At 53.7% G+C, this 60,948-nt stretch overlaps 1 long non-coding RNA gene across 2 annotated transcripts; it reads right to left on the bottom strand.

The window, feature by feature from the left end:
- Window positions 1–27,145: 27,145 nt before the first annotated feature.
- LOC106730542 lies at window positions 27,146–46,728 on the bottom strand. Of its 2 annotated transcripts, XR_004326096.1 has the most exons (5): window positions 46,587–46,720; window positions 44,339–44,419; window positions 36,159–36,873; window positions 35,465–35,511; window positions 27,146–32,372 (listed from the first exon to the last, which is right to left on the bottom strand). It is a non-coding gene; the product is annotated as an uncharacterized LOC106730542 (long non-coding RNA). The 2 variants fall into 2 exon arrangements; XR_001367005.2 differs by lacking the exon at window positions 44,339–44,419 and having other exon boundaries at window positions 27,147–32,372; window positions 46,587–46,728.
- Between the last annotated feature and the right edge of the window lie 14,220 nt (window positions 46,729–60,948).

The raw sequence follows: 60,948 nt of genomic DNA on the forward strand, positions 1-60,948 counted from the left end.
CTTGTAGACAGAAATTAGCAAGTGAGAATATATTTCCTCTCCAGAGATGTATTACCTAGTGGACAAAGTCTAATCAATACTTTGATCTGTGAAGGTCAGAAACTGAAGCACGTGCTTTTTCCTTAAAGAGATGCACTTTGAGAGAGAAGTCCAAAGAGCTGCAGTTCGCATTTGTCATTATCTCACTTTTTCCTTCTGAAAGCATCACCAGCATTCACCTTATGAATAACGGTGACTAATAGCTACTGATATCATGTTGTACCACCTGAGTGGTGAGCTCATTTAATCCTCACACCCCTGCGATGTGAGTAATACTTGGAAACCCACTTCACAGGGGAGACAGCTGAGACGCAGACAAGTCAAGCAGCCCACCCAGATTCAAATATTTGGTCACTTGCCCGAACCAGGCCCTACCTAACTCCAAACCCTGTGGGCTTAGCCCTCTGTGCACCACGCATCTGCAGCCCCAAGACGAAAAGTCACTGAATTCATATCCTCTCGTAGGTGCTCCGCATGCCACGTCTAGAACCCGGCAATCTCAGCCGACAGCCCCCACCCCTTTCAAGTGAGGAAACCAAAGCCCAGGAGGGAAGCCCAGATCCAGGCCCATTTCCAGTGGCCTCCCTCTCTGGCTGCAAAGAAAAACTGCCTGGGGGGCTATTTAAAGGCTGATGCCTGGGGACCCTGATTCCATGGGTCCTGGGCAGCTCAGGGCTCCTGCGTTACTTTTTAAAACTCTGCAGAGGATTCGAATAGTCCACCAGGCAGAGGACTGATCACCACGGCATGTTTCTTTCCTTCATTACAAGTCTGCACTGAGCGGTCACTGGCTGGCACCGCTCAGCTCACCCCACAGCCTGCCCTCCAGGGCCGCCGGGCAACGGGGGCTGAGCCATGAGCTGAAAACCTGAGGCGCTCCCCCCGCGGGGGCATCAGGGTGCCAGGGAGGTGGCAGGGGGCAGCCCACGGGAATGGTCAGGAGAGGATACGCAGAGGAGGGGACTTTAAGCTGAGTAAGAGTCAGCTGAGGCCAGAGCGGAGGAGAAAAGCCATCTGCCCTCTGTGGTGTCTCCACTTCTCTTTCCTGCTAAGGGGGCAGTGAAAGCACAGCGCACCAGAGACCCGGTGCCTCCCGCCTGCCCCCTCGGCCCCGCGGCCGTGGGAGGAGGGGACGTGGGCCCATCGGCCCAGAGCAGCTGCAGCCGCCAACCCGAATGCCTCGGCGACGAACTCAGTCAGGCAAGACGCAGGGGTCAGTTTTCACTTCAGCTCTAAAACAGCCAAATGAGGATCTGGGTGGAAACAGGACTGTGAGAGATTTTGCATTCTAATTGGGAAGCTCAGCCAGAGAGGCTACGAGCGCCCAGACGATCAGTCTCCTGCACTGTGTGTCGGGGCGGCCTTCCCAGCTCATTCCGCCCGGCGAGAGCAGACCTTTCGGGGGGCCCAGGAGGGGGCACAGGAAGCCCCCTTTGCACAGACTGGTTCCCACTGTCAGAAAGAACAGAATGACATCCCATCAGCTCCTCCAGATCCACATCAACCTCTGACACCTCAATTCCCTTTTCTCATCAAATACCAGCCGTGAAATGGCCCGAACTCATCAGAATTCTGAAGCGAGGGAGGCTGAGACTACAAGAATTGAGAAATAGGTCACCCCGTGGGGTGGGAAGGTGGCTGTGTGGTTTCATCTAACTAGGTTGCTGGAAAGCCCCCATGCCCACAATTATCCCCTGAGTCACCAGATCTCTGTGAAGCAGTAGATTTTCAGTATCCGAAATTCTTTCTAGTGGATAAAGGGCACCGGCTGGGGAAGGAACACAGAATCTGTTGTTGAGACCAGATCCATTCATTTAGTAAAGATTTCCTGGGGGCCGACGTGACCCTCAGCCCCTGCCCTGGAGAAACTCGCTTTCCAGTGGCTCTGACTGAAAAGCCCCAGTCCCTGCCGGGTACAGAAGCCAGGTGGCCCCGAGCCACGGGAGGCTGGTGTGGAGGAGAGGGGGCGTGCAGGCAGGGAGCGACTCGGGCCGCGATGCCGGAGCCCAGCTGAGGCTGACGGAGGAGGAATGGTTTCTCGGGATGAAAGATTTGACCTCGCTGGTATCCCACACCCCCATTTGGTTAAAAAAAAAAAAAAAACCTGAGACTCCAGAAGTGTACAGTCCAACCCCAGGGTCACAGGGCGTTGGACTCTATCTGGAGCCTGTGTGCTTAGCGCCACACCCCAGACCACATCGGGGCAGAGGGATAACATAGGCCAAAGGTATAGGTGAAGTTATGAGGGTGCATGAGGTCACCCAGAAAGACTGAAGAATGAAAAGAAAAGGTGCTCAGGCTGGAGTCCTGGTGTCCCACCACTACCTGGGGGAGACGCAGAAGAGACGAGCTCTCTAAGAGAGCTCGGAAGAAATAAATAGAAGGAAAATCATCCACTCATTCATTTTTAGCAAACGGAAGAGAAATAGCCTGGTCCCCCAAGAGTTTGCTTTCCCAAAGGGCTGCAGAAGTGAAAACCACTGCCTGGGACAGAGGCTGAAATAGGACTAGAGCAGGGGCAGAAAGCGAGATGGCCTCTACCAGATCTGATCTGGGAAGGCTTCCTGGAGGAGGAGCACAGTACTTCTTAGAAGCTAACGTCCATACCTAGGAGAACTCATGGAGCAGAGTGGGATGGTTCCCTTGACATAGCATTAAGTGGATTCCAAACGTGGCAAAAATCAATGTACATGTCAGCTTTGGGAGGTAACGTCAGGAAGTGTGAATGCCTCACAGAGAAATGATGCAGATAAGTGCCCTTAAGTGGTTTTTCATGAGGTCAGTATTTGTACTGAATCCTGAAATACTGAGCACTTGTTTCTATTTTAAAAAAGAAAATCCAGGAGATGACACAGAAACACGTCAAGGGAAGTTTGTTTGTTAGTTCCATTAAAACGTTACCTGCCAAGAAGGCGAAGTAGGTGCTGTGATTATCATCTGTGCTCAGTGCATACCAAGTATCATCTACACGTGGCCAGTGCTTTATTTTCTCTTCAACTTCTTTGCTGCTATTTTAACCATTTCAGAGAAATAAGCTTTAGCAAGTCAAATTAGAGTTTAAAGAAATGAGACTTGGGCTCAGAGATAAATAGGATCATTGCCACCAATTTCATTGTTTCAAACACCAAATTTTATTTTGAGAAGAAAGTTTAATTAACCAGAGGTGGAGCACTCAAATCTTTGACTTCAAAAAATCCTACTTTCTGCAAGATTTCACCTGTGAAATTCACAGCCTTTAATTACTGCCTCCCGTCTTAAAAGGGAGAACCTTTCCTCTGAATGGCTAATAACGTTATTATGGGAGGTAATTACAGATCAGGGGTCTGTGGTCAGTAACACTGTCATTCATGGACCACGTCATTCAGATTTTTGAACTTTGAAAGTAAGTTGTTAGGGAAACACTTTCACCCCCAAAACAGTGTTGATATTTTGGATCCGTTGTTTATTTTTGTTCTTTTTTTCTTTTTTTTTTTTTTTAAAAAAAAGGCGGCGGGGGGAGGCAGGGGGAGAAACATGTAGAAATCGGTCCTTTACTGGATGAATTTCTTCACTTCCCAGAAAGCAAGAAAACAATTGTTTCCTGTAATTGGACAGTTTGATTGGAGGCAGGTGGTGCTGAGCTGAGGAAACGGGAGCCACAAAGCCAATTTTGGCTTCGAGCACATTTCCTTTAGTTTTCAGCTCCGGCAGTACAACATGTAAATTGGCTCCACAAAACCGACTATAAATTTAGTTCCCATTTCTCTAACAAGCACCTTATCAGCCATGAAGAGTGTTAGCCATCAGGGACGGTCTGCAGATCTGCCACGATTAGAAAGCTGCCCTGAGATGCCCCGGCCTTCATCCCTCAAGTACGTTCTTGCTGCCACAAAACGGGAATTTATGAGCGGTTCTGGAAGCATCCATGTGCCATTGTTTTAAAATACAGTGATATTTTCTTTCTCCAGGCTAGTGGGCCTCAGTGTTGCTCGAATTGCATTATTTTGAGTTAATATTTGCTTTTGGTTTTTTTGAGTAACAGGCCAAATCCACATGGTGCCACGGATGACAAACATCGGTCCGGAGAAGGGGCCAACATCAGAAGCGTGGGGACTAAGCGAGGATTGTTTGTGACTCCCCTGTGGCTTTCCATCCAAATGTCTCCAAGTCCTTTTATTTCTCTTACCCCTGTATGGCAGCTGGCAAGCCACAGTCCTCTTCCACAGACAGAGCTGCTGAGGCCCACAGAGGTTCATTGCTTTGGCCAAGGTCACACAGTAAGTCAGGAGCAGAGAAGCAATAGGCTTAGACTCCAACTTCCTGGCCCACTGCTTCGGCTACGTATTTCTCTATTCACTTCCTCCTTGCTGTAAATCCAGAATTCAAAATAGTCATTTTTAAGCAACTTGGGGGCAGGGCGGGGTGGCAGTGGCAGCAAGGGAAGACAGAAGGAAAGGTATCTGATAAAGCTATCAAATCACTGTCCTCCGTATACTCTGCATATTAAATCAGTTACTTCCAAGATGCAGCCTATTTTATTAATCATTTCTGGCCGTGCTTAAATTTTTTTAAATGTTAATCTAAGGTTTACATAAATTTGGCACTCATTTATTTTTAGAACTTGAAAATAATCTTTGCTAATCCCAAGTAAATGAATGGCCTAAATAACCTCGTCCCTGGTTAAATTTCACCTGTCAGTGTACATAGCTGTATAGAATTATTTTACCAAAAAAAACCAGATTGCAGGGTTTGCTTAGAACCTCAGAATCGCAACATTGGTTTCCCAAGTGATCACATCAAAGGAAATGCCATTAGGTTTTCCGGCCCGAGCCAGTGGATACCCGGGGTTCAAAATCTTGACTTCATTCATGAGAGTCACAGAATGTAAACATCAAAGGTTCAAGTGTAAACAGTGGGTCTCCTCCAGTGACTGAAACACTTTTCCTTTTAATCCTTGGTTAGCGATATTCTCTCAAGACACTCCAGTATGAAACAGAGGTGTCACCTCCCAGGCTGTCGGAGAATTCCCCTCCCTTTCTTGTGTCATAACTACCCACCTCTGCCCCAGGACTGTGGTCCCTACCCCGGGGGCTGCGGGTGGCCGGCGGGGCACAGAGGAGACGTGCCCACAGCACTGTGACCATTTTCTACGAGGGATCACACACTGACTGAACCTGTCAGAAGGCAGACTGGGTTTGCACAAGGAGTTCTGGTTGACGGCTAACTCAGACATCTTGGCATTACTACAGAACCAATATTTTCAGAGGTGCACCGTCTTGAACAATGTCCTCAGTGTGCAGGACACAGACAGCCCTTCGATCAGAATTCAGCAAGGGCAACTTTTTCCCCCACCTTTTCTGGGGAAACAGGCTGACGAAGGATCTGAAAAGAAGGGACTGGGAGTGAGAAGTGGGGCCAGGATATGGTGGGGGATGGGAAAGCCATTTCAACACTTTCAATAGATGCAGCTACGACCTCATCTCACACAAAGTTGGCCAAGCCGGGTCATGACAGGTTGCAGTGATCAGCTGAAACCTGCCCCGCAGCTGTCTGCTCTCCCTGACACGTGTAGAAACAGCTAGACGGACCTCAGTTTAACCACGTAAAGCCGAAAGCACATGGCGTTTCCCCTCGACCGGATACAGAGAGGCAGAATCATCCTCAGTGCCCCCACCTTGGGCGGACCTCCTTCCCCTCCTCTCTGGCCTTGGTCCCACTGGGAGGGACCCCCACGCGTTCCCCTACTGGGATTTTAACACTGTGTACCTAAAAAATATCTTCTGCTGGGTATAATATTGTTTCTTCCCAAAGTCTGTATCTTTTCCCAGAAAACAACACCAGCAAAAAAAACCCCAAGATTTTGACAAGCCAACCCCCCATGCTATCGGAACAGGATGGCCCAGCTCGGGTAAGGAGGACGTGGTCTGCTGCCCCATCAGAGCAACCTCGGAGGTGGGCAGTGAGCAGCAAAGTGCCCGATACCAACCCTGCAGGGCCCTGGGCCAAGGCACAAGCCCGGGAACGGGCCTTAGCAGCACCAGTGGACACCACTGCTGTCGTTTGCTGGGGGTTCTGCACAGAGCACCACCAGCTGGATGGCTTAAAACCACGCAGATTGATTCACTCACAGTTCTGGAGGCCAGACGTCCAAAATGAAGGCGTCAGCAGGGCCACGCCCCCCCGAAACCTGCGCTAGAGCATCCTTCCTGGCCTCTTCCAGCTGCTGGTGGTTCCCAGAAATTCTTAGTATTGTGGACTGAATGTTTGTGTCCCCTCAAAATGCAGATGTTGAAACCCTAATCCCCAGGTGACGTATTTGGAGGTGGGGACTTTGAGGGGTAATAAGGTCATGAGGGTGGAGCCCCACGAGTGGGGTTAGTGCCCTTACAAGAGCGGGCCTGACAGCTAGCGAGGTCTCTCTCCACCCTGTGAGGGTCTACGAGGCACACGGCCGTCTGCCACCTGGAAGAGGGCTCTCAGCAGAACCGGACCACGGTGGCACCCTTATCTCACACGTCCAGCCTCCAGAACTGTGACAAACACGACTCTGCTGGTGGTGACCCACCCGGTCTGCAGTACACTGTTGGAGCAGCCAAGCTGAGCCCCCCGGCCCTTCTGGGCTAGAAGCTGCAGCCCTTCACTCTCTGCCCCATCACCATGTGGTCCCCCCAACCCCCGTGTCCCTGTGTCTGTCTCCTCTTCTAGGGACACTAGTCACACAGGATTGAGGGCCCACCCCACTCCACTATGACCTCAGCTTAACTACATCTACCAAGACCCTATTTCCAAGTCAGCTCACACTCTGAAGTACTAAGGCTGAGGATTTCAAAATACCTTCTGCGGGGGGCACAATGCCACACGTAACAGCCACCAGAACCTTTCAGTGGCTCCTCCTTGTTCAGAGAATGAAGTGCACGTCCCCCTGTCTTGCTTCCAGACCTTCCAGGAGTCAGCACCTTTCCGGATTCACCTGCTGACACAGTTCTCATGCACCTTAAGGGTCCCCCTCCCTCCCTCACAAGTCCGCCTCTGCGCACTGCTTATGCTGTTCCTGCCTCCAGGAAAGCCCTTCCCCATGGTCACAGCACTTTCAAAACCCGCCCACTCATAGTGTCCAGCTTAAATGCCTTCTAGAGTTTCCTCATCCGGCATCAACTACAAAGAAACCAAAGTCCATGCCTCTTACCTTTACTCCTCTTCAGGGCTCACTCAGCCTGGCACACATGCTGACGTTAATGTTTCCCGTCCCTCGGATGGAAGGAGAATGGTCTAGAGTGAGGAGAAGCAGGAGGCCAAGAGGACCTGAAGAATCTGGGACAGTCTTATCTTGTTTACTATTTGGGAACTTTGGCTAAAATGACCAGGGATGCTAAACGTAGGAGACCCGTCGTAACTGAGGCTAGGAAGACAACCCTGAACTCATGTGACCAGCAGCCGCCCCGCGAATCCTCCTCTTCTGATGCCTGGAGGATTTCTGCAGGGGGCCGTCGCTCAGCATCCACCTCCACCCTTCACAAGGCCCCCCCTGGGCACTGAGAGCTACCTGCACCTCCTCCCCAGGGACCAGCTTCTGGCCGGAGTCCCCTGCCAGCGGGAGGGGTGGAGCCACAGAGGGAATGGCTCTCACTCCACCTGGAGATTGCTCTCCAGACCTGCCATGCATCAACTGGGGACGGGCTGGGGAACAGGATGGCTCGGGTGCTGTCCCCGAACTCCTCGCTGACCCCCAACCGTCCACGTTCTCGCTCCATCAGTTTCCTCAGGGTGGGGGGTCCTGACCTGCCTCCCTGTGTGCTGGTTTAAGCACAGATCGTGTGCACAAAGCCCTGCACACTGCTTGCTTCATGGCTGGCACCCAGCAAACAGTCACTGTGAGGACTGTCTCGTGGCTTCCAATGGTCGCCGTCTGTTCAAAGTTGTCTATTCCCAGCCAGCCCAGTGTGCCCCCAGGGGCTCCTGAGTGTCAGCAGAAGCAGGGAATACACACCGTCTGTGTCGGCAGACCCCTCCCTATGATCATCAGCCTCTCTCCAGGAACCCACCACCCCCAGCCTGAAGAGAGTCAGCCTCGTCTTGGACTCCCTCCTTCCTGTCTTCACAGGCAAGCATCCTCCTCCGCCGTGTCCTCTATCCTTCCATCCCTCCCTTCCAAAGCCCAGACCCTTCCTCGCCTTTCATGCCTCCTCCAGCACGCTGGAGAATTCAAGCTGCAACTTGTACTGAGCCCCGCCTTGTCCAGACGCCACGGGAAGTAGAGGAGGAAGAGCCGGCAGCCCCACCGTCGAGAAATCACTGTCCAGGGACAAGGGCTGGGCAGGGAAGGCCTCACGACGTGGACCGGACGTCTGTCTCCTGCCTCTTCTCAAACCGACTCCTCGCTGCAGCGAAGAGCCACTGGAGTCCCCGTCAACCCATCGGGCTCCCTGCCTGGATTTCTGGCCCCCATTTCTAGGTGCCTAGGGCCGTCCAACAACCCTAGTGCAAGGTCATTCCACTTCAATCTTCTTAATGCAGCTCAGTCACTTGAAAAGTCAATTGACCTTTCCACGTACATAGGTCTTCCTCTCCGACCAGGATGCCGGGGTGCTGGTGTCAGAGTGGGACCTGGCTCTCGGGGTTTGGCGTCAGCTGTGATGGAAGGTCATGGCCAGGGTTCCTCAGGGCCTGTCTCCTCCCCCAGCAGGATCCTAACCAAGGACCATCCTCCACAGGAAATGGCCCTGCTCCGACCGCTGTGCCCACACGCCCTCAGTTTAACTTGGATGGATTTCTAGCTGAGTCCTCAACACGGTGAGGATGCAGATGGGCGAGGGGGCTGCTGCTCCTCCGTGTGGAAATCTTCCCGCTTGCTGGGAAAGGCCTGGCCCATCCGCCGGACTCCAGGCACCATCAGATTTGGAAATTCCCCACGTGCCAGTCTTCCCTCTCCACTCTCCCAACGAGGGGCCATCTAACTTCTCCTTCAACTTCTTCAGTGATGCCGCGTTCCACCCCGGGAGGCAGGCCACTCCGTTCTTAGGCACTTCCCATCGCTGGGGAGGAAATACTATGTACTGAGCTCCTAGTACACGCCAGCGAGTCTATGTGCCTCAGAGTGTATGTTCTCTTCAATCCTTACGACCGCCTCTTGAATTATATATACGTCATGGTAACGTCCCCATTAAGGTAATGTCAGTGAAGACAAAGAAGTTGTGGTATATTTATACAACGGAACACTACTCGTCCATAAAAAAGAATAAAATAATGCCATTTGCAGCAACATGGATGGACCCAGAGATTGTCATTCTAAGTGAAGTAAGTCAGAAAGAGAAAGAAAAATACCATATGATATCACTCATATGTGGAGTCTAAAAAAGAAGAAGAAGAAAAAGGACGTTAATGAACTCATCTACACACAGAAACAGACTCGCAGACATAGCCAACAATCTTACGGGTACTGGGGGAAAGGAGGTGGGAAGGGATAAATTTGGGCATTTGAGATTTGCAAATGTTAGCCACTATATGTAAAAATAGATTTTAAAAAAAGTTCCTTCTGTGTAGCACAGGGAGCTATATTCAATATCTTGTAATAACCTCTAATGAAAAAGAATATGAAAATGAGTGTATGTATGTGTACGCATGACTGGGACACTGTGCTGTACACCAGAGACTGACACATTGTAACTGACTGTACTTCAGTTAAAAAACATAGAAAGATAAGATCAGTGAGGCTCAGAAGAACGAAGGCGTCCCACGTCTCAAGCTAACATGTGACAGAGTCAGGACTGGAACTGGCCCAAGCATCACTCTTTTCTTTACTCCACATTTATTAGTGATCTGATTGTAAATAAGACCTCTCACTTTTATTGTGCTAAATTTCACCATGGTGAACCTTCCACCCTCTGACCTCTGCTCAACTTCTTAGCCCATCAGTAACTATTTTAATCTCTCTTGATTTGATCTTCCTTCAGACATTTAAAAGTAGTCAGCCTGTCCCTCTGACCCAAGTCTGTTTCCAGAGCCCGGCCTGGACTAAGTAAATCATGACCTCCGGGAATGTTGATGGATGACTTGGCCCCAAAACCCCAGCTCCTCAAAGCGGAGCTTCCTGCAAGCGGCACAGCCCTGTACGTACATCAGCGCCTTCTCGGCAACGAGTGGACGTTGGATAAACGAGCAAAAGAACGAAAGGAGGGGGGATAAGGAGGGAAGGAAGCGGGGTGAAATGAAACAGGTTCCCAGAAGAAGTGTATTCCCTCCTTCCCTTGACCCTCTGCTGGCTGCACCCCCTACAGTCAAAGTCCTCCCCAGCCGGCTAACACAGCTCTTCCTGTGCCTCTGCCACCTTGGGAATTGATTTGTTAGGGTAGTTTTGACCTTAGTATATCTCACCAGAAAAAGAAATTACACAGCTCATTTCCAAGTGCTTCTTTACGTGAGCCTTTAGCAAACAGCGCATTGGAAGTCACGGGTAAACTCGGTGTTCAGGAGGGTGAGCGAACTGAGACGGAGCCACGAGCACTGCCGCAGCTCAGATTTCAGCCAGGCTGAGGAGGTGGGCAGGGACACACAATACGGCGGTCTTGGGACTGATCTCCTGAGCCCCAGGTACTGCACCCCTGAGCCCCAGAGTGCTGTGTTCTGAGTCCTAGGGTGCTGTGCTCTGAGTCCCGGGGTGGTGTGTCCCTAAGCTCTGGGAATCTGTTACCCTCTGTCCCAGGATGCTGCAGGCTTGATGCCCACCTGACAGCAAGTCCCTTTACCAGAGAACTCACATGCGTCCTACAGGCTGCAATGCACTTCCACAAACTTTTCTCACTTTTCTAACTTACAGTTCTGGAGCTCAGAAGTCCCACATAGGTCTCCCAGGGCTAAAATCAAGGTATCTCCAGGGCCCCATTTCTTTCTGGAGACTGAAGGGGAAATTAAATTCCTTGAATCTTCCGGCTTTTAGAGGACACTCCATTCCTGGCCTCTCGGATCCCTTTCCCATCTTCTAAGTCAGCAACGTTGCGTCTTTCTGATCATCCTTCTGTGGTCACGAGGCCCTCTGACCTGCAGACTCTTCTCATTTGATCCTCACCCATCACCACCACCTCCACTTTACAATCGAGGAAAGTCAGGTCACCCGCAAGTAGGTGACAACACCAGGACTCCAGCCCCCATGGTTGGATCCCAGGTCTCATGTTCTGTCTGCCAAAGCCACTCGTCCTGCTGGTGGGAGAATCCAGTGGCACAAAGCTGTGAAAAGTGTTGGTAGCCATCTGTACCCAAAGGGTTTGAAATAAATATGTTCATATGCTTTGACATGTTAAGCCCCTTCTGGGACTCCATCTAAGTGAACTATGGGGAAAAAACTTTTATGTACAAAGATGTTCATTGCTTTATTATTTAAGGATAAACTGTATTCTGGAAAACTGGAAAACTGGAAAACACCTAAGTGCCCAGCAGTAGGGAAGTGGTGAAGTACGTTCAGCTACGGTTTATATGCATTTATTAAAAGATGCTAGTTAGAAAAAGACAGTAAAAATGTGGGAAAAACACATTACAATTTTACATGAGGAGACTACAAAACTGAATATGTATTATTATTCTACAAGTTTATTTAAAACCATATATTGAACACCAACTGCATGGCTGTGAAGGTATAAAACACACTTAGATCCTGTCTGCTGAGGCCTTGGACCAAGGGATAATCACAACCAGGTAAGAAAGAAAATTATTGTGTAGGAAAAAAACAGATGAAAACAAAATACACCAAAGAGTGACAGCAGTGAACTTCTTCTTTTTTAATTTTTTGGGTGGGGAGGTAATTAGGTTTATTTACTTTTATTTATTTAATTTGGTTTGTTTATTTTTATTTTGTATGTTTTAGCAGAGGTACTGAGGATGGAAGCCAGGACCGCGTGCGTGCTAAGCACGTGCCCTACCACTGAGCTCTACCCTCCCCCAGCGGTGAACTTCTGATTGTGAAAATACAGTTTCTTTTTCTTCTCTTCGTTTTACTCTTTTTGCATTTTTAAATTTGGAGCAATGAGTAAGCATTGCTTTCTTTAGACGTACACTTTATTGTTTGAAAGATGTGTGTACCTGATGTTACCTCCCACCAGCCCCACACCCCTGGCTCTCGGGAGAGACTCCTGGTACGGGGCTGTGAGTGGCCCCGGATCTGGGGTCAGATCGGCTTCCTCTCCAAGTCCCAGTGACGTAGTGCCTACAGGTCACAGGCACCAGGAAACACCCACAGAGGGGGCAAGGTGGTCAAATGAAGAGGGCTTAGCCTGGCCACAGGGCAGGTCTGAGTGTGAATCCCAGCTCAGCCCATCCCCCAGCTGGATGACCCCGGGCTTGTGGGTCCCCAGCCCCTCTGTCCCTCCATCTCCTCTCCCATGAGGTGAGCAGCCCTGCAGACCCACAGCTGTAACCCGCACAGTGGGCTCCCAATCAGCAAGGTGGTGACTGGTTGAACTTAGTTGCATCTCGGCAGCCGCCCTCCTCCAATCTCTCAGTTTTTGCTTCCATCTGACAAGGGTCACCACTCCCATTTATCAGACAATCTCTTAAGGGTAAGTCCAGGGTGTTTGAGGGGTGATGCGGGTCTGTTAAGTGCCATACACTTGGCCTGTGAGCAGCTGTATTTCCCTCCAAACCACAGAATAAGCCCCTTGCTGACGTCCCCTTCACAGACAGGACTGCAGGAGCAAAGGCCCAGGCTGAGGGCCCCTGGTCGAGGAGGGGCTCAGCAAAACCAGAGGGTTCCAGCACCTTCCATGGCAGGCAGTGGTGCACATCCATCCCTGCTCCCCCCACCACCTTGATGCACCTGAAGAAAGTACCCGTGTGATTGGAGCCTCGGCTCCCAGAGAATATAAACAATGTTGGTAGTGAAGAGAATTTCAGATGAGTCAAGATAAGCATGTTGAGTTCTTTTTCTTTTTTTTTTTTTTTCCTGACCTTCATGGTTATCCTCACACAACGGATGATAACATTTAACCATTTCTAATAACTTCTACATGCAGTGCAGAATGAACTTAAACAGACAAGCTATTTCGTTTGGAGATTTTTTGGGTTTAAATGTCTTGTTTTCTCTGCATTAGGCATTTCTGAATCTGAAGAGAATCTCTTTTTCTCCTTTCCTTTTCTCCAGATGAGTACCATCGAGTGAAAGCCTCACGAGTGATGCTCAGGAGGTGGGTGGTCTTGAGTCAGCCCTGTCCCGGGTAAGTCGCTTTCCCTCTGGGGATGCAATTTCCACCTGGGAAATGCAGCCTGGACCAGATGACACCTCGCGTTCCTTCCCGCCCCACTGACAGGAATCAGGGAGCAGCCTCATTGCACCCCCGTCACCGAAGTGAGACCCTCTCCAACATTCCTCGTTGTTCTTTCAACACCACTTAAGCAGTCGCAGTGCTTCTGCTTCTGTCGCGTTGCCCCGTTCATTGGACAAAACCTGCTGGGAACATGGATGCCCAGGGCAGAGAAAGCCACCCGCGCAAGCTCCTCCCCAGGGGCAGCCTGGAGGCCGTGGGGCCCTTGAACCAGTAAGTGCCAATTCCCAGACCTCATGCTCCAGACACCTCTCAAGACCCAACTTCATTGGCTCAAATCCAAGCCAACCTAACCCCTGGACAGTTCAAGAGTTCAGCAGCAGCAAGAAGTGACGTTTCTCTGCACCGGTGTTTTCCGTCTGGTTGGCGTCTCAGGCTCGCCACGACAAAGCACCACAGGCAGGGGGCTTAAATAGCAGAGATTTACCTCCTCACCGTCTGGAAGCTGGAAGTCTGAGATCACAGTGTCAGTAGGGCTGGTTTCTCCTGAGAGCTCTCTTCTTGGCTCGTAGGAGGCCGCCTTCCCCCGTGTCCTCGCGTGGTCACCCCTCTGTGTGTGTCCGTGTTCTAATCTCCTCTTGTAAGGGCACCGGTCAGATTGGATTAGGCCCACTGACCTCATTCTAGCTCAGTCAGTTCTTCAAAAATTCTTCCTCCAAATACAGCCACATCCTGAGGTCCTGGGGGTTAGGACTTCAACCTGTGAATTTGGGAGACACAGTGCAGACAGCAATATCCTCCATAGCATCACTTTCCAGATGAGAAAGCTGAGGCTTTTCCTCACCCTCAGAGCAAATTCGTGTCAGAGGCCCAAGCGGAGTGCTTATCCTCTGGGCCCGCAGCCTCTGCCCTGCCCACCATCCGGCAGACCGAGCTCCCCACCACCCCGAAACCACAGTCCATCCCGGATAAAGCCCCACTTGCTCGTTTATGGAAGAGCCTTGGATTGGAAGACAGAAGTCTTGTGGATCAGTTGCAGTTATCAGCTCTGGCCTCTGGCAAGTCACTGAATACTCACCAGGCCCGAATACCCTCGTCTGTAAAATGGGGAAGTGAATACTCAGTCCCGAAGGCGTGGCGTCTGCCTTGGTATGCCCGTTGGGGCCACAAGGAGGGCTGCTGGGCCTGGTCACAGGAAGGTTTCAAGAGGGTTCCCGGCCAACAGGGAAGCCACCTGAGGACACACTTTGTATGTGCTTTGGAGGCTTCATTTTGGGTCAATAACGTAAATTAAATCTCAGGTTACTCTGAGACACTGAAGTAAGCCCTCCGTCTAAGGCCACCTCCAGACCAAACGCAATTGGCTTCTCTCTGTTTCTGAGTTTGTGAAAGAGAACAGGCAGTTCTTCCAGAGCACTGGAGGCTGCAGAAGCACCGCGGCTGCAGATGGACCGCCGCTCAGAGACATCCAGCTGACTCCCTCTGTCCTCGGTCCAGAAGCAAGGGACAGGGACAAGGGCACATGAGGCACCCAGTGTTCTAGAAGAAGGAAAAGCCCCGAAGTTCTAGATCCTGGGGCCATGGTGGTTCACGATGCGGAAACCCCACCTCTAGGCTCCGGGTTGTTCATGGATTAAATCAGAGAAGAGAAGACAAACATGTGCAGCTCTCCGGTGCCGCGGGTGAGGGAGAAGGGTCGTGGCCTTGCAGACGGGCCCCTCTCTCTTGAGCCCTTCTGCATCTCAACAAGGGACTGGGGCCAGGTGCCATAGCTTCTCCCAGCGCTAGTTTCTCCGCTTGACAAAGGACACTCCCCATGTCCTTGTGTGTGACAGCGAGATTGTTTATAGCAAGCCCTTATGCAAATGAGTGTGATGTAGGGCTGGTGCGAGGTTCCACTGGGGTCTGGCACAGGGTAAGCAGTAAACACACAGATATGTTTAAATCTATATGTATTAGTTTCCTCCATATGTCCTGACAAGCAGGCTGCATGAGCAAGGCCTTCTCCCTTCAGCCTTGGAAGATACTCTAATCCCGTCTTAAACATGCAAAGCACTTTGCCATTTAGAAGGTGCCTCCCAGTGCCGTCACTTAATAGGTGATCAACACACGGCCTTAGAGGGTACACTATCTCCGCTAATACCCAGGCCCGGGAGAGCAAGTGAGCGGCCTCAGCTACCCTTCACCTGGCTCTGCCGACTCCAGAGCCGGGATGCTTTCCCTGGCAAACAGATAAACCGTCTCTTCCTCCCTGGCAGGAAGTCCAGCGACCTGTGCTGCAGGACAGCTGTGCCGAAATGTGCTGGCCAGGGCGTCGAACTCTGCAGGTCACAGTTGCTTTCAGACTACCTGGCTAACTAGCCCTTCCAAAACTGTCTTTAAAGTCTGTTTTACCTGATACCTAGCACTCTCCCAGCTTGGTTCCCATTTCCTTTTAGGATAAGTGCTTCCAACCATTAAAATTAACAGAAGAAAGGAAGGAAGGAGAGAAGAAGGAAGGAAGGGAGGAAGGGAGGGAGGAAGGAAGAAGGAAGGGTTGTTATATTTTTTAAATCCTCCATTTTCACTTTGATGTTCTGTTTTCCTATTTCTTTAATGAGATGTGAGGATAAACTGAGTTTCCCCCTGCAGCCAGTCGAAGAGCTCCACCCGCCCCCAGGTTCCCACTCGCCTTGTAAGTACCAGGAGGCAGCGCAGGCGGGCCTGCCCCACAGAGAGGCCCAGGCGCTGCCTGCCACCCTTCCCGGTCTGCATTCCACCTCGTGAGTCAGGCCGAGCCTGCCTTGCAGCTCCACTGTGGCCGGAATGTGCAGGCTGTGCAGTGTTTATAGCTCCTTTTCCTCCTCTCAGTGAGGCGCCTGATAAGGCGATGCCACCTCTGGCAGGTGCGACCGTCCATGCCGGCTCACTGACGGCTGCGGGCGTCGGGCCCCAGGACCTTGCACGGTCCCCGCCCCCGCTGCCCCTCCCCGGCTGCAAGGACAGCCACGTCCAGCTCCTCCGGGCCAGGAACTCAGCAACTGGGCACTGCTGGCGTTTGCTCCAAGGTTCAGTATTTGAGACTCAGGGCTAAATTCAGTAATAACACCACAACTTCACCAAAAAGCATTATAGTGATTACTGAGTTATATTAGCAGCTTATTTAAGATAACAGCTTATTTGCACAATGTGGTTCAAATAGATGGTTAGTGGAGTCAGTGCAGTTGTTAAACCTCTTACGTACATTAGCATAATCACTCTGGAAGTGTGCGCCACTTCTAAACGTATGAACAGCTAAAACCGAAAGCATAAATATATGTCTTTTAAGGTGGTGGCACAGTTAGAAGAAGAGGGTTTAGGTTTATATGTAAACAGGAATTTAGTTGTCTCTTTGGCACAGTACAGTAGATTGTAAAAATCTCTCCAAGGCAGCTCTCTTAAAGAAGCCAAGGCTCTTTTCCCAAACTGTTATGTTTCATTAATAGTATTTTCTGTTTTTCAAATCCCTCTTGTGTGCCAGGCACTTTAGTTTACCCTTCCCTGCTCTCATGATAAATATGATTGTCCCCGTTGGATAGAAGGTAACATTGAGGCTCTAAGAGGTGCAATGACTTGTCTGGGGCCACAGAGCTAGAAGGAGAAGGCAGATCTAACGCCAGCCTCTGGGCACTCCCCATGTTTCCCTGCTCCTCTGTTACCCAGCACCAAATGTGGAGTGTCCAGCAGGGTTCCAGACATCCCCTGAAACCTCAGGACGAGCCTCAGGGTCTCTGTCAGTCCCCCAGGGTGCCTGAGTGATCCAGGGTTCCAGAACCCTCACTCAGCTACAGAGCGTGGAAGGAAACGAAAGCCAGCACCTGAACCCAGAGGGGAAGCCTTTGGCCCCAACCCTCTGCCTCCTCTCCTGAGACCAAGGCTGCCGGGGTGGTCCTCTGATGACGCAAAGTCAGCAGGCCTCAGGCACGTCGGTACTTCCACAAAGTCTGCACATCCCTCACCTGGCTCCCACCTGCGACTGTCTTGCTCTGACCTGTGCACAGTGGCTCTCACCTGGCTGAGACCATGACTGCTCCGTGTCCCTCTTCAGCATCCTAGCAGATGGCTGCATTTTTTTTTTTTTCCTTAACAGGGAAACATGACTTTCCTTACTTCCCACATGGGACACCCGCCGAGCTACACTGAGACACGCAGGTCAGCGCTCTGGGCCCTTCTCACCAGCCCACCAGCCTCCCAGCCTGAGATGCCTTCAGACTTTTGCATCTGGACTTGCCAAGTCATTCAAAAATACAGCCATTCTCTCGTGTCCTCGGGGGAGGGTTCCAAAATTCTCCGGTGCTCAAGTCCCTGAGATAAAACGGTACAGTACTTGCACGCGACCTATGCACATCCTCCTGTCTCCTTCCAATCATCTCTAGATTGCTTATCACCCTAACACGATGCGAAGGCTGTGTCAGTGGTTGCCGGCATAGCAAATTCAAGTTTTGCTGGTTGAAACTTTCTGGAATTTGTTTCTTCGAATATTCTCCATCCGAGATTGATTGAACCCACTGATCCAGAACCCAAGAACACGGAGGCTGGCTGTAGTCCCAGTGCTAAAAGTTGCTGTCAGCGCGCACCTATGATTCTTTCCAACAGTAGCCTCCACGTGCCTCCACCCCAGCCTTATGAGAAACGCTAACCCGTAGCTCCACTGACTCATTTGAGTTCAACTCTGAACCTCTGATAAGAAAGCTGTAAGGCTGGAAATTAACCAAGACATCAATTGTACAATATTTAATGTAGCTAATTGTGTATCTCACACATAATATAAATTCATGCAATGTGACACGTTGAGTTATAATGGAGAGGGCAATAAATATGCTAAAGGTTCTTCAAAGTGTTTTCTCTAAGCACACAGAACATTCCAGGGCAACATACCCCCACCCCCAGCCGAACACGCTGCCCAGGCAGGCCTTCAGTTGGCTGTTGGAGTTCTCCGCCCCTCACACCGAGGGTGGTGCATCTCCCGGCCTTGGCCTGGGTGCCCGTGACTCCGAGGGGGACAGGGGACCTCGTGGACTCTGAGGCCTCCGCACCAGAAGCAGCCGCTGTAGAACCAGCAGGCCCTGCCATCTTGCCCCAGCACTTGGAGATGTCGGAGGCAGACAGCAAAGCAGATGGGAGAGCTCTGTCCCCCGGGGGTCCCGGGAGAATCCCACCCAGGAGACACTACGGTCAGCATGTGGGCAACGTTCTCGGGGTGAGAAGCGACCACAGCAAAATCACATCTCTCCAGGGCCGCAGATCAGGAAGGATTCAAGCGGGGGTGGACCTTGGTAACTCAAAGGGACATGTCACTGAGATCTCTGTTCAAATCCCAGCTCCACTCTCGGCTGTAAGAACTAGGACAACAAGGGTCTGGCCCCACCTGTAAGCTGGAGAAGGTGACAGCAGAGACCTCACAGAGCTATTGGGAAAAGGGCCAAGCAAAGCCCAGAGCGGAGTGCCCAGCACTCAAGGAACAGGAAATTGAGAGGAGCTTGTGTTTACATTAGACACGTAGAAGGGTTTCTCTTGGGATGTAATGCGTCCCACACTGCTTGCTCTGAGTGGCTGCTTCTGCGTGGAGCACACCTATAAACACTCCCCGATCCGCGGTCCAGCCCCGCATCCTGCGTATCCTCAGACAGCAGTGAGACAATGACGTCTGCACAGAAGCCTCCTCACACCCCGGGCTGAGTTAGGTGCCCCCTGGTCATCATCTGTGTCCATCTCCACCCCTGGACAAGGTCCTGGCCACCTTCTCGCTCTCTCTCCAGATGCCCTCCTGGGGCACAGTGGAGCCTGGCAAATGTTTGTTTATTGGACGGAAGTTGACAAGTTTCCCCTGGCCGATGAGTTTCAGTTCGGTTCCCCCGATAGCTGACCCAAGGTGTATTTTAAATTGGTAGACACACCTGTGTTTAGCACATGGGTGAATTCACCCAGTCCCCACGCTGGTCTTGGAACCGTCTGTCTTATAAAAATAACAAGAGGAACTTTGAGCACATTAAATGCCCGTGGGCACCGCACCCTGGGGGCCAGGGGCGGGGAGAAAATACACAGGGTCTTTTGGTCTGTCCTTCCCCCCCCCCCCCGAGGTAGGGAGTGGTAGCCCCACTTCACAGATGAGTAAACTGACGCTCTCAGCAAGTCTCATTTGCCAAAAGTCATGCAGCTGTTCAGTGTTTATCTGCACTTGAGAAGAGAAAGCCACTGGTGTCTGTTCCAGGAATTAGGAACACTGATGCTGAGAACACTTAAAAATAGCCCCATGCACTTTCCCATTCTTGAAACAGGTTTGCTAATTAGGGACACGGCTCAAAAAATCCAGAAAAGTGACTCAGTTCCTAACAAAATGTCATTTCTCCCCATCACTTTGGGACAACCCCAGCAAAGCCTGCTGGGAGGGAGAGACAGAGAAAGACAGAGAGAGGAGGGAGAGGACGCGTCAGCAGGAGACCAGAGCCATGTCCTCTCCCATCGCCTTGGGTTGGGAGGGCTCACAAGGCAAAAAAGCATGCCTGCTGCGAAGTCAAGGGCAGGCTGGAGGGCTCATTTCCTGTCTTCTAAATATATTCTTGTTCTGATGGTATCTTGCCCCCTGCGTCATGGAAGATGGCCACCCTTTACATTGCAAATGCCTCAAGAACTCTTCAGCCTGGAGGAAGCCACACTTACTAAACACCTTCAAGAACAGTGTGCTCAGGCCCTGCTCAGGCACTGGGCAGTGCCCAGGCCTGCCTTTTCCACTCCTTCTCATTCCTGCCCCTCCTTCTCTCCACATTCCACCTCCCACCTCCTCCTCTTCATCCTCCCTCCTCCTCCTCCTCCCCATCCTCCAGCTCCTCCCCCTCTTTCTCCCCATCCTCCCCCTCCCCCATCCTCTTCCTCCCCATCTGGGCACTTCCGACCTCGGGGTGGGCTGGGACGTCCAGCGGCGCTGCTCCCTGTGAATGTTATCAGAGGAAACACTTGAGAACCAAGAAGCAAACAGAAACCATTCCACACCTGCTGTCACTCTGCCACCTCCGGATGCCCCAACCTCCATCCAGGTGTCCTTGGGGAAGAAAGGGCCCATTCAGGACTGTGGTTGGTGGTTCTTGGGCCGAGTTCCTCAGATTTGGCAGAAAGAAAGAAAGACACAATGGGAGGCAACAGAGCCTCCTCATAGCCGCAGCGCTCAGAGCCCAGCCCAGCCGACACCCACTCAGCTGTGGCCTGGCGCTGCGGCCCTCAGGCAGGTGGCCAGGCCCTCAGCCTCAGTCAGGTCATCTGTACCCTGGGTGCTGCAACCCGTGACTCCTTGTCGGGTGTCATGAGACTGAGGTCACATAATGCCCCAAACCACGTCACACAGCGCTCGGCACTAGGATGTGAGAGGCTGTGTTTCCACTCCGGGCCTGGTACGTTTCCATGATGTCATTTAATATTTACAAATGTGCCTCCTTCCTTCTCACAACTGACATCAACATCAGTGACTACAGTTTATTTCATTGCTACAGACAGGAAGCCAAGGCTCAGAGAGGTGCGGCAACCTGCCTGATGTCACAGAGCTTGGAAGCGGCAGATCTGGAATCCCAAATGCAGTGGAACTGAGGCCCAGCTGGGTTCTTCAGCTTCTCAGCACCTTCCCTTAAATAGTCGATGCGCCCAAGTGACAGTCTTAGAGGCCACACTCCCAGGGGCGCCGTGGTGCAAGACGCTTAGCAATTGCGGCCAGGTTGCTGAGGGTCAAAGGACACGCTAGACTGCATTAAGCGTGGATTTCCGTGCCTCGTTGCCTGCACAGGGCTAACAGGAAGGGGCCTGGCCAGCAGGCAGGACGAAAAGCACAAAGTCTCCTTCCAAACAAGCCAAACTCCTCAAAAACTTAAAGGAACCCCAATGTGCTGAGGCCACTGACTTTAACACAGACGACACCAAATAGCTAACACTTACTGATTCGCTGCTATGTGGGGGGACTTAACACAGGCCAGCACTGTGATCGAAGTGTCCACAGTCACTTAATCCTCACGACAACCTTAGAAGGTCAGCATTTTGTAAATGAAGAACCGAGTTGGAGAGCAGAGGAGAAACTGATAATCTCACACTACTGGGAGCTGGCGTGACCTGGGGTCAAATCCAACCCATGGGCTCTGGCATCTCTACTTTCAGTCAATTTGCCATTTGCATTTTGTATGACTGTGTTTTAACTTTTTACAGGGTGAGGTGGAGGTCAGGGGTCCCACTGTGGTGGAGAGTCGCTTCCTGTTGGTGTCCTTCATCACAGGTCACCCAGGCAAGGCCAGGGGCACCCTGCCCCCTCCTCCAGGCCAACCCTGCTCCCCAGTGCTGGCCTGGCTCAGCCACACTGGTGGGAGTGGTTTCTGTGGTGCTTCTCTGATGCCCCAGGGGCCACCTCTGAAGGTCCCCTGTACTCCCTGGGACCCCTGGGGCAGGGAGAAGGGGAGGGGGTGGGGACCAGGCTGCACATGACGTAAGCTTCCGGGTGGGGTAGGGGCGGGGGGCAGGGGGCGAGATGACTCCAAGCCATCTGGGAGTCTGGGGCTCCTCTCTGGGCCTCGGGCCAGCACCCTCCCAGCGCTCTGGCCTTCAGGGGAGGAGCGTCCCTGAGCATGACGCCCTCTGAAGCTCCAGCAAGAGCCTGGAAAGGGCAGTCACTAGCTGTGTGACTTTGGGTGAGCCCTCAGGGTCGCTGGTGCTGGGTAGGAAGTGGTGAGGGTGGTGCCCTAAAACCATCCCTCCTGGAGAACAGTCAATGCACGTGGCTTCAGACCGTCTTCCATCAGGTTGACATCACTGCCTCCTCAGGGCGGGACCCCCCGAATCCCACAGCCTGTGCTCCCCTCAGTCTCCATGAGCTTCAGGCTGGTCATCACTCTTCCCACCTCTCTCATGAGCGATGGGGTGATTTTCGCGTGCGAGTGTGGTGGAGGGCCACCCAGGTCGGCGTGTGCAGAGCCCCGTAGCCACGCGTGGCATCCCCATGGCCAAATGTGAGCGTCGCTTTCTAAATGTACACCCCGGGGTGTCTCTTGGGTAGCTAGGAATCAGCGTGGTGAGAGTATTTACACCACAGAAATGGGCAAACATGGGCTTTTTCTTTGGTCCTTCCTTTGGTCAGTTGTTAAACATTTACCAGCATGTCACTGGAGCCCGTGGGTAGACAGGCAGAAGGGGACCCCACCCTAAACCCTCAATTCCCTTCCCTGTACTACTTTTTGGATACCAGGGCACCCAGCAGGGCACTGGTGGGCTTCAGAGGGGACAATGCCCCTACCGTTGCTGGTCAGGGGCGTGCAACCCAGGACCAAAGTGCCGGACGCCTGTCCTCCTCGCAGCCCTACTGCTGTCATGCGGTCAACAAAGCATCACCTCTAATGTCACCGAGCTGGCCAAGCCATGGTTTCCCATCTGCAAAAGGAGGCCACTGCTGAGAATGGCATATGAGACAGGCCTTCCCAGACATCGTTGCTTGGGCAATGATCCACTTTTGCTTGGGTTTTACCCAGCTTTCCACAAGTTTTCTTCCTCTTAATTTGCTTTGATTTTCATGAGCTCTCAGAAACCACTCCCCCTCCGCCACCAGAGAAGTGCACTTGAAGTCTGGAAAACCCGGGAACAAAGGATTGCTGTTCACGGAAGGCTCACGAGGCTTGCCCAACTCAAGACCCGAAGCCTGCACTGAACAATGCTATGAGAAATCGCCCCAAAGCTGGACACCACCTTCAAACTTGTCATGCGACCTCATTTGACAACTGGAGCAACTGAGGCTTGTTCAAGGCAATATTTCAAAATAGGGTAGAGCTAAGACCAGATGCGTATAAGACCACATGTGGAAACTGGGAGAAATGGTTGATTTCCATAACTTACCCACCCAAAACATAACCTGTTTGTGACTCAAACTTTTCCTGAAGAATCAACATTGCACAAGTCTCCCTTAGCCATCCAGCACCTACTGGCCGTGCCCATGAGCTGGACTCTCTGGAGTAGCCCCTTTGGCCTCTCCTTCCATCCAATGCAAGAGCTGGGAGCATCTCCCACGCCTCCTTGCAGCTAAGGTTCTGGGTGCAAATTAGCTTGCACTCAGTGACAACTTTAGATGGTAGAAGTGAGGCAGATGCCCTCTGCCTGCAGAGCTGGACTGTTGCTGCTGCAAATTGGGCGCAGACACGTGGGGGTTTCCAACAGCAACATGAGAGTGTCCCTCCTCCAGCTCCTGGGGTCTTGATCTGACTTCCTAACACCTCGATTGCAACCTCAGGCGGCCATTCTCTAGTAGAAGCAGAGGCTGGGGCAGCGTCTGACTCCAGTCCCACTGGGGGGAGAAACATCGGAGGCAGCAGCTCTCCCGGTGGCCAGCTCCATATTCCTCCAGGAATCATTCCAGTGACCCAGCTTAGAACCTGCTCCTTCAGCCCTTCCATCTGTTTTGTAAAGAGCAAATTCCCTGTATTAAGACACTTTCTGCTTAACAGACCTAGAGCAGTTTCTGTTTCCTGCAGTGAGCTCCGACTGATACATTTGCTGTAGGTCTTCAGAACCAGGTAATTTGTGTGCTCTGTGAGTGTAAGGACTGGCTACCTGAAAAATCTATGAGTCTTTATAAATCCTTTCTGGCATCTACCATCAATGCCCACAAGCTGTCGGGGTGGCACTGGAGTGCCACCCTCTGCTGGCTTTTGTATTCACGAACCTGATGCCAGGCTCTCTCTAGAGTGATGCTCTACTAAAGAGAATTTTAGGGGCTCATACTTAGAGTACATCCCATCTTAGATATAAAACCTCCCCTAGACTGATTGATGGAGAGCCAGGGAACCATTTTCCTTCAGCAAAATCCTGCAGGTCAATTTTAAAACCAGGGCAAGGTCAGACTCTTCCATTCTCTGGTCCACAGAGGAAATCCTATCCTGAATCTAGCCATGACATGTCCCCGTGAGGAGTCATTTCAGACGACTCGCCGAGCAGGGAAAAGTTCAGGCGGTGCTGACCTGTTGGCCTCCGCGCCTCTCTGGACCTCCCTCCGCGCAGCCATGTGTGGGGGCGCAGATGCCCTCCTGCCCGCCCTAAGTGAGACCACCTTCAGGAAAAGCAAAAGCGCACGTTCCTTCACGCTCTTCCAGTGCCGCCCTAGGTGTCTGATCCAAGGACTGATTCAGATCCTCTTCCCATGTCTGCTTCATGCTGTGCCGTCAAAGTTGGTCAGCAGAATTAGAAACATATGTCAGTGTCTCCAGCAGGGCAGGGAGGGGTTTTCCTGAAAAGTTCGGTTCGACACTGCTTTCTGGAAGAAGAGGCAGCAAGATAGTCACGAACACTCACCAAGTAAATGTTGGAAAGATGGGGGGATCCAACTCTCCCAGCTCCCTGCACCTGCCCCCCTTCTATCCCGCCTGCTGGTGAACTGGGGGACCCCCGCCCCATCCTCCACCCCCCAGATGCCAGGCACCAGGGTCTTCCCACACACCCAGTCTTCAGCACACTCACCCTTAGACTTGGCCACAGGCACCCCAAAAACAGCCATGCCCCCCACAAACAGAAGCCCCCGGGCCGTCTCCAGACTGTCTCCTGAATCAGTGGTCTCGCCTGCCATAGGGCATCCCTTGCATCTCCCCAGGCTCTAACTTGATTTCAAGTATGTTTTCAATGGAAAAGTCACGTATACACCTGGTAACCAAAAGGTCAGAGCAGGAAAGGACATAGAATAAAAAATCGAGCCGCTCTCCCCTCAGATCTCACATCCTGCTCCCCAGAGGCAACCACCATCAGGACCCCCGGAGACCCTTCCCGCTGAGCCCTTCCCATGCGCAGCGCAAGTGCTGCTTGCCGGCTAGCTTGACAGCTGTTTCAGACACCCTTTCCTTGCTATGGTGGCTGGAAAGCCACTCACTTCTCCAGCCTTCTCTGCTGCTGGGACAGACAGCTGAGACCCTGTTCTGGGCAATGAGATTGGGGGGTGAGATGGCCCATGCCAGGGGAAGGAGAGACCAGGTAGCATCTGGGAAGCCCTCAATGTCCAGATTAAAGAAAAAGATATTTGTGTCTGGCACTGACCTGCCCTCCCTCCTTAGTCCTTATATTTGGGTGTGATCTAGAGCTGCATCAGCCATTTTGGGACCATGAGAAAATAAACGTAAGGATCTAAGAGCCAACACGCTTCATGAAGGTGGCATGAGAAAGGAAGGCACTGGGATCCTGAAGACCTTGGTAAGCTGCAACTGCTTCCCTCCAGATGTGGGATTACATGAGAAAAATAAAGCTTTCTCTTTTTTTTCACCAGTGTTAATCCACTGATTCCTACAAGCCCACCTTATTCTTTTCAATATCCGCAGAGTATCCCACTGAATAGATACACATTATAGATCCCAAATCCCATGTCAATGCACATTATTGTTGTTTCGATTTTGCCCTATTGCAAACAATACTTCCACAAACGTCTCATTGGATGCATCTTTATGCGCACGTGGTGATACATCAGTACTGATTTATGCAATATGTACAAATGCGAGGCCAGTAGACCTGTCCCCTTGGGTCCTGTCCTTGCTGCCACCGCCTCCCTTGACTGGACATCCTGAGCCCCCATCTCTCCGAGCCCTTCATCACCAAGGACTCACAGCCAGATTCCCCTCTTCCTTCTCTCACTCCCTTGCCCAGCCCTGAATCCTGCGACATCCACTACCTTGGCCAGAGCCCTGGGCTCCCATTAACCTGTGACCCAGTTTGGGTAAGTACCTTTGAACTTCTTCCTCTGGGACTAAAGCCCAAACTTGCTCTAAGCAGGCCCCCCTCCACCGCCACCCCGTGCTAGACTAGACAAGCTGTGGGAACCTGGGTCTGTTCCCCTGGGCCCTGCCCATGCCATTTCCAGAGACCACTCGCCCCCCCCAACCCCAACCTGCCCCTTTCCTACTCTGGTGAACTGGCCCCCATCCGTGACCGAGGCTCGGCTCCCACAGGAAGCCCAGGGGGTGGCCACACCCCACCTACAGCCAGGCCCTGGTCCTGGTTTCAGCACCTGTAACCAACCTCAGAAATTCACACCAGAAACCCAACCTCACACCCCAGCCCAAATCCCACTTGTTGACAGAAGCTGACAAGTATCCCCGCTGGGTAGAAATGGCCACACAGAGATGGGAGACCAGATACCTGAGAACACACGACCCATGCGTGCATATGTGGGTGCTGGTGAGGGCAGACACATTTCCCTCCCAGCAAATCAGACTGGCTTGGGATATCCAGCCTGTGCCCAAGCCAGCCAGGACATGCTAAGAGCTGAAACACACTTGGGAGTGGCCAGGAAGAAAGGGCTGCAGCCCAGATGTGGGCTTACATTTCCAGCGTAAAGTTTTGTCTTGTTTGACTGGCAGATTTGCCAAGCTGACTCCGGTATGAGACTCAGGCTGGCCGCAGGCTGGGTTGCTGAGTTCCCAGTGCTATGACTGCTGGCCCCTCTCTTGCTCTCTCCCCACATCGCCCACTCCCACCAGCCAGCTGCATCTGGGCCCACATGGAACATCGGGAAGAGGGGGGTGGTCTTCTGAGACCACCTGGTCCAGTCCCCTGATTTTACAGACAAAGAAACTGAGGATCAAAGAGATCAAAAAGGTCATGGTCACTTAGCAGCAGAGCCCGAGGCAGGAATAAAATGGCAAAGCTACTTATACGGGCACCTCCCGTGAAGCTGGCCCTGTCTACGCTGGTCCCCAAGGCTCACAGTCCTCCTTTGATATACTCAGTGCTGGCTCCTCTCCCGGATCAGAGACTGGAGGCTGGTGGAGGTGAAGGAGTTTGTTCTAGGTCACACATCTGGGGAGGAGCAGAACTGGGGGACAAACTCCACCTGGCTCTCCACCCGTGGTCCTTCCACCACCCCGTGAAGCCTCTCCTGGGACAAGAGTGAAAACTGTGAGTCAGAGAGGAAGCGAGAGTGTGTTAAGGAAAGGAAGGAGTGGTTATTATTAAACAATGAAAATGCAAATGACATGCCCAAGCAGAAGGCAGCAGGTGCTCTGCAAAGCCCGGGCCTCTCTTCTTCAGTGAGGAAGTACCTGGAAACCAAAAGGATGGGGCACCTCAGAGGGACAAAGCTGCCGCCTGGAAAGAGCTCTCGGCACCCAACTCTGGATCACTGTGAGCAACAAAGTAACGGAGTATTGGGTTATAATCCAAAGTTTAATTATCTGTGAGTCCACACCAATATAAATAAATAAGTGGAAAAATAAATCATGGGGAAAAAAGATAATGCACCCTGACAAAGGAATTCTACAGACTTGGCATAGATACCACTCCCTCCAAGAGATGGAGTGGACACCGCCCTCCGCAATGGTGTGGGCGTGCCCGGTGACTCGCCTCCGAAGAGGACCATGTAGGAAGGGGGCTGAGCTGACCGTGGAGAACCTGGAGGATGGACACTGCCTCCATCAGCCAGGTGACCGAGTCCCACATCTGCAGTGATGAGTCCTGTGCTGAGACCTGCCTTCCTGTGACAGGATGGAAATGTCACTTGGCCTCTGGGGTATTCCTTCCAAAACCCATCACCCAGTCTCCGCACGAGAAAAACATCAGCTAAGCCCAAACCTCAGGGACTCTACAAAATATGTGCCCCCAAAACCATCAGGGTCACAGACAACAAGGCCAGTCTGAGAAACTGTCACAGGCCAGGGGAGGCCATGGAGACGTGACAGTTCAATGTGAGGAAGGATCCCCAAGGGCAGAAGGACGACTCAGGAAAAGCTGGCATTACCCCAATAACCCACGGAGTCTAGTTAGCAGTGGTGGATGGACACCGGAGCCTGAGTTGAGATCAGTGACTTCAGCTATGTCCCCATTAGCGAGACGGGGACAGGCTAGAGGCGGGGGAATTCTCGGTGCCATCTTTGCAAGTTTTCTGTAAAAGCACAGCTATTCTAAGTCAAAGGGTTATTGTAAATAAATATGTCTAGCCATCCTACCGGGGAGGCTGTGCTTAACTCACCATACCTTAGACTAATCGGGGACTCTAATGGGTTGGAGCCCGCGCCCCACTTTGGGTCAAGTGAACGAGCATCTTTGGGCCTGGGGCCTGAACGTCGGACGTTCAGAAGGTCCCAGTGAGTCTCCTGTGCAGGTAGGGGTGAAACCACTCACCAAGGTGAGACATGAAGGAAGTCAGAAGTCAGGTGGAATTCTGAACAAATTCTAGAGTCCTTATGGAATGAAAAAGGGCCGCATTGAACGCATTTCCTCCTCTGTCCACAGGACCTCTAAAGGTCTCATTGTTGGCTCTCTGGCGGCTCCCCCCTCCCCAGGCAGTCCTGCATGGCTGTTGTAATCAGGTGGTTGAGGGGCTCAAATTTCCTGTGGGTGTGAAAATGCAAAGTGACCTGGGCCAGCTTAGAAAAGGGCAGGTGTCCTCTTTCGTCCAGCTGGGGTCACTGTCCCCCAAGAGGCCCCCAAGAGGCCCTCCTTGCCACACTGAGGTCTCAGACCTGACTGGGCTGAGCTCCCAGAGGTCACCCTGGGAGCACGAAGGCCACAGGAGGTCCCAGGAAGACCTGGGCTCCGAGCCGAGCGGCGGGGGGAAGGGGGAGCCGTTTCCGACGGGCAGTCTGGCCCCGGGCCAGCGGGTCCGCAGATGCCAGGCAACGCACCGGAGCGGGGTGAGAGGATAGGTGTGTGTAAACAGTGTTTGAAAATAGCTGTACAAATACAGCACTTGTGAACACAGGTGTTTATAGGTGGAACTGTTTTTCCAGGCTGCTATCTCCCAACCTTCTTTGTAAGTCTCAGCTCACACCTGCAGGGACTTTCCTATTAAGTGAAGCCACAAAGGGGAAATGGATAGTCTAGGTCGACTTTACCAAGCAGGAGGTCAGCGATCGGCTTCAGGCCTGGGTAGTTTTCACCCAGTTTCCCTCGCTGGGGTTACTTTCATTTGTTTTTAACCTGCTCCGACAGGCTTCGGCCCGCTCAGCACGTCCTGCTTGGCTAAGAGGCTGCTGCAGGCCACCCGAGGGCAGTCATAGCGAGACGCAGCCTTCCCAGGCCAGTGGGTGCTGGCTGCTCTCTGAGTACTATCATCTTATTCTACGCTCCCCAGGGGAAGTCTCACTATTTATATTTTACAGACAAGAAAACCAAGACATTGTTCTGAAGTCACAGAGCTAAGAAGTAGAGGTTGCCGGGGTCTCCACCAAACCTGGGTCAGATTCAGAGCTGCAGCCGGAAAGGGCTGAGCGATGACGTCTGGTGACAACGGCCCCCAGGGGACGGTGCTGTCTGTAGAAGCACAGATTCATTCATTCAACTTAAAAAGTAGAATTTATGTTTTTGTTCTACCTCATAGAAGAAGGTCGTATGGTCAGGTGCTAACATGTTATGAAACATTAAAAATTATGGAAGAGAAACTTGATACCGCTGAACAGCATGCTTAAAAATGGCTAAGATGGCCATTTTAATGTTGTGTGTATTTTGCCACAGTTTAAACTTTATGGAAGAGAAACTTAAAACTGAGAACCTCCTATTCAGTACGAAAACCTAACCCAAAGTAGGTGAGCTGGGCTTCCAGTTAGTCTGTTTTTGGAAACAGCTGGTGTTCGCATTCTGAGAGATCTCTGACGTCTGGAAAGACCTCCTCTGATATTAGCCTTTCATTCATGCAGATGTGAGGGGAGAACTTCCCCATTATTGGGGGGAAGCCCTCAAAGGTGAAACACCCCAAATGCAGATTCTCAGCCCGAGGTGTTAAAGGCTGCATTTCCCAGTCTCAACAGCAGGGACGGGGTGAGGTGGGAGGCGGAGGGACACCTGGTTCGGAGGAAGGAGCACCTTCCTGGCCAAGCGAGGATGCAGTCGGCCTGCCCCTCACCCTGTCATCATCCTCTATGAAGCCCACGGAACGTGGGGGACACAAGGAGGGCTCTGTCACTCTCGGAGAGGGACAGGACCCAAAGAGCGGGCCAGTAGACACTGTGACCAGCTGGCCAGGGGCCACTGGCGGGAAAGCCAACGTGGCAGCCTTGCCGGAGGTCACCAGGGTGAGAGGGATGGGATGGGGAGGCCCTCACTGCCCAGAGTCCCGACAGGCCTGGGAGAAGCTGTGCCTCCAGCTAGCACACAGGTGCTCTGACGGTGTCCCTGGGACACCCAGGATGAGTGACCCCTGTGGTAAGTGGAAAACGGGGGTCCTCTGCCACCAGTAGCTTTTGATGTCACTGTCTCTACAAACCAAGGAGAACCTTTATTACTTGATTTTAGTAGCAAAATCCTTTAGTCCAGCTTAAGGAACAGAGTTTTCTGGAAACTTTGTTTAAGAACCGTTGCTCTGTTCCAACCACCCTCTTCGACCTCCACTCACAGACCAGCTCTGTTTCACAGATGAAGAAAGATAGGGTCAGAGAGACAGGGAAGTTCACGGGCGGACCGGGTCCTGCAAGGCTATTCTGGTTCCCAATGTTGTTCTTTCATCCCGTGTAACACTTCCTCCTGGGAAAAGGAGGGCGCCTGAGAGCAAAGGAAGGAGCCCGGCCCTCCCCACAAGCCCCTCCTGACCCTTACCTGGACCACCCCCACCCCTGCCTCTCCTTCTGCGTGCAGGTGGTGCCAAGGAGGGCCAGCACACGGGCCCGAGCACTCACTGGAGGCCAGCAGCTGGTCGGCCCTGCCCCTCGCCAAGGGGGCAGAGAGACAAAGAACACCAATGGAGAACTTCAAAGTTCACCACCGAGATGCTGGAAGATTTTGCCTTTGAATCTGACAAGTCTTTAAAAACGGGATAATGCCTAATTAGACATTACTTTATGTCATTCTAATTAAGATGACCTCATGTCGTAATTACAGACCCGCTCCTCCATTACTGAGGACTAATCAGGACGCTGGGATGTACTCTCCACCTGCCACACTGGATGCCCCAGGCCTCACGCTGGCACCTTCACCTCAGTCGCCTCTTGAAGGAAACCAGAGCCAAGGGCGTCCAGCGGGCGTCTCAGTCGATGAGCTGTTGCCGCGTGGACCCCGTGTGCCAAGAAGGGGGGTCATTTAAAACCAGATCTTTCATCGTTGCCGTGTGCTAGTCCCCTCACTCTCTGTCAGTGTAGGGACTGCCCCCAGTGTGCAAAATGCACACACACACACACACTTATAAGGGCAGTTTTCTGACATGAACCCCCGGGTCCAGTCTAGACCCGCACACACAGCAGGCTGTGTCTCTCACCCCTGCTCCCCTCCAGGGCCAGCCGGACGCCCGGCGCATCCTGGGTTCCCTGTGGATGTCTGTTCAGCCGTGACCACCTGAAGGGCGCCGACCTCTGCTCAGGTGTGTCGTGTCTGAACCACCTGTGACTCAGCTTCAAAGGGAGCTTCTCTCCTGAGCTTCCTGGCCGGGCAGACTGCGTCCCTTCCCTTCCAGCCGGAAACTCCCCGTGGGTCGGCAGCCCGCAGGCGCAGCTTGGAGGCGCACCTGGTAACAAAGGGGCCCCTTCCCCCGGCGACGACAATCCCTCCCACAGTTTGGGGCCGGCGGGCAGCACACTACAGTTTACACACTGTTTCGTGTCTCCTGGCACTGACTGCTCGCTTTGGGATGCGGTGCCGTCATTGACCCTGAATAATCACGGAGTAAAGAGAGGTCATTAGTATTTAGCCCTGCCAGAGGGAAGCCCTTGGGGGGCCCCGATCTTCTCTGCAGCGGGGCTGGTACTTGTCAGCTGGAGAGCAGGACTTAATTAGACGCATCAGCTCGTCGGCTCCAAGGTGACGTCCGCGGGACGGCCACGTGCCGAGTGGCTCAGGCAGGGGCAGCCGCCCCGGGGCGGGCAGGAGGGTGGGCTTCCATTTCCCCATACCCGTCCTGGGGCCTGCGGTACCACGATCAAGTTCAGTGCCAGGCAGTGCCCAGGCCGTCCCCGCTCGTTCTTTCCCCTCCCTCGGAGTCAGCCACAAGGTCACCCTGAGCAGACGGTAATGAGCCGGCGGGAAGGGACCGCGGGGGCCAGTCCTCCGCGGTGCTGAAGCCCTACCCACGGAGGGAGCAGCCGCCACCAGCCCTGGGAGACGACACGCAGGTCAACGCTGGGACAAACGGTGACTGTTCTTCGGATAATTTGGAGTGAATATTTACGGCAAGCACATCTGAAACAAAAACCATAAAAAATTTTAGATGAATTTATTCAACACAAGAACAACATCCAAGTTGCCTCAAAGTGAAAAGGAAAGAGAAAGTATTTTCCCCGCTCAAGATGCAGGCGGAGCATCGCAGGTCGTGAGGAAGGGTCCCCTTGGGGCTCCGGCCTCTCCTCGACACCGGGCTGAATCTGGGCTGATGGGCCTCTGAGTGAAAGGACTTCTCCATCGGGCTCCTCACTGTCCCTCGTTTGCAGGAAAGAGAGGTCTGCTCCCACAGGGACCCCTCCCCCAGGGCAGACCGGCAGGCACACCCTCGGGGTCTCACACAGACCCCGGCAGCTGGGGAGGGCAGGTGAGTGTGCGAGCAGGGAACACAGGAATCCCACTGAGAGAGGTGGAGAGACACAGAGAGACAGAGGGAGAGGAAAGGGCTGACAGACAGAAAGAATGGGCTGAAAAGAAGAGAGGCACAGACAGACAGAGGGAGGAAAGGGAGGATGGAGAGAAGGAGGGAGAGGGAGAGACGGAGGGAGGGAGGGAGTGGAGGGGGCCTATTTCCTCCTGTCCTGGCTGCGCTGACCCTGCTCCTCTGGGGAAACTGCCCTCCGTGGTGCCTTCTGCATCTCCAGGGGACACGGCCAGCAGGTCAGGCCCAGCAGCTGACAGAAGAGAGCTCTATTTCTGGTGAAGAGGGACTGGAAAGGGGTGTAAGCTCTTAGCCACCGAGCAGGGCAGGTGGAAGTCTGTCGCCGGGGAGAGGGTCACCATGACCATGGCCTCAGACCATCTCCTCTGGGAACTGGCTGCGTGGGCCATTGCATAATCACTTCACCCTGAAAGAGGTCTCCAAGGAGTGCCCCGGATGTCTTGCAGGAGGAATCCCCCCCTGGACATCCACCCACTGTCCCTCCCAGCCGTTAATCACAGCTCAGGGTGGCTGTAGGAAGGGCAGCTGGAGGCAGAGACAGTTTCCAAGAGGTGCTCGGGCTGGGGCCTCACATTCCCTTTTTTCAATTTGAAAGAGAAAGGGGGAAAGTTGGCTCTCCATCCCCACCCCGACCCACCCCTACACCAGCCATGCCATGCGGGGTCCCCCTGGCCGAGGGCACCCTGGCAGCCCCTGAGCTCCCTGAATGGACGGGCTGCACCCCAGAGTTGTATCAGCCCAGCCCAGCTACCTCAGACCCCAGCCTTGTCCAAAGCCCAGCCCCACTTGGTGGGGTGGTGGGGGGAGGATTAAACTGTCAACAGGCTGAAAATAATAGCGATAAAAATAAGAAAATAAAGTAAAATAAAACATTTCCATCACCCCCCCCCAAAAAAAACAATCAATAGGCTGGAGTCACAGAGGCAGGGCCCAGCTGGGGTCGGGACAGGGAGGGGTCCCTAGAGCTAGGCAGGAGCAGCGGGCGCCTTGCTAGATGCTGAGAGTCAGCACCTGGCTTTGGTGCCAGAGGCCAGTCCGCACCAGGGAAGGGCCGACAGCCAACACAGGGAGGCAGGTCCGGGCGCCGGGGCGTGAGCAGCCACCGAGGCTCCATGTAAAGCCGATGGAACAGAGCCTGGCACAAGTGCTCAGCAAACCGCCAGAAGCTGGGGAGACAGCCCGGACCAGGTTCTCCCTCACGGGCCTCAGTGGGAACCAACCCTGCAGACACCTTGATCTGGGACTGCAGCCTCCCAAGCGGGGATACCGTGCGTCTGTGCGGTGTCAGCCCAGTCGGGGACGTTCTGTTACGGCAGCCTGAGCAGACCAATGCAGCCGCCCCGGAGCTCTGACGGTGCCTGTGTCTCAGGTGAGGAAACTGGGGTCTGGAGATGAAGAACCTGGCTGAGATCCAGGCCCCGGGCAGAGCAGAGCCGGGCGCCGTCCTGCCCCTGGGGTGCATCTCAGCATGCCGCTGACCCTGTGAACTTTGGCATGTCACTTGTCTCTTGACCTCCCTGAGGAGGAGACGTCCAGTCCAGACCGGCTTGGAAACGCAGTTGACCCCTGACCACGGTCACCCCTGTGGAAGGAGCTGAGTCAGGGTCACTGTGTGCTCCTGGGGGGAGGGGGAGGCAGAGGCCACGGCCTCCGGCTCCATCTCAGCAGGAGAATCAGGAACCAGAGCCCCAGCTGGCAGAGCCCTGTGAGATTTCTTAAACTTCTGCCACTTCCCCACTGTTTTCCCTTTTGTAACCAACCTCCTCCCTGCATGGTGTGAATTAACCCCCCAGAGCGGCAAAGGCTGGTCTCCAGAGTCAGCAGAGGCCGGAGCTGGAGGATCGCTCCATCCCCCACGAGGCCAGGCCAGCCCAGGTGGAGGCTGCAAGCAAGACGTCCTCTGCTGAGGGACTTGGGGCGCGAGGGGCGCCCAGGCTTGAAGCCACTGCCGCCAGAAATTCCCTGCACCACAGCACCCTCTGAGCAGGGGCTGGATCAACTGAGGGGGGTCCATGAAACCTCTCCCCAGGGCCTGGGGCAGCTGGACATCCAGTCCCATGTGTTCAGCAAGGGTCCGCCCGTGTGAGCTGCCGTCAGAGGAGGAGATCTCAGACAGCGGGTGCTGCTTCACTGGTCACTCTCGCCCCAGGATCTCCCACTGTTTCCTTTTCTCATCCTGTTCCCTGAGAATCTTCTCATCCTGGTCACAGGGCGAGTGAGATCAGGAGACAGGGTAAGCCGTCCCCTGTGCCCTGGGCTCCAGTTCAACCCAGGCCAGGTGGGCTGGGAAGGTGCAGGAGGAGGTGGGAAGGCACAGGGAGAGAGGAGCAGAGCACCTCCCCGTGTCTGGGCAGAGCACCTGCTGTGCACACGTGTGTGTAATGGGGCGGGAACACTCACACAGTATTTCTGAACTAAAAGCACATATTTTTAGATACATTAATCCCTGTAAGTCCACAAGGTAGACACTGCTATTTTAATATACAGATGGGGAGACTGGGGTTTAGACTGGCCCGGTGGCTGGGCTGGAACTCAAACCTGTGGGACTCCGGGGTGATGCCCTCAGATGTCATGGAATCCATCCTTCAGAACAGATCACGGCTACAAAGCATCCCCCGCCCAGCTCTCAGAGCTTGCGCCCAACCCCTGCTGGCAAAATCCTCTCCCGTACCTCTAATCCAGCCCTTCAAGCTGCAGTCGGGGCCTGTTTCCTGAGTTCTGTCCAGAGCAGAAGAGAGAGAAGCACTCAGGTTCCTGCAGACGTAACACTCATCCCACCGGCTCACCATCCCCCAAACTTCCCCCTCCACCTGCTTTAATTTCTCAGTCTTTCCTACTTTCTGGGGGCAGGAGGCTGGGGGTGGGAGGTATGTGGGGGCACAGAGCTCTGTGTAGAAGTTGGTGGCATCTTTGGGGTGTTTGGACCCAGACCCAGCACCGCCAGCCCTCACCTGCTCACCAAGCCTCCCTTTCTCACCACTTCTGCAGTTCCCCATGGCCAACATGGACTTGGAGCCTTGGCCAGCAGCCCTCTTCACCCACCCTGGGGTCTTCTGCAAAACCCGATGAGGTTCCTGTCCTCTCAGTCCTGGGTGCTGTGACACTGTCGGGTGGGCCTGAGCCCTGAGAGGTCCCTCTGAACCCTCTGTGTGTGGCCACCACTTGGAGGCCCTGATCCACCCAATTTGGGATTCAGGGATCCAGACAAACACCCTCTGTTTTCTGGGGCAGAGGGTGTGAGGGCACGCAGAGCCGAGCAGCGGTCTAAGGGAGCTGGATGTGGGTGACATCCATCGCTTCCCCGCAACCTGCACGCTTGTCACTCCCCGGGAAGATTAGATTAGGAGAAATCCAACTCCAGATACCTGATGTCTCGCCCTCTTCTGTCTGTGCCCGCCGTGCCGGTGAGAGCAACTTGGCTGGCTTTTCTGCAAGTGTAGAAACAAGCAGGCCAGCCTCTTCTGTTGCCGGCGCCCTCCCGTCTCCACACCATGAACTCTTCCTCCGGCCCCTTCGGCTTTCCAACAAGGCGGCCCAGGCCCGACTCCAGCTCAGCCTCCTGGGCCCTGCCGTGGGCTGGTCATTGTCGCTGCCCCTGGGTTTTCTGGGCAGGCGCACAGTCCCATGCGTCTCTCCCACTTCTTTGCCTCCGGATGGAAAGGCTCCCCACGGCAACACGAGTCCCCAGCCCCGGTCCTGACCTCTGCTTCCCAGAACTAGTAACTTGACAGGATTGGAATGATGGATGCTTCATGTCCTGTTTGCATTTCACACAGTTGGAAGAAATTAATAAAGAAAGGGTCTTTTAACAGACGAGAGCAAAGCGGCGTCTTTGGCTGGGGTCTGAAGGCCAAGCCTGGGCCTCTGGGAAAAATGTGACGTCTGGGTTCCCCAGGGGCCTCCTGCCTGTCAGCACCTCAGGAGCAGAGTCTGGACTGAAGCCTGAGAGAAGCCTCAGCCATTCTCCCCGATGGGTCCAAGGCCAAACGTCCCCAACGAAGTTTCCATTTCAATCCGAGTTCCAGGTGCGCCAGGTTGGGATTCGCTTCATGAGCTGAGGATCCCCAGTGGGGGTTCAGGCTGCGGAGGATCAGGAACTCAAAGGTCTGGCTGTGCTGGCCCCTGCCCACGTGGGTGCCAGCCTGCCCACACCCCCCACCTGTCCCTCTCTCTGACATAAGGCCACCTGTCCTTCCACTCCAATCCCAGCCTGGGGTGACAAGACCCAACTCAGGCAGAGGCTGACCTCTTCCAAGGGGGTCTCATCTTTTCCCTGGTTCCCGGGGGTAAAAGGGTAAGAGATAGAAGAGGCGTTGAATTGTTGGGGGGTGGGTATTAATTGAGGGTTCCTCCAGCCAGGATTCTGTGACCCTCCAGGAAAACACAGGAAGAGAAAACGGCAGTCACCACCGTGCCATCTCTTGCTGGCCGGCCGCTTCCCACAGCCCGGCGCTCCCTGGCTGCCTCTAATGAGAAGAAGAATCCAAAATCTTGGAGCCAAGAGAAGACTGCATCAATGTGGGCTAGAAAAGCCCACCCTGACAAGTACTCCACTCTTTTCATCCTGTGCTTTTGTTTGTCGGGTCTTCTGCCCCAAAATCTATTGCAATGGAATACCTGGAAAAATGGAAAATTCTCGAAAGACATTATAGCCGTGTTCCCTCTAAACACATGTTCTCGCCTCTCTCTCTCATTCTGTCCATCTGTCTGTCTGTCTTGCTCTGCCATTCCTTCCCACCTCCCTACCCTGCTCTCCCCTGATTCTTCCTCCTAGTATATCCTTTCCTCTCTGTCTGTCTCTCCTCTTTTTTGTGTCTCTCCTTCTCTGCCTGGAGGGGCCTCGCTTTTGTGGCCTCTCTCCCCAGATGAATGTCTCAACATCTTCAAATATTAACTTCATTAATTTGGGAAGGATTTATCAGTGTAGAGGTTAATTGTCTTTCCCTGACATGTTTTTACCAAATACATCTGGGTGACAAAATTAATTTCCTCATTAGCTATTTTTAAAAGTGGAACAAGCTGGGGGGAAATCAGTGCACAGAGACTTTGCAGCGTGAGCTGTTCTGGCCTCCAGGCTCTGCCCCGGCCCCTCTCCCAGTGGTGCTCACCCACCACCAGGAGCCAGAGAGCACCGAGGTCAGGGGGTCAGAGATCCAAGAGCCCCTGGAGGGAGGGAGGGCCTGGGGGGAGACCTGAGGTCTGAGTTCTGGGGTGCAGTTCCAGGGAGCCCACACCAGGGAGAGGCCTGGGCCCAGCAGCCGGGACTCAGGACCCAAGCAGCCACTCAGGGCCCTTTCCCTCCCCGTGGGGGAGAGCTGCCTCCAAGCCAGACGCTCAAGTCAGTGCTCTTTTGAGCAGAATAAGAGCAGCAGATAGAGACAGAGATGTATCAAAGGAGCCCCAGCTCCAAGACCAGCCCCCAAGCCCAGGAAGTCAGACCACATTGCCTGGAGGCACCGCGGGGTCTGTGCCCTGCGTCAGGGCCCGAGCAGCCGGCCCCCGTGTGCTTGCAGCCCTGATGCCCCAGCGCAAAGCGGCCCCAGGCCCTGCACTGAGGGGCGGCCCGGGGGATGGGCGGGGCGCCAGCCCACTCAGGTGCCCGGCCTGGCATTCGGAGACTCAGAGTCGGGATGTCTGGACCATCTAATGGAAGGTCGCTGCGAGGGGAGGCTGGTGACATCAAGCAGCTGAGTACCACAGGACGCTGGACCAGTCACTCAGCATCCGGGGCCTCAGCTTCCAGGCTGTGAAGGAAACAGCTCCCCCAACTCACCCCCCAGCTCTCACTGCCTTAACTCTGGAACCTGAGGCTCCAGCTCAGGGGCCCAGGACCCTCCACAGCTGCCCTGGCCCCTCTCACCCTCCGTAAGTAACCTCCCTCTGCTCCAGAGTTACCCTTCCTGTCACTCTCGCTGATTGCCCAGGACGGAGGCAACCAGGACTGGAGACCTGACAAGACTCAAGAGTCCAGAACTTTCTCGAGCCAAGCCTGTTCCCCACCCGACTTCTTCCAGGCTTTTTCCAGCAGGTCCTTTTCTAGCAGAGAAGAAAGCAGGCACCCAGGAGCCAGCTGCTGCCGCAGGCCAAGGCCAGGCCAACCCCGAAGCCCCTTCCTTCGGCCCAGCCCCAGCCTCAGTGGGGGCCCAGGCTCCGTGTTATCTGCCCTTCCTTTCTAGGAAACAAGGAGCCTGGGATGTGGTGCTGATACAAATCCTGAATTTCCTGTTTCTTTAAACTGAGACATAACTCGCGCGCACATACACACACACACACACACACACACACACACACACACACACACCCCGGCGACGCTCACCAATGGCCACTCCTGCCCGAGCCGTGTGTCCTGCTGCAGCAACTTCAGGAACAGGAAAAACCAGACCTAGGGAGCTATCTGAATGTCACAAGCTGTCAGCCTGGGACAGGAATAGGATGGGCTGCCGGCCCCTCCCCTCCCTGGCTTTATCTCCTGTTCAGCTAGGCCTCCCCTTTCTCACGGCCTCCTTGCCTTCCTGAAGGCACAGCTCAGCCCAGACATAAGGATCCTTGGCATCAGATCACCTTCGGGCCCTTCCTTATGCTTGCTGCTGGGGCAGACTTGCGCTGAAATGTCAGGGAGCGCCGGCCCCTCCCCAGCACCCTCCCACCTTCCCGAGAACAACCCTGGGCATCAGCACCAGGTGATCACACACAGCCCGGGGCCCTTGGACCACATTCAGACTGGTTTTTGCTGACCGCTTCCCAGCGGTCCTTCTCACCCAGCTCCAATCTGACTGAAACCAGAATAGGCATCTCCACCTGTCTTCTGCCTCCTGACAGCTGTCCCTCCCTGCTTCCCACCTTCCTGACCCAGGGATTTCCTGGAACAGGAATTCCAGACTTTCTTTTGAGGGGTAGGAGTCTGCCAGCAAAGCGGGACAAGGCAGGTTCAATTCGCTCCTGCTCTCCTAAAGCCGGAAGCACTCCAGCCAGCCTGTCTGGGAGGGGTGGACAGGAGTGAGCCTTGGAGCGCCCCACCCCCTGATTCTGAGCCTCAGGATGACAGAATACAAGGTCAGGGAAGGCTTCCCGGTGGGGACAATCACAAAGCTGGGTTCTGACGGATGAAGAGGAGTTTGCTGAGCTGATCCGAGGGGAAGGGCGCGCAGAGAGGAAACAGCATTGGCAGAGTCACTGGGACTTGAAAAGGACCTGGCTTGACTGAGGAACTGGGAGCTGTCGTGTGCAGCTGGCAGGTCTACATCAGAAAATCAGGGAGGGCGGGCAGGAGGGTAACAGGAGCCTTGAATGTTTCTGCACAGAGGTCTTAGGGGGAGTTAAACAGGACAGTGGCAGAAACCAACTGTGGGTCAGAAAGGGCACTTGGGAGGTGGTGCAGAGGCCGGCTGGAGCTGTGAGAGCCACAGGGATGCTTTACCTGGAAACCAGGAGCGCTCCTTCTAATGGGATCACCTCCTCTTAGAACCTGAGTGGAGGCAGCGCCAGATAGATTCTCAGGGAGGAATCGGGAAGGTCTGGTTCCCAGGGCCCAGCAGGGAGGCCAGGTTCCTGACCAGCCAAGTGGTTTGCCTGTGAGCTTTTGTGGAACCAGAAAAGTTAGATCTTGCCCCACTTTAGAGATGGGGAAACCGAGATAGAGGGAGGCTTCGTATCACAGTAAGGCAGCGCCCGCGCCGGGAATAGCACCCTACGCCCCCTGGACTCCCACACGGGGCCGCACGCCTCTGATGTGGGTGCAGCTGCCGCACGCGTTTTCCTGCGATGCACCTGGCCTGCCCACGTCGCCTCCAAATGTGGGCGTCGGGGTGCTTCGAGGTGCCCCACCCGAAACGCCGTCCCCCTCCTTCCGAGGCCAGCAGGTAGAGATTGCTCAGGAAGAAGAGCCTAAGGCCAGAGAGGAAGCTTCCCGGGGAGCTGAGGCTGGCTCTGCCTGGCTCAGCAGAGCCACGGTGAGGACCTTGGTTTACTCCAGCCCGCCCTCATCTCCTGTCTCATCATGCGACATCTGTCAAACGCCTGCTCTCCCGCCAGAGAGGCACTCTGAAGACAGACGTGTGTGGAGTGCCTGGCGGTCATGGGTAGGACGGATGAATCACATCTGTGTAGCGGCTGCCTTGAGATGGGAGGGATTCTGGAGAGCTCCTCCAGAACACCCCGGGGACAGTGGTGGCTCCGGGGCTTACCTCCCCATGACCCACTCCTCCCCTCTCTCCCCAGGTTTTCCGTCTTTGAGAAGAACCAACCCTGGTCAGCTGTCTCCTGGGCATGGCCCGGAGCCACCCCTGCCAGGGTGTGAAGAAAGCAGGCCACTGGCCGGGAACCTCCAGAACTCATCCTGTCCGAGGGCAGCGGGTTGGTCAGCTGCCGCGAGAAGCACGAGCTTCGGAAGTCAAGGTCTCCTTGTATTCTGGGCCTTGGGACTGTTTCAGAGGGAAAAAAATCAACTGTTGTTCTGCAATTTTGTTCTCAGTCCAAAGGCACGTTGCTTTGGAAAGTGGACAGATTCTGCATTTGGCTGATTTTAGGATCCAAAAATATGATGATGGAGGAAGGGGAGAGCTTTTGAGGATTTAACATATTTTCTCAGACACATTTTAAACTTGATTACAGCCTGAAATATTATCGGTCCGTGTGTCTTATGCTCAACAAAGAGCCTCTACTGGCCTAAATGGACAAGGCATTTCTAGGAGTGATTACAGTGTTCTGTTCGTGTCACCTACGGCCAAAAAACCTCAGTGGCTCCCCACTGCCCTCAGATGCCATCATCTTCATGAAGATGAGTGAGGCCTGTGCTAAGCACTTGGCAAGCATTAACTCACTTGAGTTTCAACACAATCAGAAAGGAAATATCATTCAGCCCATTACACAGATGAGAAAGCTGAGGTTGAGAGGACTTGTCTGAGCCTGCTACACTACACAGCCTCAGAGCTGGGATAAACCCCAAACCATCTGAGGCTATCACCCAACTTTCTCTCTCCCATACGTCTAATTCCCACCCTGATGAAATAGTACAGGTGTCCCCGACCGTTCCCGCCAGCACCCCCGCGGGCACCCCACCCATATCTGTCTAGGGAGCTCCTCCAGATTAGACGGCATCCTTGTTGCTGACTTCCTCTGCTTCCTCCAGACTGGGACCCCTGAAGACAAGGATTTGGGCTCTGGGTGCCAGGTGGTCCCTTGCTGTGTCCAGCACAGAGCCTGGTACCACGGGGTGGGCAGTAAATACACGTGGAGTAAATCATTCCATCCTGCGCTGGAGCACCGTGTGCCTTCGTCTCAACCCGGATCTGTCAATAACATCCATGAAATCTCCCAGCGAGGTCTGTGACTTCTTACCCTTGGTGGTGAGACAAGACCTCCTGGAGAGCCAGCTAAAACCCAGACTGACAGCTGGGACCCCCGTCCAGAAAGTCGGCTCAGCAGGCCGGGAGGGGCCAGAAGTTCTGCACATCTCGCAGGCTCCTGGGTGCTGCCCGTCCCGGCCTCACCCTGCAGAGAGGCTGCTCTCTAAACTCGAGTCTGTGCTTCAGAAGTGACACTCGAGCTGATGAAAGACACTTAGCCAAATGCTCACCAACATCGTGGACAAATTCAAAACTCTGGCCCACAGCATAAAGGAAAAAATGAAGGGACACATTCTCAGTTTTCTATTTGAAAGAGTCCTTTGCTACAGTGGGGGATTTTCCTCTGCATCTTCCGAAACGCCAGGAAATAAAATTTTCAGTGTGACTACCATGTCCTCATCCGGACCACGGCAAGCTCACTGTGGTTACACCTCAGAGAGAGCCCGGGGCTCCCCGTGAGAGGGGCAACGCTCAGCTTAGAGTTACGTTCTGACTTCTCAAAACAGGGGCCCATCTCCCTCGGCGCTGGTGCATTCAGAAAAAAGCCCCTGCCAGCACACACGCCCAGGCCGCGCACGCATCCACGCACACAGACACCATCAGCCTTCAGGCGGCGATGAGCGTGCGGGCGCTTTCTGTGTCTCAGTCACAGGGGCTCACGGGGGAGGCCCGGGGGACAGGGGAGGTGCCGTCCCTCCGCGCGCCGGGGGAGAGCCGGTGAATCACGCAGCCCGGTCCTTTCCCAGTTACCAGAGCTATCGGCGCTGACTAAAAACCCAGTAGCAGCTGGCAGGAAACGGGTAGGAGCACTGACCACAGATCAACTGTAGGCCTCCGAGGAGTGGCAGCAGGCAGGCGCAGGGGCAGGAAGTCGAGCTGTCAGGCCTCAGCCCCACGCCTGCTCGCGGGGCACTCCCAGGCCGCCCAGGGCTGCGCTCACCAGATAGGTCTGGGGGTACGGCTGTGAGGTCTCGGCCCACAGCCCCGGAGGGAGAGGAGAGGCCGGGAGGCAGCCAGCAGCCTCACGGAAGGCCCTGGCTGGGAGCTCCAGGTCCTTCCACGAGCAGCAGCAGAGGCAACGTTTCTCACCATCCGGCCTGTGATGAAGTAACAGCCGGCTGGGGCCACCCCGTGGGGATCAAGTCAGCTGCTGCCCATGCATTTCTTAACCAGGGTTCCGGCAGCCAAAGGGCCAGCTCCCAGGAGGAGAGGGCGCCCAGGCCCACTGAGAACGCGCAGCAGGGAAGCACTGCTTTTCAGACACACCCACCCAAAGCTCTCAGATAAATCCTCTTGCTGCTTCTCAGCCAATTCGAAGGACATACCCTCTGAAGTGCATAACGAGAGAGAAAGCAATAGTCCAGCAGTGTCTTTCCCCTACATCACCCCATTCAATGCTTTCAGACATCCCAGGAGGCAGGTCAGATTACCCCCATTTTACAGATGAGCAAATAGGGGGGATTTGTACACCTCACCCTGGGTCACAAGATTATAAGGGATAGAGCCCAGATTCAAGGTCTGACTGCAGTCTCTGTGCTGTACATCGAGGTAAATGGCACAGGGAGCCCTTAGGTGCGGGAAGGGACAGAAAGGGAGGGGAGGTGGGCAGAGGTGAGCGCTGAGGGGCCGCGTTCAGTGTTTCGTAATATCCTCCCATGGCCCGGGGTGGACACCGGCCCACGCAGCCCAGTGAGAGGAGACCCAGCCTCTTTGCACCCCAAAATCGATGCAGAGTTTTTCTGGGGACAGCCAGAGAAGGTGACTGCTGGCCGCCCACTTCTCTGTGACAAGCTTCAGCGTCTGCTCTTGAACCCATGAACTGCATCTCAGCCTCTGAGGGAAAAGGGGCTCCTCTGAGAAGCGCCGAGTCGGGCTTTCCCAGGCCTTCTTCTGGCTCTCTCTGCAGGCGCACCCCTGCGAGGGGTGGGGGTCCCCTTCCTGTCTCTGAGAAGCAGCGCGGTGCACCTGCCCCTGGGGCGTGAGCGGCCCCCTCTGCTGGCACCGGACCAGGGCCACCTCTTGGGGTAGCAAGACGGGAGTTCAGCTGGGCGACTGACTCACCCTTGTTCCTGGAACTGTCTGAAGGCGGGAGAGGATGCTGTGGGTAGGTTCTAACTGTATCATCTGGGCTGGGGCCGGTAGCAGATGGTCCTTATAAAAAAAAAATACTTCCATGTGGGCTTAAAATAGCACGCACTCACCATCAGCTGAATGGGGAAATGTAGGAGCCCGGCGGTCACGTGGGGGTGGGCGCTGCAGGCTGCAGGTTGGGACCTGGGGGCCTGGAAGGCAGAAAGGGGAAGCCTTGGCCCCCCCCATCCACCCAGCCCAGTAGCGTCTGGGGTGGCAGTAGCGTCTGCGGCCCCATGATGGTCCTGAGCCCGTGTGACCCACGAGCCCCCCTCCATACACGCAGCGGGGCTGCAGGAGCCAGGCCGGGGACCTCGGAGTCCGCCCGGAGTAAATCTCAGATCTGCCACTCACTTCCCCTTCCTGCAGCTCAGCCCCCTTATCTCTAAAACGGAGTGAACACGGCAGGTTCTCTGGGAGGACGGAGGGTCTGCGGGAGCTCCGTGCGGGGAGGTGCTCTGTGATCGGCCTCACAGCTCAGGGTCTCGCCCTGAGGCAGGAGGCAGCCCTCTGCCTTTGCCCTCTTTTCTTTTCTGAAAACCGTGCTACGTTTTGGCAAGTAGAAGCAAGGGCTCTGAGGGTCTGGGTCACGCCCTCTGGGCCGATGCTCTGGGCTCCAGGAGGGAAAGGCAAGGACAGGAAAGGCCCCCGGGTGGGCGGTGACAGGTGGAGGGAGGCAGCTCGCCCAGACCTGCTGCATGAGTGCAGCCTGGCTCCAGACAGCAGCACTGGGCCATGAGGGCTCCCCAGGGGGAGCTGCCTCCCTCCTGACGCCCTAGAGCTCAGCAAACGGGGTCTCGCGGACTCAGAGGTAGATCTCCCGGCCACAGGGTGGGTGTGGGCAGGCCCCTCTGAGGGAGCCAGGAGGCCCTGGGCCACTCTATCTGGGATGGAGGGCTTCTCCCGGGTTCACCTCTGTGTCCTCTGGGATGAGCAGTTTGTGTGCTGGTAAATGTGTAACGACTGGCTCTGCAAGGGACTGAAAATAGCTCCAATTTGTGCGAGCTTTCAGGGTATAAATACTCCCACCCTGCGGTGTGATCACGGAGCGTGGGGTCGGGAAGATGCTGCAGGGTCCCCTCCATGAACCCTAGCACATGACTGGTGAGGGACAGACCAGGGCGAGAATGCTGAAGACAACTCTTCAGTTAGACTCTGTGGCTAACTGTTCACCTGATTAGCTTGGTTAAATCCTGACTCTGCTTACTCGCTGTGTGGCCTTGGGCAAGTTGCATACCCACTCTGGGCCTCAGCTGGGAAGTAAGGACCGTCACAGCACCACCCTCCTCATCAGGGTGACTGTCACGTGGCAAGAATCCCTGTGTGAGGGCGACTGTGTTAGGTGTGGAGCAGAGGGCACACACGCGACTCTCCCAGCGCTCTGTGAGGGGCATGGAGAACCTCGCCCCCCCCCCCACAATTAGGCAAAGGCTCGCCTCCCCACAACCCCACGTCCTCCTGCTTCCCCTCTTCCCCTCACACACTTCTTCAAAGTGCCGGCGCCTGCTCCGTTTCCTTTCCCCCCGCCCACCGGCCCACCCCCAGCCGCCTCCTCAGCTGTGGCCGACGTCACCAGTGACCTCATTTTCTAAATCCAAGACACGGTTCTCAGTCACCCTCTTACTCAACTTCCCAGCCCAGGAGGCCCTGCTGACCATTGAACTTGGCTTCTGTGGCAGTTCCCTCTCCTGCTGTCCCTCCCTCCTGCTCCTCTTTCTCCCTTGGCCTGAGTCGTCTCCCTCTACCTGGCCGTGACCTTCAGGGCGCTTCAAGTCTTCGATGGAGACATGTCTCCCCTCCTAAACCCTTGCCGGGGAGCCTGCCCCCACCAGTGGCCTCTGTCTCCCGTACCAACTTCTCCCAAGCCCTCCCTCCACCACAAGGGCACCTCTGCCCCCAGCGGGGTGCAGCCAAAGTCTTCGCAAGCGCCTCTCGGCCATTTCAGAGGCATCTCAGGTTTACCTGGTTCAAAACGGAGCTAACAGTCCCTCCCAGAACTGTTCTGATTCCAGCGTCTGTGACTTACCAAGTGGCCGCTGTCACCTGGCTGTCATTGCCACCGTCCTGACTCTTGCCCCGGATCTAATCTACCCCCAGACCTGTTTCCCTCCTGGCATCTGGAGAGGCTGTCCCCTTGGTCTTCTCTCTTCACCCACACCCCCCGTGCAAGCCAGCACCACCCTGCAGCGCAGCACCATCTAACCGGGCTCTCCCCAGCCTTGCCTCCAGTCCATCCCCCATGTCCCTCCAGGGTGACCTTTCCAAGCCTCAGGTGCCGTCAGGTCCCCTTCGTGCAGGAAACTCACACCAGAATCTCACCTGTCTTCTTAGGACCGGAGTGACTAGCCTCAGCCAACTTCTCCCTCTCTCTCCCCTTTCTCTGACTCCACGCCTCACCCTGCACTCACCCCTTCAACCCAGTGCCCCATTCATGCCCTTGATTTCAGCCCAGTCACTGCTTTTTCAGGAAGCCTTCCTCACGCCCCCTCCGCCCCACCCCGGAGAGGGCCTGTGTTGTTCCCCCTCCGAGCTTCCTGTACTGTTCTCTTCATAGCAGTTAGTATGGTTTGTAATTATTCACTTACTTGTGTGGTTAATTGATTAACATTTAGCTCTCCCACTGAGCTAGTTATTCCCAAAGGGGGAGTTGACCAGGGTAATGCTTTACCCTGGGGTATTGTCTGTGAACCGCAGGAGGGCTGAGCCCCTCCTGCTAAAGGTCCATGCCACTCCCAGCCATTGTGACACCATCAAAAGTACTGTGCCTTTCCACTCACCCTGGGAGGCTGGACCGCCCCAGCTCCTGCCCTGGACGGTAGGACCGGCAGGGCCAGGAATCCTGGGTTAGGTTTGTCCCACCCCGGGTGCCTTGCAGGGCCCTGCGGGACCCAACGGATGCTCCGAAAGCACATGTGGATGAGGGAGTGGCAGCTCCTGCCTGGAGGTTTCTGAACGAGCTGTTCTGATCACCTTGGCAGGAGCTGACAAGGGTTTGCAGTTGGGTCCAGGAAGTCGTCTTGCTTGTGGCGGACAGAGAGCCTCAGCACCTGAGGTCACTGCTCAGGGTGCAGCCACCCCCTCCTCCCTCCTTCCACAGCTGCTCAGGGCACCAAGTGGCAAGGTGGGCCCTCAGCTGACCGTGTGCTAGGGGGAGCCGTGGTTCCCTCTCTGCTTGCCAGGGTCTCTGCTTTCTCCCCGCCTGCCGCCAGCCTTCTTCTCAGGCCTGCCCGTGAGCCGAATGCAGGGAAGACACCAGCTGGAAAGCAGAAGCCTCCACCTGCCATCATCCGAACTCCAAACACTTGGCCCAGATTCGGTGACCTTTCCCCAGGTCAGCCAGAATTAACAAGGGGCCTCATTTATTGAAAAACATTCATCAAGCACTCCCTTCGCACCTCGGGCCCACCCAGCATGGAGCTGCCTGGACCGCTGCATCCCTGCTCCCTTGGCCTCGTGCATGCAGCGGTGGCCGAGCACCTGTCCTGTGTCTGCTCGCCTCATCCGGTTTAACTGGATGGTTTCAAACCTGTTCTGCGCTGGAACAGGGCTAGGCCACGGTCACACAGCACGCGGCAACTCCACACGTGCCTGACCTCACGAGCTCACAGCTGATCCCGTTCCCCTCTGCCCACTTCGCTTAATCCTTGCTCTGTGTCATGCACTCTGCTGAGTCTTTCTGGGGACCCTTCAGAGCTGGGAAGAGTTCACAGATCTGAGACCATCCAGGATCAAGCCAGAGGGTTTTAAATGGAGAACGAGGGTGTGGAGTGCAGACAAGATGCTATAAAAACCCCAAGAGGAGAGGTCAGCGTGGGTGGGGCAGCACAACAGAAACTGTAGACGGATTAGCGTCAGGTTGGGCCTTAAAGGATAGACTCATAATAATAATGGTGATGCCTAGTACTCACTCAGCACTGACACTGTCCGAATCCACTTTTAGGGACTCTCTCACTTAATCTCACACTTACCCTCTGACATAGGTGTTATTCTTACTCCCATTTTGCAGATGAAGGAACTGAGGCACGTAGAATTGAATAACTTGCTTCAGTTTGTACAGCTTATAAAGCAGAGCCAGGATGTGAACACACGCAGTCTGGCTTTGGGGACAACCTCTTAGACCCCATTAAGGGGGTTCAGGTGTAATCGTCATCTCTCCCTGTGGAACACAGGTCCCCAGATTTGGCAACCTAACCCCACATATGTTTTATTGCCCCAGAGCCATCAGTCAGGAATCTGGGAGCGGCTTAGCCGGCTCCTCTGGCTCCTGGCCTCTCAATCGAGGTGACAGCTTGTGGTCGCCTCAGGCTCAGCAAGGGGAGGGTTTGGCTCCAAGCTCACTCACGTGGCTCTTGCCGGCCTCAGGTCTTCACCGGCTGTTGGCTGGAGGCCTCGCCTCCTTGCCTCTGCACAAGGCAGCTCCCAGAGTGGCAGCCAGCTTCCCTAAGAGCAGGAGAGGGCAGGGCAGAGGCCCCGCGAGAGTGCAGCCTCATCACAGGAGAGAGATCTCGTGCCTGTGGCCGGTGTCTGTTCCTGAGACGCGAGTCACCAGGCTCAGCCCACATCCCAGGGACGCGTATCATTACGAGAGGCCATGGACACCAGAGGTGGGGGCCGCTGGGCCTCGCGGAGGAGACAGGCGTCCCCAGACAACATGGGGTGTAAGCTCATTATCTTTTCGTTTGATTCCCACCCCAGGAATCCTAATTGTGTTTTCTTAAGTCATAATAGCTTCAAAGTGAGCTAAAACTTGACTCCCAGACTGAGAGAATTCTTCCTCCTGGTCTTCCCAGAAGCTAAGTGCCAAACGAGATGAGCACTTCTGGGCCGTCGTCTGCACACGCAGCTATGTAAAGAAACACAAGTGTATTTGTATTTCACTGGCGTCAGGCTGAAAACTTGGCACCGCCGTCCACTCTTCCCACCCCCTCGCCATACGACTTCAGTCCGTCCCTTACGCCTCGCAAGGGCTTATTTTTTCATCTTTTCCCGTCCCTCCCTGCTGCCCACAGTGAAGAGATGCTGCTATGGTTCCAGGGTCAGAGTGTCCCCCTTCTGTCATTTCCAGGCGTCTCTATCAATGTCACCTCCCAAGGATCCCTATGCACACAGGACAGGCCACCTCTCTAAGACCATCCGCGGCTCCCTGCATTCAAAGAGCAAGGCCCTAACTCGAGTCTGGTCCCCGAGACCCCCTGTCTCACAGCTCGAACCTGCTCCCCACACAGCCCCTTCCCTCCAGCTACACTAACCTGTGCACCTTGTGCACCTGTTATGGCGCCCCCGCTCATATGTCCTAAGCCTCCAGTACTTTCCCTGTTCCTCTTCACCAGTACTTTCTCTGTTCCTCTTCACTTCCTCAAAACCTACTCACCCTTCAAGGTCAAGTTCACGCCCCACTCTCTCCATGAACCTCTCCAAGGCGACTCCGAACTTGGCAGGAGGCAGCGTGCGCTTGACAGGGTCAACCGGATATCAGTACTCACCACGGCAGGCCAAATGCTCCACCGGAGCCGTCTGTGCTCCCTCCCTACACCTCCTGTCCGCCCTCTTCCTCACTACCTGTTCACTCCGTCTGGTCATCCCGGACGCAAACTCCCAGCTCACCTGGGCGATGGTTCCCAGTGTCCTCCCATCCGAGCACCTGCTCCCAGACAGCCCCACACCTAGAGGGCAGCTTTCTCCCCCACACACCGCCCACTCCTGGGCTGCTCCTGACCGAGGCCGTGCTCTCTCCTGGCAGGGCCGTGCCCAGTTCATCTCTGAGTCCAGAGCGGAGCTGAGACAGGGGTAAACACCGTAACGAAAGATGAGGAAGGTGGAAACTGCTCACGGAGAGGACTCCCCTCTGAAAAAGACACTAAAGGTGTTGTACTCTATCTCTTTAGTGCTCAGAAGCACAAAGCTATCTTTCGACTTAAAATCTAAGACTATAAACTCAGTATTGTATTGACTGGGGCAGGGAGTGGGAAGAAGGTATGGGGGTTTGGGGGAGCTGGAGACAATCACCCACAGCAACTGCTTTAGATGACACAGTCCCAGAGCCCACGGAGACACATATCCAACGCCCCACTTTTCAGCACCGCGAGGTCAGACGGCGACGCTGCAAACGCAGGTGGGGCAGAGGCAGACGTGAGCCGGACCCGGGGTGATCACAGGAGCATCAAACCCAACCTCCTAGGGTCAGCCTGGCCCCTAAGTCCTCCTGTGATGCCTCCCGTCCCCGGGCCCTGCTAGATGACCCCCGCATTACTCACTGCACACTTACTCTCCAACCGTATATTCTGCTGTTCTCGTCCCGCACATTGCTGAGAAGTAAATACGGGTGCCCACATCGTACGCATGCCAAAGAGGAGACATGCTCAGCGATCTCTGAGCCACCCCAGACGGGGAAGAGGGGGCGGGCTAGGTCATTTACACAAAAGGTGGAAGAGAGATGGGGTGAAACCTGCCTTCCTCCCGGCACAGCCGCCGGCAGCCAGGGGCCCTGCGGGAGGCCTGGGCCCTGGTCCCCACTAAGGCCGGCTTTTCTGAAAGACACCTCATCTCAGACTTTTTGGTCGGAGGACCACTTTATACCCTTAAAAATTAATGAGTATCTGTCCCTGTGGGTGGTCTTTGAAGACATTCACTGTAAGAAATTACAACTGAGAAAAATTTTTTGAATGTTTATTGCTTTGTATCAAAAATAACAACTATAAATTCCTTCCATATTGGCACCAGTTTTAAGAAAAGTAACATATTTTCCAAAACAAAACTAACGGTGAGGAGGGTGGCAGCAGTTTCTCGTTTTCCCGGGCTCCTGAACGTCTGAATGTACAGAAGACAGCTGGCTCCTCGCGTCTGCTTCTGCGCGCAGCCTGCGCCCTGTGGCTTTGGCAGAGGTGCGCGGGGGAGCTCAGCCTCCGGTAAACACGGAGCTGGCGGGGAGAGGACAGCTCTGCGAGAGGCTTTTCAGATAACGGTGGGTAGGTACTCTTTGATATTGAACCAAAAACCCAAGTAGTGGTTTCTTAAAGGTGAGCTGCTGTGTGGAATCTGAAACCATAGCAATTCATTTTTTCAAACTCTGTTACCTAGAAGTCCACTAGTGATCAGGCCCTTGGAATCGTTTTGTTTTGTCTGAGGCACCGCAGAAGGGCGAGGTGGGGCAGGCCATCGGTTTGAACCAGGTTGCCGGCGTTGGGACCCCGGCTCTCCTACTTGCTCACTGTGTGAGTACGGCGAGGTGTTAGTCCCTCTGTGCCTCAGTTTCCTCGGCTGTGGAATGGGTCAATAATAGTAACATCTTCCTGGCAGTACTACTGTGAGGACCAAGTGAGCCCCAACAGTGAGGCTCCCATTAGGGGCAGTTCTTGTTACTCTGGGCTCTGCTCGTCCAAACATGAGCACCCCAGCCTCGCACTTTGTGGGAAAGCCTCTGGGACCGGCTGGCTCTCCCGGGGCCAGGCAGCACGTGGCCCCCATCTCAGGTGACAGCACGGCCAGGATCTGGAAAAGGTAAGCAGCAGGCAGCCACTCCTGGCTCTCCCCGTCCTCTCAGTGAGGGCCGACAAGTGTGGACAGAGAGGAGCCCCTTTGGTCTGGAAAACTGAGGGGTCTGGGAGATGTGGGGCCGAGGGGGCGCCCAGGACCATGTGTCTCCTCTACAGTTGTCCCAGGTGATCTATAGTCATCATCTTCCAAAGTAGGCACATGTGACAGGGGGTGACAGCCACAGGTCCCCTCCAGCCCCCAGGGCATGGAGCAGGGGAGACACCTGCACTGGGTGGTGGGGGGAGCTGTGTGAAGGCCCCCAGCGCAGCCTGCACACCCGCCAGCCCTGGGGGGAGACCCGCTGCGGAGTGGCACCTCTGCCCCATGAGGCACAGTCCCACAGACAGGTGTCACAGGAAAAGGGCAGCAGGGCAGAGGCTAGGCTGTGACCACTCTAACATCACACTCTGAGAGGCGTGGAGCCAGCCCAGGAGCCTCAAACAGAAAGTACCTGCAAGACAGATGATAACACCAAAGCCAAAACGCACACCGTGTGGGGAAGGGGACCTGAGCAGGTGGGCCCCACCCGGGAGCGGTGGGGGCGGGGGCGGAGGGTGCTGGCCCTTGGTCCACAAGGCCTGTCGGGTGAGCTCTTCCCTGGGCCCTGTCCCCCGCGAGGTTTCTCTCGTGAGGAATTTTGCTGACCCTCAGCTTGCAATGACCCTGGACCCAGTCTGAATTCCTCCCACAAGAGATCTTTGTCAACACCACCACCACTGTTTTCAAAGTCAGGGACTAAGGAAATGAATGTAGCTGAATCAGGAATAGATGCACACAGTTATGTGGCTAAATGCTCAAAGTAAGAAGGAAAAAGCAGAGGAGGTGGTGGTGCAGAGGTGAGGAGGGGGAGAAGCGGGGGGAAGAGGAGAGAATGTCCACTGGTGGCGAGCTTACAGTGTGTCCCGTCCCGTGTCATCACAAGAAAACTAAAGTCGAAATTATCACCTCCCTGTACAGACAACTGAATGAAGGGGGCGTCTGCCACAAGTCACAGCACAGTGGGCGCACTTCAGACCCCAGAGCCCCGCCATCCTTTGACCTTCGCACGGGCTGCTGCTAAGATTAAGGGATGTGGCAGCGGGAAGATTCTGGAGAAAGTCGTTAAGCAAATTCACATTTGCTCAATATGCATTGTCAGCATTTTACACACAGGTAACCAAAGTACTTGTTGACTGCCATAGAGACCTCTCTTAGTGATCACAAGGCAGCAAGTGTAGGCTGTGACAATCAGGTCCAGGTGGATATGACGGGCAGGGCATAGTGCTGAGGTCGGGAGACCTGGGTTCCAGGGTCTGCCCTGCCTCCCACGTGCTGGGGACCGTGCCCAAACCACTGAAGAGCTGGGTTTCCTGGCCCTGCAAAATATGAGTGGTGGGGTAGATGAACTCAGTAGCTACTGAAATTCTGTTCTAAGAAGTGCAGATATGTGCAGAAATTTGTAGATACTGACAGGCATATGTAGAATAGATAAACAAGATTACACTGTATAGCACATGGAAATATATACAAGATCTTGTGGTAGCTCATAGCGAAAAAAAATGCGACAGTGAATATATGTATGTTCATGTATAACTGAAAAATTGTGCTCTACGCTGGAAATTGACACAACCTTGTAAACTGACTATAACTCAATAAAAAAAAAAGTTAAAAAGAAAAAGAAATGTAGACAGAATTTATGAGACATCAGCCAATGATATCATCATGTGTATCCATCCTACAAACTCCATGAACTTCCAGTGAACAGGAAAAAGCAATCATTGTTTATAGATAATATGACTTTCTAACCACAAATGTTTAAAGAAGTGATCTAACAATATTATAACTAAGAGCTCTGTAAGATGGTAGGAGGAATGTGAAAAACTCAGGTTTCCATAGGGCAATGATCATAAGAAAACTTTTAAAGCTCCCATTCCCATTCATAGCTTATAAAAGTAAGATACAGGAATAAACCTAACAGAAGCAGAAGAAGACCTATCTCAAGAAAATTATCAAATCTTTCTTATTGAAGACCCTACTCCTGGACGGGAAGACTCCATTTTTAAACATGTCAATTCTCTAAATTCATCTGTAAATGCAAAATAAAAAGTTGTCATGGAACTTAACAAAATGATTGTAAACATCTTATAGAAGAAATTATATATGTGTGTATATATGTGTATATATCTCTAAAAAATTAGGAGGAAAAAACTATCAGGGAAGACTTGCCCCCACCCCAGGTATCAGAACACGTAATAACCTCTAGCAACTAAAGCACTGGGCATATTTGTGCAGTAAGGCAAGTAGACGCTAGTGGGATATATCAGAGTCCAGAAACAGATCCCTTGTAAGTGGAAATTTAACATTTGGTAAAGGAAGGTGGAGTCATTTTAAAACACAACCATAAATCCTTTGACAAGCTTTCCACTGTGTTCCCTCTCCTTGAATCTGCTGGGACAGGTGACTTCCTACCACTTGAGTGATGCCATGTGACTTCCAAGGTGAGGCCATGAGACGCCGTGCAGCTCCCTCCTTGCATGGCTGTAGCCCTCCCTCTCGGTGCCCTGCGCTCCCATCGAGAAGTCAAACTGCCTGAAGTCTCCATACTGCAAAGAGGCCCAATCCACCCAGAGGCCGCACGCAGGGGCTCCCTTCACAATCCCGGCTGAGCCCCACTTTTGAGGCATCCCAGCCCAGGCGCCCAAACATGTCAGCGGGAGAACCCCAAGCTAATCCCAGCCCCTGCAGGTCACCTCGCGCCCAGCCGTTGACGTCTCCCGGGCTGAGGCCTCAGACAAGCTCCCCACGTCCTGCCCTGGCTCCCCGTCTACACAACTCATGAACATGCTGACGGGTGACTGATCAGTGCCACTAAGTCTGCAGCCAGTGTGTGCAGCAGCAGAAGACCAGAGCAGAGACTTCCCCAGTGAATGAGGAAATGATGACCCCTTCGTAAATGGCGTAAAAATCTAGAAGTCAGTTTGATTCCTAGCTCATACCATAAACAAAAAATTTAGATGGATTCAAAATCTAATTATTTTTTAATTATAAAAGTATTAAAGATAGAAAAAGCGTTTTTAAATCTATTGGGGAGAAGGTGCTTCATAAGCATGCTCCCCACCCAAAAAAGACCCAGATAACATAAAAGAAAAGATTGACAAACTTGGCCACATAAATATAAAAATCCTCTTATGACCAAAGTTTCCATAAACAGAGGCAAAAGCTAACTCACATTCTGGTAGAAGGCATTTGCAGCATGTGTAACAACCAGAGGATGAATATATTTAAAAACTGAGGAACATCTATGCATTCAAAAGGCCAGTAACCCAGTCAAAATTTAGGGAATGTGTGTGAGCAGCTAACTCAGAGAAGAAATACAGATAGAAAGTAAACATGTAAAAAGATACAGCTCACTCACTAACAGCCATGTGTATTCATATCAAAATAGCAATATTCCTCCGAAACCAATAAATCATGTTTCACCCAGTATTTTAGTAAAAACTGATACTGATAAGTGGAGAGAGAGAGAGGTGCTATTCTATTACTGATTGGGGTGGGAACAGGGGTAGTGTTTTTGAAGGACAATCTGTTGGATCTCACAAAATCTTACATTCCACACCCAGCAAATCCTTTCCAGCTGTTTATCCCACAGAAATATTCCCATATGTGCAAAAAAAAAAAAAAAAAGGTTGCTAAGACGATGATCATTGCCCACTGGTTCTAAAAGCAGCCAACTGAAATAATCCCAAATACGTGTTGATAAGTGATGGGCCGAGTAAACTACGAGCAGACACACAGTGGATCACTAGGCCTCCTCCTAAAACAAGGAGATGTGCACACGTGGACGCAGATGTTAAGGAAAAGGCCAGGGAGGGGCACCCTGAGTTGCTCAGAGGAATTACTTCTAGGAAAATCAGATTGGGCTACAGTATTAGCACTTCAAGGAGAACTTTACCCTTTTCACTCTTACGTTCTTCCGAGTTCTTTATTTTCTTAAAAGTACGAGAGCATATCCGTGCATTATTTGTAAAAACGTTATCAACTTGGGGCCTTTAAGGTGAGGCACAGTGACACTAAAGGCCACTTCCTGAGAACCTGCGGTCTGTGATCGCCCATCCTCTGGACCCAAACCCTCCCACCTGTGTCGCGCCCTCTCCCAAGAGACCATTTTCAGGGTAAATTTGAGGCCCGTCACTTGTCTAGCCCGTTGAAAATAAATATTCATTTTGTATACCTAATATTCTATTTTGAATTTTGTATTTTCATCTTAAAAAGAAGCGAGAAAGCATACGCTCTGGGCCCCACGGCTGCACCTGCTCCTACCGCAGTGCTCGCTGGAGTCACCGCCCACGTTAGTCACACCTTCCTACGGGCTGGCAGTGGCCGGGGGCAAAGGCAGAGAAGGGGAACCCAAAACCAACCCTCCCAAACAAAGAGCTCCCAATAGGCAGGCAAAACCTCAGGGAAACCCCGAGGAGTCACTTCTCACAGGGTGCTGAGAAGCTCGGCCAGTTTCACGGGAAACACCATTAACCTGGAGATCAGACCAGCCACAGATCCGTGTGAAACGGGGAGAAAACTGAGACAGGCTCTTTGAAATGAGTCACATAACCAAGGAAAATGGTGTCCCTTAGAGCGGGGATCGGCCAGCCGTGGGAACCCAGAAAGAAGAGGGTGCAGAAGAGAAGCAGGTGTGTCTGAAGAATGGGTTTGAATTCTGCAGTCCCAGCGGGAGCCCGCGTCACCGGAGGGACAGGCAGAAATGCGTCAGAGTGTGAGGTTCCTCAGCGTTCAACTCCTAACCTGCTCCCCAGCTCTGACTCACACTCACCAGGCCACCATCGGATTGTGAAAAGGTTCAGCAGGCAGATTTCCCCACACGGGACAGGGTAAATGAAGGGTTCAGCCCTCTAGACCTTTCCACAGTTGGAGGTTTCATTATAAAATAATAAGCCAACATCCGGCGCGGACATCAGTGCGGTGAGCACGGTTAGTGGGGGTCTGCCCCGGAGGGAGGGTTTGGGACACAGTGCCGGAGCCTGCTCGGCCAGCCCAGCCCGGGACCAGGAGGGTTTGTACACTGCCCACAGCAGCCTGCTCGGTGACCTCCCACATGCTGTCATCCACATCGGCTCTGTCCAAGCTGAGCTGTGTGCTCCGTGACACGCTGTGGCCGTGTGGTGCTTCTGGGTCCGCATCTGTAGGGTTGTCCACAGCTGACTGGCCATCACACAGGCCAGGTGGCCAGTCTGCCCTGCAGTGACAGGCAGCCAGAGCTGAGGTCAAAGCCAATCGTCAGCTGGCATGCAGGCACCTAGGCCAGGGCCCATGTCCTGTTGGGTCCCAGTGGATGGTGATCTCCTTTCCTTTCCCTTCCCTGATGTCCCAGGAAAGACACAGGACACGAGGCAGCCGCTGCAGGCATCGTGTGTTTCTTATACTTCCGGCAGTAGGAGTCATGAACGTCGGGCAGGCCATCACACCACCAGGGCGGGGCTGCCTTCAGAAAGCAGCTCCGTCCTCCATCAGTGGGTCTTTACATCTGTGACCAGAAAAGCCAGTGGCTGGGAGAATAAGGTAGGGTCTGCTCTGAGCTCTGTAGAGAGTGCCCACCGTACTGGGCTGTGCCACAGAAACAGAACAGAAATGGGTGGAGAATGACCCTAGGAGATGAGCTCAGAGCGGGCGCCTGAGAAGAAAGCTCCTGGGACAATGACGGTCATGGCTCGCTGGTCAGCAATGAGATGGCCACTCTCTGGAGCAGCAAGAAAAGAGTGGCCTGTCTTCCTGCCACTAATTCTTTCCATTCTCATAGGCAGGGGCATTTTTTTTTCTCATTCGAAAGAGATGAGATACAGAAAAATCAACGAACAGACACAGAGCCCAGAAAATGGCAGGACAAGGACTCACCTCTGCTCAAGAAGAAGCACTGGTGGGCCAGGCCTGAGCAGACGGTGAGACTTGGAGATACGTTTCTCTAGAATAAAAACACTGTCTACACTAATGTATCTCCTGTCAAAACTGTCTAGTTCAAAAGGCAGAGGCTCACAGCACCATCGGACAATCAGTGCAGCACTGCTCATAACAGAGAGAATTTGGAAGCAACCTAACGCAGCACAGAAGAGGAGACCCACCGAATAACATGTGACCTATCCACACAGGATGAAGTTCTAGGCAGCCATATACTTGATGTTGTATGGGACAGTGTATTGACAAGGAAGTATGTTTAGAAGATGTTGCCAAATGAAAAAGAAATGTTTTCAAAGACATATGTGGAATATGATTCAATTTTGGCCAAAGGATATAAAAGTAGAAATTTACATACAGGCATAGAAAAAAGAATGGCAGTTAATATTACAAAATATGAACAGCGTGCACATCTGGGCAGCGGTATAATGGGTAGTTTTGTTTTCTCTCTTTTATTTCTTATTTTCCCAATTGTACGCTGTGAACATGTATCAATTTTTATGTTCCGGAACAAAATAAATGTTTCTGTTTAGTTTTTTAAATCCCATGGAATTGAATCATATTTGTGGTTTACAAACCCTTTGGCATTGAACAATCCCAGGGTGCACTGAGATCGCCCGAGCGAGTATTATTGTCCCTACTTTATGGCTGGGGAAGTGGGGTTGAGGCTGTCCGGTTCCTGCCCAGAACAGACCTTGGGCTGGCTTTCCAGGGCGCTCTCTTCCACGGGGGACCCAAGGTGGGGCTAATACAAGAAGGCCAAGCCCCCCGTGTACCCCCAAGTCTGTGCCCACCCCCAGCAGGGCTGAAGTCCCCAGACCGAGATGCCTTTTCTGCACCTCTTCAGGCTCCAGTGTCTGCCGTCTTTGTGTTGTGTTCTGTGTGTCCAGTCACTTCACGTCACGTCAGAGGTTGCTGCTTGAGCTCCAGGCCACAGCTGAGCTCCCAGGGGGCCATTCTCTCACTGTGAATGGCCTGGGCTCCCGTGGACACTGAGCTCTCCTTCCAGCCTATTCACGGCACATTCCTGACCGCCCTGCCCAGGAAGAGTGACCTCCGTGGGGTCGGCTCCGGGAAGCACCCAGGGTTGGGCTCCAGGCCAGGTGACACCAGCCTGGGCTAGAGGATTAGCATCTAGGCAATTTGCTCCTTGGCGGGGCTGACTGGGGCCCTAGGGGAAGGAGAGAGGTGTCCCGTCAGAACCACGGGAATCTCTGGCCCACAAGCGAGCAGCAGCACAGAGGACCTTCCCCGTTGATGGAGAACAAAGCCTCTGAGCCTCAGAAGCAATTCACTCTGTCCCAGGCCTCAGACCAGGCAGCGGACGCCTGGGGTCTGGGGACAAGCTGAGCCTGAGCTGCCAGCCAGGGAGCCCGCAGGCCTTGCCGGGCAGCGATGTGGGCTGACGTCATCACCATTTGTCCCAACTGTTGAGTGGTTCTCCCACCCCTGCCTCAGTATCTCCATTTCATGCCACCTTTACCCACAGACAGCAGTGGGCCTGGCCAGCTGCATGCCCGTCCTGATGAAAAGTCTTCAGTGGTACCCAGCCCAAACTCCCCCTCCCAGCGCTGAAGATGCCCCCAGCCGCAGGCACATTTCCAGATTCATCTACTACACCCCACAAGGTGTAGGTGGTGTTCCGGTCACCAGGCCACTTGCATCTCTGCCTCGGCACCGCTGCATCTCTGCCTCGGCCAGGACCTTTACCTCCCAAAAGCCCTTCTGCAGCATCGCATTCTGCTAATGCCCTGCTCAGCCTTCAGGACCCTGCTGAAATTCCTCTCCACTTCCACACAGCCCCCAGACCAGACCCCCACCACTGGAATTAAACCCGGCCCTCCCCGCACACGCTCACTCTCGAGCCCACGTGCTTCCACTGCGCTGCAGTCCTCCTGTATCCATCTGGTCCCCACCAGACTTCTGAAGGGATGGACCACATCCCTGGTATCTTCACATCGCACCATCCCACCCGCATCTCGTCCTAGCACAAGACCCTCAATGTACACAGTAGGCACTCAACGAAAGCCTGTAAAATTGAAATAACTTCATGGCCAGCTACAGATTCCACTCCTAATCTAGCAAAATGGCATTGCTGTTTGCTACAAGGAAATCCACAGGCTAGAGAATCGTTCTCAGAGGCTCCAGCACATCTCTCTGTGATACCCTAAGTAACTCATGGAATCTTTTTTTCAAATCTCCTTCAATTCTTGAAAAGACTTCAAACTTTCCACCATGTGCTGTGCATAGATTCTGTCCTTTTGAACACATGCACCGCTTTCCCCATTTTGCGCAGTCATCCAAGGCACAAAAGAAAACCAGCTTTGGAGATCAGAACCCGGAAGGAGAAGACCTTTCACTAAAATTTCCTGGGAGGGGACTTGCTTACCTTCCACGCCCACAGAAGCTGTCCTCTATGATCAAGAGGGAAGCCGTCTGAACCATGATGCTGCGTGCTTCTAAACAACCTGTCACCAGAGCAACACTCACATCTGTCATTACCTCGGAGGGAGAACACCTCTTAAAAGAAATCTACTTAGCAACATGTCAGGTTAACTTCTGTGCTTCTTACAGATTGTCTCAGGAATCCAGGCCTCGGTACCCCAGGGTAAATGGTGCTTTTGCAAACAATCTAGAAGTCACTGCCACAGCCAGAGGGGCCTCTTCCTTGACCTGCCCCCATCTGTCCTTGGATGAGTCAGGTACTGGGGCCTCCTTGAAGCCACAGCCTGTTGGCTCTGCATTCCAGGCAGTTACACAAGCCAACAGTTTTACAAACAATAGTTTCTGCTCTGGTGCTTTGCATATATAGTCTCACTTAATCCTCAGGTCAGCCTCTGCAGGGGGCCTTCCCCACCCCACCCCCTTAGTGATAAGGGGCCAGGCTGGTTCCATCTCCAGCCCCAGGAGCTCCAGCCCTCCCCAGTGCTGTGTCATGCCGGTGAGGACACGCCAGCCACGTGCTGTGGGTCTTTGCACTTCCCCCAAAAACCCCATTTCACAGACGAGAAATTGCCTTGGAAAAGTCGAGGATCTTGCTCAAGATCCCTTCAGAAGTCAGCAGAGGTGCAGATTCACAGGCTGGCTGCTTCTGGGGGAGCCTCAGGGAACACACCACATCTCCCCAGCAGCATTTTAGACCAAGTGAAGGGTACAGCCTCTCTCCCTCTGAGCCCAAAAGCGGAATGCCCGGGTGCCTCCCCTG

The sequence above is a fragment of the Camelus ferus genome, chromosome 15 (genome assembly GCF_009834535.1).
Source record: "Camelus ferus isolate YT-003-E chromosome 15, BCGSAC_Cfer_1.0, whole genome shotgun sequence".
In the NCBI taxonomy this organism is placed as follows: domain Eukaryota; kingdom Metazoa; phylum Chordata; class Mammalia; order Artiodactyla; family Camelidae; genus Camelus; species Camelus ferus.